Source organism: Papaver somniferum, chromosome 1 (assembly GCF_003573695.1).
Source record: "Papaver somniferum cultivar HN1 chromosome 1, ASM357369v1, whole genome shotgun sequence".
Taxonomy (NCBI): Eukaryota; Viridiplantae; Streptophyta; class Magnoliopsida; order Ranunculales; family Papaveraceae; genus Papaver; species Papaver somniferum.
The window spans coordinates 39,913,331-39,983,029 of NC_039358.1; the positions used below are offsets into that span (position 1 = coordinate 39,913,331).

The 69,699-nt window shown below is 37.9% G+C and overlaps 3 protein-coding genes across 4 annotated transcripts; 1 reads left to right on the forward strand and 2 right to left on the reverse strand.

Annotated features, from left to right (window-relative positions):
• The first annotated feature begins 11,720 nt into the window (after positions 1 to 11,720).
• Positions 11,721 to 13,588, forward strand: LOC113290316. Its single transcript, XM_026539952.1, has 2 exons — positions 11,721 to 12,961; positions 13,192 to 13,588. The coding sequence occupies exons 1-2, from the start codon at positions 11,721 to 11,723 to the stop codon at positions 13,586 to 13,588; spliced, it is 1,638 nt and encodes a 545-aa protein (XP_026395737.1).
• Positions 13,589 to 43,277: 29,689 nt separating this feature from the next.
• On the reverse strand, positions 43,278 to 45,420 carry LOC113283935 (monooxygenase 2-like). Its single transcript, XM_026533318.1, has 5 exons — positions 45,039 to 45,420; positions 44,862 to 44,924; positions 44,524 to 44,719; positions 44,189 to 44,420; positions 43,278 to 44,103 (listed from the first exon to the last, which is right to left on the reverse strand). Exons 1-5 carry the CDS (start codon positions 45,266 to 45,268, stop codon positions 43,523 to 43,525), a joined length of 1,302 nt encoding a protein of 433 aa, XP_026389103.1. The 5' UTR covers positions 45,269 to 45,420; the 3' UTR covers positions 43,278 to 43,522.
• A 375-nt stretch (positions 45,421 to 45,795) lies between these two features.
• Positions 45,796 to 52,450, reverse strand: LOC113283946 (DNA mismatch repair protein MSH3-like). Of its 2 annotated transcripts, XM_026533333.1 has the most exons (13): positions 51,921 to 51,974; positions 51,399 to 51,840; positions 50,772 to 50,933; positions 50,532 to 50,696; positions 48,914 to 49,012; positions 48,580 to 48,822; positions 48,144 to 48,398; positions 47,907 to 48,038; positions 47,475 to 47,735; positions 47,305 to 47,376; positions 46,981 to 47,130; positions 46,303 to 46,797; positions 45,796 to 46,194 (listed from the first exon to the last, which is right to left on the reverse strand). In XM_026533333.1, exons 1-13 carry the CDS (start codon positions 51,938 to 51,940, stop codon positions 45,889 to 45,891), a joined length of 2,802 nt encoding a protein of 933 aa, XP_026389118.1. In that variant the 5' UTR covers positions 51,941 to 51,974; the 3' UTR covers positions 45,796 to 45,888. The 2 variants fall into 2 exon arrangements, with proteins under 2 accessions (XP_026389118.1, XP_026389112.1); XM_026533327.1 differs by having other exon boundaries at positions 51,399 to 52,450.
• Between the last annotated feature and the right edge of the window lie 17,249 nt (positions 52,451 to 69,699).

Below are 69,699 nucleotides of genomic sequence, written 5' to 3' on the forward strand. Positions count from 1 at the left end.
TAGTTCCTTTGAGATAGCTTCGTAGTTGGACGTGTTATCTTCCCAGTATCGTGCTGCCAAGGACTTATTCTTTGAACCTGATTGTCTCCTCTCCAGTCAGAGATTTGGTGAGATCCGTAGGGGTAGCATTCAAGAGATGGAGGATTTCATGGATACCTACGCCAACTTCCTCCCCCGTCTTTCAGCGTTCTCAGTAAGTGCTTCTTACCTTGTTGTTTTTCTTCTTAATTTGATCCTTTTCCCGCCCTTATATTGCTTTGTTTGCAGCTTTGCAAGCAGATCGATGTTGGTTATGCCTTATTCAAGGTTTATAGGGCTAAGTGCACTCATTTGAGCTCCCTTTTGGGGCGTGATCGTCAAGACAATGCCCTTGTTGTTTCTCAGCAGCCTTCGTCGAGTGATGCTACTTCCGCTGCTAAGATATCTTCGTTGGAGGATGATCTGAGGAAAACTCAGAGGTCTCTGGAAGCTTGTTTATTGGCCCTTGAGAGAGCTAATAATGATGTTAAGGTCGCCGAGGAGGGTCGCAAAGTTGCTGATACTGCCTTAGCTGCTGAATCTTTTTAATCCATAGGTTTGTTTCTTCTTCCCTTAGCTTGTTTCTTTACTTTATGGTTGCGTAGTCCTGAGACAACCTTCGTCTGTCAGCCGGTAGTTCTAATGAACTTAGATATCTCCAAGATCAAGTGACCAAAATAACCTCCGACGTTTGGTATTACCAAACGCTGATGAACGTAACTGTTCATAATGAGGCCCAACTTTCCCTTGAGTCCGCCCATAATGCAGACTTAGTGAAGCAGATGGCTTCGCTTCGCAAGGAGTGTGACAAATCCGTTATATGGAAGGAGAGTCTCATTTTAAATCAAAATGAGGATATTTCCTTAGTCGAGAAGCATCTCTCAGCCCAAGAAGTTATTCGTAAGAAATATCATGCCGATTTTGAAGATGCTTGTGCTTCCTTAGCTAAGGTTACTGCGGAGCGTAATGTATTAACTTCTGAGGTCTGTTCCCTTAAGAACAAACTTGTGGATGCCAGCTCTGTGCCTTCTTCCATGTCTCATGCATCCTTGGTAAAAATGTTTGAAGAGTTAGAGAATGTGTACCAAGCTTTATCCTCTGAGAATGCTTCGCTCCAGATAGATGTTGATGATCTTCGGACGGAGAGGGATACCCTTGTGGAAGACCTTGATGCGGCTGAGGTGGACCTTGATGAGGATCAACATGGTTTAGAAGAGTCCCTTAGTCATGCTGAAGGTAGCTTAGGACAATTATTTTTTCCGTAGCATCCTTTATATCTTTAGCTCCTTGTTCTTGTTGTTGATACCTTTTGTGTCTGCAGGCCTCTAAGAGCAGTTGGTGGGTGCTAACGCCAAGATTAACCTACTTGAGGGCCAGATATCTCAGCTGGAAATATCTCGCCAGTTTGATGTTGCTGCTAAGTTTAAAGCTGAGGCGCTTCAGCAAGCTAATGATCAGCTTAGCGCTCAGATTAGGGAGCTTCGTCAGAAATCGGCTTCGGACCTAGCGGCGCAACCTTCCCAAATGGAGGCGCAATTCAAGCGTTCTGCCATTGACTATATTAATAATGCTTTTGCGGAGGCTGAGCTCCAAGCTGAGGGTGTTGTCTTCCCTCGCCTTCTTTATCCATGATTGTGCTATGATGACCTTGTTTTCGACCGAGCTCCTTTGATGTATTATGCCCCCAGCTGAGGGTCCTTTGTTGTCTCCTTTCCTTGAAACAATGCTTCGTTATTTTCTGAACCTTCGTCATCTACAACTTTGAGATGTGTTAGTTTTATTTTAGTAGTACTTATTTTAGTACCTTTGTTATTATATATATAGACGTATCATGTCTAATTATTTGCACATTCGAGTCATCACAAGGTGCTAAGGTGTTTTTAACCTTTGGTGGAATATTCATCATCCTACCCAAGTATCCTTTGGCCAGAAGGTACCGTGGTGGCGAGGGCTCCTACCTTACACGTTCAGCGCGACTTCTGCTTTACTTCGACAAGGTATCTCTCTTTGTGGGATATATTGCTTATTGCCTTTTAGTGGGATTCATTTGCCCTTAGGATCCGATATTGATACATGCGCAGTTATGTCGTGCCTTGCCTCATCGTCAATTCTGACGGAGGGTGTCTTTTCTAACCCAATTTGTATTTAATCAACATGCACTCTTTCTTAGCAAAAAGTTTCTTTCATTGATTAATTTGGTTTGTAATACCCTTGATCAGGGATAGAACATGGCGGGCTATTTCCCCTTCCCTTCTTCTCCTGAGTGATAACCATTCTCTTACGGGTAATACTTCTTTAGGTACATTGCATTCCAAGGGTGTTGCAATACTTCACCTTTGAGATTTCTTAAGTAGTATGAACCCATTTCCCGCAATATCGTGTATAATGTAGGGTCCGTCCCATGTCGGAGCTAGATTCCCCCACTCTTTCTTCCTTTGGTATGGTGGTATTTGACGTAGTACGTATTCTTCAACCACAAAGTTTCTAGGAATTACCCGTTTGTTGTATTCACGAGCCCGCCTTCGTTGGTAGTTTACCATCCTTTGCAAAGCTACTTCCCGCCTTCCTTCAAGGTCATCAAGCTTTTCCAGCATAAGATCTGTTGTCAGATTCTTTTCCCATGCCTCTGACTTCGTTGTTGGTAGTATTATCTCCGTTGGGATGACTGCTTTGGCTCCGTAGGTTAGTAAGAACAGAGTTTCTCCCGTGACTTCCCTTCTAGTAGTGCGGTAGGCCCAAAGGACATTGTGCAGCTGCTCGCAGCATCTTTTCTTGTATGCCCCCAGCTTCTTTTTTAAGTTCATTGTTATCGTCTTATTAGTGGCCTCCGCTTGTCCATTGCTCTTAGGATATATCGGAGTAGACTTGTTTTTATGAATATTGAAGGTGTTGAAGAGCATGTCTATGTTCTTTCCTTCCAAATGTTTGCCATTGCCAGAGACTATGGAGGCTAGTATCCCGAACCTGCAGATGATTTGCTCGAACAAGAATTTAAAGACATTTGTGTCCCTAATCCTTGTCAAATCCCTTTCTTCCACCCATTTGGTGAAATAATCAGTAGCTACGATAAGGTATCTTCTTTTTGATGTCCCCTCTATCAAGGGTCCAACAATGTCAACCCCCCATTTGGCGAATGGCCACGGGATGATGACCGAGTTAAGAACCGTTGTTGGCGCTTTAATCTTCCTAGCATAGCGTTGGAATCTTTGACAACGCCTTGCTACATTATTCGCATCTTCGTCCATGCTTAGCAAATAATATCCTTGCATTTTGGATTTGATTGCCAAAGACCTTCTTCTGCTATGATTTCCAGCTTCTCCGTTGTGTATATCATGGAGTATCCTTTTACCTATGGTTTGTGAGAGACATCGCATCAAAGGTCCAAGAAATAACCTTCTATACAGTATCCCGTCTCGTAGGTTGTACATTGCTACCTTTGATTCGAGTTTTTGAGCTTCTTTGACGTCTGCGGGTAAGGTACCTTTTTATCAAGGTACTGGTGAATTTGGATTCTCCAATCGTCCTCAGCTTCGTCTTCGTTGCTTTCATCTGACGTGGGTTGATCTTTATTAGACTCACCAGCTTCGTTATCTGGCTCTCCCATCGCTTCATCTTCTTTTTCTTTTTCTGCTTCCCTCATGGCCCTTGTTTGGACGGCTAAGGTTTCTTCAGTGTCGGAGATTAGTCCTTCTATCGAAGGTTCATAAATTCTCCCAATTTGGACCGAGGTAGTGTTTCTCTCTCTCAGCATTGATGATATAAATGCCAAGGCATCTGCGTGTCTGTTATCTTTTCGGCAGATATGTCTGAATGTGACCTTGTTGATCTTTGACGCATGATCCTGTGCTAGCTTTAGATACGAAGATAGTATCGTATCCAGAGTTTGGTATTTGAGCTCTATTTGTCTAATGACCAATTGTGAATCACTAGTCAAACGAACATCTGATAAGCCCAGCTCCTGCGCTAAGCGTAGGCCGTGTATGACTTCCTCATAATCCGTGATGCTGTTAGTGTATTGTTCGAATTCTAACCTGAATGCATAGATGAGTCGGTCTCCAGTAGGGGTTGTTATCACGATCCCTATACCTGCGCCTTCTCCGTTGGAGGAGCCATCTACGAATATCTCCCACCTTCGTGAGTTCCGTTGTTCCAAGAGATCTCTGGTTCCCGCTTGTCTTCCTCCATTCCTGGGATGTCATCTATCTCAGCTTCGTCATTCAGAGGTAGGTCTGCCAAGAAGTCTGGTAAGATTTGTGATTTCTCCGCTTTCCTGGTTTCGAAGATTATGTGAAATTGTTTGATCATGGCATTCCGTTTTTCCACTCTTCCAATCTTCTCTGTGATGTCGAGGATTTGACTTATTTGAGCCTTCGTGAAAACTCGGATGGTGTATGCATCGAAATATATCCTTAGCTTTTGTGTTGTCACTACTAAGGCATATATGAGTTGTTCCACCTTGGTGTAGTTACGCTCCGCTGCACTGAGTGTCTTGCTGATGTAGTATACGGAATTTTCTCCTTGCCCTTGGTCTCGTACCAACACTGCGCTCACAGCGTAGCTTGTTGCTGCTAGGTATAGTGTGATTATTTCGTCTGGCTCCGGTTTCTGCAATATGGGTACTGATACTAAGTACTCTTTGATCTTGCGAAAATCTTGTTCGCACTCTTCGGTCCATGTGAACCTGCTTCCTTTCCTTAGTGTGTCAAAAAATTCTTTGCATTTATCTGATGATCTTGATATGAATTTTCCCATCGAAGCTAAAATTCCATTTAGCTTTTGCACTCCTTTTAGGGTTTGTGGAGATGGCATCTCCGTTACTGCTCTGACCCTTTCAGGGTCTACTTCGATTCCTCGCTTGGTGACCAAGTAACCTGAGAATTTTCCTTAGGTAACTTCGAACGTACATTTGTACGGGTTCACCTTCATGTGGTAGCTCCTCATGGCTTCAAATATCTCCCTTAGGTCTGAGATATGGTTTTTTTCTTCTTTGCTCTTGACGAGCATGTCGTCTACGTAGACCTCCAGTATTTTTCCTATCCATGGCTTGAAGATTTTGTCTACTAATCGTTGGTATGTTGCCCTCGCGTTCTTTAGTCCAAAATGCATCCTTGTATAGCAATACAGGCCTCGTGGAGTAAAGAACGCAGTATGCTCCTGATCTTCTTTCGCAAAGGCTATTTGGTTATAGCCTGAGTATCCATCCATGAAGGATATCCTTTGGTGGCCTTCGGTTGCATTGACCAGCTGATCAATATTTGGCAGTGGGTAGTTGTCCTTGGGGCACGCCTTGTTGAGATTGCTAAAGTCGATGCAAATGTGTACACCTTCGTTCTTCTTAAGAACAATGACCATGTTTGATATCCAAGTGGGATATTTGACTTCTCATATGAATCCAGCTGCAAGTAACTTTTGCAACTCTTTTTCTACCCCTTCGTGGTAGATGTCTGCCACTTTACGTATGCGTTGTTTAAACATTGGTATCTCCGGTCTGGGCCAAAGGTGGTGTGAGACCAAATTCGGATCGATTCCCGGCATGTCTTCCGTTGACCATGCGAAGACATCTGCGTATTATTTTAGTAGCCTTTGTAGTTGCATCTCCTCTTCTTTATCAAGCAAAGTTCCGATGTTGAGCATCTTTGGTTCTGCCTTCGTCCCGATGTTGATTTTCTTTGTTGGTTCTACCGGTGAGAAAATTTGAGGAGTGCTTTTCTGTAATTGTCATTTGGCGGAGACATCTGCGCCTGGGGTGGCGGAGGTGATTTTCTCCAGGTCTGAGACGGCTTTGGGTACTGAGGAGGTTTCGTCCTGTACTTCCTTGGTATTTGACTTACGTATCTTTCTTTCATGCTGTTGAGTAGCAGTTCTTTCTTTGTTGAGTATGATTTCCGCTAGATTGCATAGCCTTGCGTCTTGCTGGTCTCCTTTGATTTCCATTTCACCCATAGGTGTAGGAAAGCGTAGGTATTGGTGATACGTCGAAGTTGTTCCTCACAGTCGATGGACCCATAGTCTGCCCATGATTATGTTGTAGGGAGAAGATGCGTCCACCACACAGAAGCGTGTACTGGTTACTAAGGGTCCTGCGTGTACCTGCAAGACGATTTCTCCCTTCGGTCTTGAGACTTCTCCATTGAAGCCATATATTGTGCAAGTGGAAGAATCCATTTGTTCTATTGTCAAACCCATGCGTAGGTAGGGTTCGTAAAATAACACATTTAAAGAACTGCCCCCATCCACAAGGACCTTCGTAACGTTCCATCCAAGTAACGTTCCATCCAAGTATTAGAAGACTGATCACTAGTGGATCGTTGTGTATTTCAACCTCATGGTTTACGTCCTTTGTTGAAAAGGTTAATGGCGTGGACGTCCAGTCCTAACAAGTGCTAGTGGGTGGTCCACTTAGCTTGAACACTTCATGTGATTCGATCTTCTTTCTGTTTCGAGCTAACTCGAGGATATCTTCGAGCATTTCTTCTTGACCTCCGCTGGAGAAGGTGATCATGTTTATGTATTTGCCATCCTGAGGTAGTTCTACCCTTTTCTTTGGGATCTCCTCAGTCTCCGCTGGCTGTAGCTGTACGTGCTATCAGTAGTATGTTCGTAGTACTGGTGGTACGCACAGTATTCTTAGCTTCCTTCGTCTTTTCTGGTTGCTTTCCCCTAGTATTAGGGTAAGGAAATCCTGGCTTTGCTCCCTCCTTGCTTATGATGTGAGAGAAAGTTGTGTTTAACTTCGTGTAGACTTTATCCATAAATTCTTCTCTTCCTTTGACTCGTTTTCCATCTCCGTGCTTGGATCGCTTGTCTCGAGAATTGGTTATGCCCCCGGCTTCGTTTTGTCGCTTAGATACCGCCGGAATTGGTTCCAGAGAGTTAGTTCGTTGCGGAGCCGTTGTTTCCTTTGCTTGTGCCCTGGGGTTGTCCTTATGGATTTCTTCGAGTCTGATGTAACGGTCCTGGACAACCCTGAGCTCGCCTTCGGAATCGAGGGCTCTGTTGTGAAGCTCCACGAAGATGGTTGAGGTTCTATCAAATCCGTACTTATAGCAGTTTATGCTAATTTCTGGATTGACTTTCCAAATTGCTTGGCATGTCTTTTGCCACCTGTCTGTGTATTGCATCAGTGTTTCCCGGGGTCCAATAGCTAAAGCAAATATCCTATCTAACCATGCCTTTGTTGATTTGTTGTACATGTATGTCTCCAAAAACACCGTGGATAATTGCTCGAAGGAGTCAATTGAGTTTGCTGGAAAGTTGTCATACCAGGCTAGTGTTGATCCCGTTAAGATTGCTGGGAAGTATCTGCAAAGTATTACCTCGTTTCTTTCCCAATGGGCAAGGACACGAGTGTAATACCGTAGATGTGTTGCGGGATCTGAGGTACCATTGTATTTTTGGAACATAGGTACCGTACATTTTGGAGGGATGGACTCCCTCAAAATGGGAAAAGATAGTGGGGACGTGGTTGCTTCTTGTAGCACTTCTTCTAGTCTTGCGCCTGCGTGGCCAGTCTTTAGGCCTTGGATCTCCTTCCGCATTTTCTCCATTTGCTCCATGACCATGTTCACATTGTGAGCATCTTTGGATAATGCTTCGTCGTAGTAGCACTGAGATGGTTTGTATGTTGAATCTGTTTCATCTGGGTCATGGTGCGCCCTCCTTGTTCCCTTAGGTTGATTCACCTTTGGTGGGTTGAGATCCACCCTTCGTCTTCCTGAGATAGCTTAGTTTTCACACCTCTGTTGCGGAGGGTAAGTTTGGGAACCTTCGATTTGTATGTCTAGCATACCTTTGAGGTTCTGGTTCTCCTGGGACATTTCGTGCATGGCATCTTCGTTCTCCTTGTTACGGAGTAACAAAGACGCTATTTGTGCCGCCATTTGGTCTTCGTTGTGGGCTCCACCTCCCTGCGGAGTGTTGTCGGCTGGATCTTCAGAGTTTTCCACTCCTTCGTCTATAATTGGAGCGTTTGGATCTATCTGAATTGGGCTTAGGTTTCCCAACCCTCGTCCCATAGGAACTAAGGTTTTGGGTAACCCTGCGTTGGCCGCAGGTGGCTTTGTCGTGGTAGCATGCTCCGGTAACGGCATGCCGTATATTGGTTGAGCTCCAGATGTTTGCCCCATCCCTTCAGCAGGAATATGTGATTTGTTAGCAATCGTTCTTCTTGCTATTTCGCTTTGTCCGTCCTCTGCTCCATTCTTTTGGTTCGCTTGAGACGGCTTTTGGGATCTCCCTCTTGTGATAGATGGTCGTGATCTTGTTGGTACATCAGTTGGTTTCTGCATGCCTTCGGATTTTGTTATCCTGCGGTCACAGAAAAGGCAAAAAAGTCTGCTACTTGGGTATCTTCGTTAAAAGTAGCAGTTAATGCTCTGACACAGAAGAATGCTTAGCAGTTTTTTCAGAAAAAGGACTGAAATAATGTTTTTGACAGACGTGTATTAAATTCTTATGACACCCTTGGAAAAACAACCTTAAAACATCGAAAACCAATGAAAAGGGGTGTCAGATCTTGCGAAAAACAAGGCTATTAAATGCGTTGGAGATCTTTTATCCTTCAAATTTTACTGAGATTCCTCTTTCAGTCAAAGGTTCTCAGATCTAAGATGCGCTTTGTTTAAGAAAGGTTGTTTTAGTATAAAACAAACATTTTTGGGTTTTGTGGGTATGTATTTTGAAAAAAAAAAATTGGATCTGTAACGAGGCATGTTTTTAGAGGCTATGAACTCAAAAAACATACGCAAATAATGGATGAATAAATCACTAGAGAGTGATATTCATCGCTGGAACACAGATCCCTTCGTTTCAGAAGATGTAGAAGTAAAATGTAAAATTGTGCCTAACACTCAGTGTCGTGAGCAAAACACGGTGGGCGCCAAACTGTGACTACTCGTTTTCCCGTAGTCTACGTAATGTATACATCTCTGATGATCTGATACTAAGTAGTATCGATACCTCTGTTGAACTGATAGTGTTAAGTAATAAATGATATCTAAGATCACAATAATAACGAAGAACACAAGTATATGTAAAAGCTTCTAAGTTATTATGAGACATAAGATATTTACGTGGTTCGACATTTGTCTACGTCCACGGGGTAATGAGTGCTTTTTTTTGTATTAAGTTGTGGTGGTTACAAAGATCTTAAATGCTTCCCAAAGTAATAGAGAGAACTCAAGTGGAAGTAAATACTTACGTTCTAAACATTAAATAGGTATAAGCTTAAGACTAGATCTTCTCTCCTAGATATTGAATGCCTTTAGTTTGTTGGTGAGGCTTGGTATTTATAGCCCCTCTTGCTCCAGATATATTTTTGCTGCCTCTGGGTCCATCATCTGCTGATATACCTTTCGTACCAATGGTACCTTCGTCCACCTCGTAATTTCTCTAGTTGTATTTCGACACCTAAGCTGGCCCACGTTCCTTTGGGAACTACCCAACCTTAGTACAGGTTGTACCTTCGTTCACCGCCAGGACAATCGGGTTCTACCACGCTTTCTCTCTCCACGTGCCTAGATTCATGCGTGTAGATAAGAGATTTGAGCATTTAATGCTGATTGGATGCGTCATCTACCTCTGTCCCCTCGCTAGCTGACTTTATATAGACTAGGTTTTTTCCTTCCTTATCTTGACCTTTCACGCCTTTTTTTTTGGGATGAGACAAAGTAGATCTGTGGAGGTATCCCTTGTTACTCAGGCTTCTCTATTTAGCGAAGGCTACATAGTTAGATATGCATGCGGCCACTAAGATCGTGACACGTGCTCCACAGAATATTGGTATTCACAACCTTCGATGCAGAAGACACTGAAGAAGATATGGAAGATCATAACGACCCCTTGGTCCTTACCTTACCAGTGGCAGGGTGCAATATCAAGAAGATCCTCATTTATGGAGGGAGTTCAGTTAGTGTTCTATTATACGACACATTCAAATGAATGGATCTTAACGATGAACAACTGATGTCTTCGTATTATACCATCTACGGATTCAATGGGGCACCTACAAATCCTTTAGGAGACATCGTTTTGCAAGTGGATGCATGACCAATGAAAGTGGATACTCGATTCAGTGTAGTAGACGCTCCTTCCCTCTATAACGCCATCATTAGCCGAAGATGGGTGCACAAGCTCAAAGGAGTAGCAGCGACCTATCATAAATATCTTAGATTTCCAACACCCGAAGGGGTAATGAAAATAAAGGGAGATCAGGTCACCGCTCGGGAATGTCAAGCTATGCAAAACCATCTCAACAACGAACAAGATGAGAAACGGAAATCTCGAAGAGCCCGAAACAAAGAGGCCGCGAAAGAGAAGGAAATTGATCTTTATCTCGAAGAAGTTTCTGGAAGGAGCCTGACGAAGGAGAGCATCGTTCTAAACACTGAGGCAAGTACTTCGACAGCTAAGGAAGCTGGAGAGCCTACCAAATAGAAATTAAAGAATGTCCCTCTCCTAGGGCAACCAAAGCCTACGTTCACATCTGTAGAACCCATGAAGGAGATCAACATAGGGACCGAAGAAAAACCGAAGATGATCAAGATAGGGACTCTAATGGATGAAGAAAGAGAGACTGCTCTAATCAAACTACTCATAGAGTACGCGGATGTCTTCGCGTGGAAGTTAGGGGATATTCCAGGGATTGATCCGAAGATAATATAGCACAAACTTCGTATAAATCCAGGCACGCCCCCTTCAGACAAAAAGTACGATAGGTAGCACCAGAGTACCACCAAGCAATTGAGAAAGAGCTTCGCAAATTATTAGAGGCAGGATTCATCAAGGAGGTCAAATACCCTACATGGATATCGAACATGGTCATAATACCAAAGAATAATGGGGGAGTAAGGATATGTATCGACTTCACCAACAATAGAGCATGTCCGAAGGATAGATACCCGCTCCCAAGCATAGATCAACTGGTGGAAGCCGTCGAAGAATACGAAGAACTATCATTCATGGATGGATATTCTGGATACAACCAAGTAGCCCTTACTTAATAAGATCAACAACACACGGAATTCTACACCCCGCATGGCCTCTATTTTTACACAAGGATGCCCTTCGGACTTAGAAATGCAGGGGTAACATACCAGAGGATGGTTGATGCTATCTTCAAGCCTTGGATCGGGAACACCCTAGAAGTCTATGTTGATGATATGCTTGTCAAAAGTAAGCTACGCAAAGACCACCATAAGGACTTGAGGGACATCTTTGAAGCAATGAGGAAACACATCATGAAAGTAAACCCAGAAAAATGTACATTCGGCGTTACCTTAGGCAAGTTCCTAGGATATCTCGTAACGAAGAGGGGCATCGAAGTAGATCCATCCAAGATACAAGCTATCGTGGAGATGCCATCTCCAAAAAACCTGAAAGAAGTCCAAAATCTTAACGAATCCCTAGAAGCTTTGGGAAGGTTCATCGCCAGGTCATCGGACAAATGCAAACATTTCTTCAACATCCTCAAAAAGGGAAGCAAGTTTGAATGGACCACAGAATGCGAATAAGCTTTCCAGAAGATCAAAGAATATCTTGCAACAATCCCAATCCTGCAAAAACCCGACCCTGGTGAGGTTTTTTCCCTTTACATAGCAGCGACAGAGGATGCGGTCAGCACAGTGTTGGTCAAGACGAACACGAAGATAGAACAACCAATCTACCACGTCAGCAAGACACTCAACGCGACAGAAAGAAATTATATGAATATCGAGCAGCTCATCTTGGTGCTAGTGTGGGCTACCCAAAAGTTGAGGACTTATTTTTTGACTCAGTATATTCGTGGTCCGTGCAAAGCACCGTTGGAGGCTGTTCTCAAGAGCGTTGGGAAAGTAGGAAGGATAGACAAGTGGAACACTCACCTGGACCAGTTCAACATTATCCATGAAATCCAACACTCCCAAAAATCACAAGTCTTGGCAGATTTCCTTGCATATCTACCCCTGGACAACGACGAGGAAGTAATGGGTATAACAGAAGCAAACGAAGGCAAAGACCCAATCGACATCCTCGAGCCCTTAAACCAAAGGCGATGTGAGGTCTTCGTGGATGGATCAAGGAATAAAGGAGGAGTGGGCATCGGCATCGTAATCACTACCCCCACCAGAGAAAGGATTGTGCATGCGCTAAGGTTGGAATTCAAGGGGCATACCAACAACATCGTAAAATACGAAGTTGTAGTACATGCTCTGCGTTTAATAATAGAAATGGAAATAACGGATGTACGACTAACAAGTGATTCACAACTAGTCATACGACGGATAGGGTTGGAGTACAATGTCTACGATGACACCCTCTCCGCATACATGGCTTTGGTTCAAACCTTAGACTCACAGATACCAAGCATCAAAATTCCGATCCTATGCAGAAAAGATCTCAGGCACGCCGACGCCTTGGCATACATATCATCCATGCTGAAAGATGAGAGTGTTAAAGCCATAAAAATAACAAGGTTGTATGAACCTTCGATCACCTCACATCAGTCCTTTGCTACAAATCGTGAAGACGGTGTAAGGGAGGACATTGGTGACGACAATGTGGGAGAATACATTGTTGAGGACTTCATCGAAGACGACATCATGACAAGGGAAAACGAAGACGAGGACTTCAGCAATGAAGAAGACTGGAGAACCGAGATTCACCGTTTTCTTGAAGAAGGCATGTTACCAACAGAATTGAAGCAAGCCAGGAAGATACAATCAAAGGAAGGGAGATACGATCTTCGTGATGAACTATTGTACAAGAATTCCTTTCTCGGACCACTGCTACGATGTCTATCCAGAGAGGAGGGGTATCGAATTTCGAAATACATCCATTACGGGGACGCAGGTAACCACATCGGAATGAGATCACTGGCGGATAAAGCAAAAATACAGGGATACTATTGGCCCCAGATGATCCGAGATGCTGCCAGGATGTCCAGGAGATGCGAAGAATTCCAGCGGTTTCTAAAAAAATTCACGCTCCTGCGAAAAAGCTGAATTCAGTGGACAGTCCCTTGCCATTTTCAAAATGGGGTGTAGACATCGTTGGCCCCTTGATCGAAGGATCAGGGAAAAGGCGATTCATGATCGTAGCCACGGACTACTTCAGCAAGTGGGTGGAGGCCAAATCCCTAGCTAGAATTTGAGACGTGGATGTATTCACATTCATCTTTCAAAATATCATTTGCAGGTTTGGCATTCCCGCAGAAATTGTCTCGGACAATGGCAAGCAATTACATGGGAAAAATATAGATATGCTCTTAGATACTTTCAAAATCAGGAAGAACAAATCAACCCCCATCTACCCCCAGAGTAACGGCCAAGCCGAGGCTACAAATAAGACCCTTGGTCTCATTCTCAAAAATCAGTTGGACGAACATAAAGGACGATGGTGCGAACAATTACACAACGTTCTATGGGCATACCGAACAACACGAAGAGCTGCCACGGGTGAATCACCATTCCTCCTTACGTACGGAGCCGAAGCAGTCATCCCGACAGAAATCCTCATGTCAACTACAAAGACCGAAGCCTGGGAGAAGAACCTCACAACAGATATGATGCTGGAAAGGCTCGATGATCTATAAGAAAGAAGAGAGACATAACTACAAAGGATGGAAAACTACCAACGAAGATTAGCCAGAGAGTATAACAAGAAATTTAGTCTTAGGAACTTTGTAGAAGGACAGTATGTGCTAAGAACCATACCACAATACCAGCGAGAAAAATAGTGGGGCAAGTTAGCACCATCATGGGGAGGACCGTTTATAATACATGACATTGCCGGGAATGGATCTTACTACCTGCGTAATCTAAAAGGAGAAGTCCTCAGACACCCATGGAACGCTGAGTACCTCAAGCCATACTACCCGTAAGGCAGCGCAGTTCTGCACCTGCGTGAAGAGTACCAAAAGAAGAAGAAGACAGTGTACCTGTTCGACGTGTTTCTATCTCTGGACGAGGCGTAGAAGACCTCAACCTATCAATCAAACGAACAAACTTTTGCAAAAACTATTGGGGAAAGTAGTCATATACAATCTCTCCGGACTCCCATATCAGCGTCTATAAGTGTAGGACCATGGGGAAGGCATCCAGTAGAAAGAGATACACAACCAATTACAAGGCAGCGGTTCAGCGGAATGGGTGCATGTAAATATTTTAATAACGCACCACATATCCGAGGACGTTGTCCCGACCCCCAACGTCTGGGAATCCTCTGGCCAAGGATTATCCAGTGAGGTGAAAGGTCCAAAGACGATCACGAAGGTACATACCTTTAGCATCGTTATCAAACACTTCCTGTCATTATACTTAGTTCACTTCTTACTACAATTAACTCATTATCTAAAAATAATAAACTGAACTAACGATGCAGATAAAATTTAAACTGTACATACTCAAACAAACGATCATCTATTCCATAAAAGTTGATTAAAATAACAGGAAATGTACACAAGAAACACAATACATATCAAAAAAATGGCTTGAAGCCAAGTAATCAACAAAGATCAACTTTCTGTAACAAACAAGGGAATCTACTTTTCTTTGGATGTTCAACATGACCAGCGGGATTTTGTTTCTGCGACGAAGGTACGCTTCCACCCGAAGAAGGACCCAAAGAGTGAGTTAATGGCTTGGGCATACGACGATGAGGGTAATTTTTGACGATGCCATGCTCTGTTTGGAGGTCATTCTCAATCCGGGCAAGATTTTTTTTAATCTCTTCGGTCAGCTGACAGCGTGCCTTATAACCAATAACGGTGCTCTTCAGCTCACCCTGCGATAACAGGGATGACAGTCGAGTGACTTCTTTAGCCGCCTCCTTCGCCTCTGCATCCCGAGACCCTGCTAGACCCTTGTAATATGTAGTATGTCTCTCCTGCTGCACTAAGGAAGATTGAGCTTTTTCAAGTTTTTCATTTGCAGCGAGAAGCTGTCCCTCGAGCTATGTAAAGAAAAAAGATAACACCAGAGGTTAGAAGGATGGAACTACAGAACTACACACGACCAAATAAATGTATACCTTCGACATTAGCCGAGGCTACTTCATATTCGTTAACTACAGCGTCCCGGGCTTCATCAAGGAAATCATACTCGTATGATATTTTTTTATAATCCAATCGAAGAGTCGTGAGAGCAAATTAACACTCATCTAACTCTACCTGCTTCATGGAGTCCAAGTGACGAAGGTGATTGACGTCATTGTTTATCTCTTCTATCCCTTTATTAAACATGTACATATTCACTTCAAGACTTCTTTCAGACTCGACTAAACGAACAACATCGGCCCGAGAAGCGGTCAAAGCGTTACTAAGGGCACAAGCCTCAGCTCTGGCATCGTCCCTCTCCCGGACAAGTTCTTAAACATAGTTTTGTACTTCGGGATTAGGGGAGGATCGAGCTTGATGAAACTCTTCCTCCAAGCTTGTTATCTTAGCTTCCAAGCGAGAATTATCCTCTTGGGCCTCACGAAGATTTTCTCGAGTCCAAAACAAAGCACCGTTAAATAGGAGGCTATCAGAGTTAAATTTATTCTGCATATCGACCATCTGTTCCCGCCTTTCTCGATGTCGTGCAACCAGTTCGTTATGTTCATCATCTCGGGCATTCCACTTCTCAGCTTCACCCTTAATCTTCGTTATTAGTTCTGAATTCGATAGGCTTGGAGAGTTCTCTCACTTTGAAGCCATGCTAAATCTTTGACATCACCCGCTGAAGATAGGGAGGGGAGACTCAGATAGCGAGCTAAGAATACTAAAGGGAGATGAAGGAGAAAGTTGAATAAGAATACCAACCTTTAGAAGACGAAGCATCGTTACGGGACTTCTCCATCTCACTACGAACCATGGCGAGTTCAACACGAAGCTTTTCCTTTTCGGCTCCAAGTTGTTCTTTCCCTTTCAACCAGTTCTTTAGTTCAAGTATCACTTTATCTCTAGCAGATATAACAGTCTCGGCGGCAGACAATTCTTCCTCCCTATGACGAATCTTGGCTTCCAACTTGAGGGATTTCGCCTTCAAAAACTGATACAGAGTATGGTTACAATGTTTGATTTTCATCATCTGTGGTTCAAATAAGTAGATGATGATTATAAGTAATCACGGTAAAGCACCAGGCAATTTATAAAGAATTACGATGACTTACCTCAAGCATCCGTTGTTGAGGAAAACCATACTGATACCCATCAGCTATGGCCATCATATCAACAACAGAAGACGGGGGATCAACTAGAATGCTGGTGGAAGTGTCCCTCAAATACTTGTCCTACACTTCCGCAACTCTCCCTTCAGAAGATCGTTGCATCATCTGACGAGTGAAAGCATCGGAATTCTTCTCACCAGGGATTATTGGAGCAGGGTTGGGCACGAACATCAGGTTCTTTTTCTTCAACCAGTCAAGGATGGCATCATCACCATCACGCATTAAGGATTGTGGAAAATCCTCGGAATTCAGCCCAGCGGAAGCCTCAGTAGCAACGACATTCTTCCCAGCATCGGAATCCTTTTTAGCTTCGGGATTTCTCCCGGCCTCTGTTTCCTTATCATCAAGGGTTTCTACATCCTCTCCATCAGAACTATCTTCTGCCTCAACAATTTTCTTACCAACGGTCTCACCAAGAATATCCCAATCATCGTTTGGGGAAAGTAAGGAAAACTCTGAAGCAAGCCCCAAGGCAGCGTTCATATCAATCGACTCATCCGCGGAATAGATCTTGCAAAAGGAGAACTCTTGACATGCGGCGGGAATAGATGACGGAGGACCAACGTCTTTGTTCATTGGTTCCGTAGAAGAAGTGAACCCGACGCCTCCACCAGGGGCAACTTCTGTTTCTACAACTCCACTACCTCCAGGGGCAGGCTTTTTTTCCACATTTTCACCATCACCAGGGACAATATTCTCCTCAGCAACACCATCATCAATATTCCGGCCATGCTCGTGATTAGGAGGTGAAGTATCAGTACGTTCCTCATCATCAGTGAGTTCTTCTTCTTCCACGATGAACTCTTCGTTCACGGGGATGTTAACCTCGTCAGGAACCTCTGTTTCATCATCCGCAGCAGTAGAAGATTGAAGAGGCCAAATTTTCTTCTTCTTGTTCACCTAGAAATATGACATGGAATTATTACGAAGGATATTTCCTCCTTATTTTGATTAAAAATTCAAACCAAGAAGAAAATGGGAAAGTATACGGTATAACAAGAAGCCATACCTTGGAAGCAGCGGTACTCTTCGAAGGAAGAGTGGCATCAGAACTTTCTTCTTCATCCACATCAGCGGCATCGTAGGCATAATCAAAATTCATGCCTTCAAAATTCAACTTCCAAGGGAAGAAATTACCATAACGAGCCGGGGCACTCTCGAGCTTGACTGTCAGCGGTGGGACGCCATCCATGTGGACCGGGCACCCATCCATAAGCCCGAGGACCAACAATCTCAATAACAGTGAAATGCCACTCATAGTCATGATCACGCTTTATCCGCTCACGGGTAGGAAAATCTTCCGCTGGGAAGTCCCTTCGGTACCAGGAACATACTTCAGCTTTGAATCACTTACTTCGCTCAAGAGACGAATCTCACCACGAGGAGCAACAATGGTTTGTAGGCCAACGCTCCATGGCTTACGGTTCCTACCATTAACATAATATCCAAAAGAATTATTGAAATTCTCAGGAGTATACCAGTCTCTCTCAGCAGGATCAGAAGTGTAGTAGGTCATCGTCGTTTCTCCTTTACGCCGAAGGTAGCACTCCTTAAGTGCACGAAGATAGTTTCCAGTCAGCTGCACCACCAAGCGGCAATGGGTGTGACGAGTGGAGCCCTCACGAAGAGCCAAGACATCATAGTAGAAAGAATCTCCCGACTTGTATAATGGCAACATGAGGCCAGCTTCGAAGGCTCCCACCGTAGTTAACAAGTGAAACTCATCGTATTGATAATTCGAAATCAGATCATTAGTAAGATCGTCATCGGGAGCATAAAACCTAACATCAAAATCTTCGAGTTCATGTTTCGCCTTGAATGCTGCAAGATCTACGTGCTTGAAAGTAACCTTGTTTTTACCAAACGTGACGCTTCGTATAAGTGGGGAATTTTCCGAATTATCAGCAGGATCCGACGAAGGCCTCTTCAGGGGACTCATATCTGAAGCTTTCCTTTTTGTAGGAAGATTTTTTGACAGATCAGCCTTCGGTACGACACCTTTAGTAGATTTTCCTCTCACATGAACGGCAGGAGGTGGAGCTATAGGCTTCTGTTGGGGCATCGTAGATGGAGCAACAGAACGAATAGGATGCGCGTTCAGCGGCTCAGCACGATAAGGCGAAGGGGTCTGCGTATTTGTTGGCACAGAACGTTGAGAAGCAGCAGGGCGATTTACAACATACCTAGAACCCTGAGGACCTTTCGTTTGATCCCCTTTATTGAAGGATGAATCTCTTGGAACAGGGGTAGATGAAGTCCTCTGAGCACGAGGATCTAACTGCGAAGGCCTAGACGAGGCACCCTTCAGCGGAGATATATCAGGGATTCGATGCAGGGGAGACCTATAAGGGCTCGGTGGCGGTGTCTGATAGGGAGCCCGCTAACGATCATCCATATCTACGAAGGGGCATAGAAACAAGATAAAGATTCAAACAGAGAAGTAGATAAAGATCATAAAATGAGAATTTGGTAAGACTTGTACGAGTATGTCAGAAATGTCATCCAGAAACCCTAGAATTTGCAAAAATAAAGAACCCTGATTTGTTTAAGGGCGTTCAAGACAAGTTTAAATCACCTAATGGGAATTTGTAGATTTTGTGATAAAGAACAGGGGCAAGTATATATACTTTCGTATATTTGTTCTTCATCACAAAACCAAAAACACAGCAGCAGAGACTTAATAATAAATCAAGATCAAAAATAAAGATAATTTCATACATGTATCAAAAGCCTTATGAGTAGAGCGAAGCCGATCAGTGAGAAGATGATGAACAGCGACGGCAGTCAACCTCTGAAGATCCTAAGAAATTATGTCCTAAGTAAACACTAGCAGAAATTAAGAGCAAGAAAACAAAAAGGAAGAATTTTCAGACTAGCAAGAGAATGAAGAGGGAATGAAATTTATTTCATTAACCTCATCTCTCTTATTTATAACCTAAGCGATATAACTGCCCCGTGTTTCAAGGGAAGTTAATGCGGAGAAGGGGAATTGTGCCCTAAAGATAAGGAGGAGTTAATGAAGAGAGTGGGTTTGACTGTGAAGACAGTTTTCCCCAAACTTTGACTATTAATTCAAACCTTGGAGAAAAGGGGAAAATTGTATTCACATAATTCATCACTCACCACGTGTCCGGGGAGTTACACGTGGAGAACACACGGCTTGGAACATCAAAGACACGATGCCACGAATCAACACCCAAGTAACATCTGTCATCAGCATATGTTCATCATCGAACTGATCCGATGGATAAGAATCATGGAGTACTGAAGAACGAGCCACCGCAAAGCACTGAAAAGCACCCAGGATACACTTTATTCCATCTCTAGAAGGATCTAAGATCAACGGCTAGGGATACTCTGACTGACACGGATGTGATGGAGGCCACAGACAGCTGTTCGGCGCGTGCAGACAACCCAACCACCCGCATTAAACACTCTACACATAGGGTACGTGTCAACCAACCTATGGAGAACAAAGAGGTAACTCATCGTCAACCAGTGTAACCGTTGGGGGCATCGGTTGCAGACGAAGACACCAGTGGGATCAGCACAAAGAACAAGAAGATAAGGCTACTGTTGACTTTAGCAGTGGACCCCATTTGTAATCTCTATAAATACCCCTCTCCACTAAGAGAGAAAAGGTCGACCAATTTTGAGTAACTAGAGAAGTATAGGAAAGAGCAATAGGAAGAGTAAGTATGATCCATATTTTCCCTATAGCGTCTGTATTCACTTAAAGTCATTTGACTATCTTTGTAACTCCTCAATACATAGTGAAACACCAACCCCGTGGATGTAGGCCTTAGTGTCGAACCACGTAAATAACTGTCTTATTTATATTTCAGTACCTTACTTTTTGTTATTGTTGTTAAGCTTTATGGTACATTCATCGCTCCGACAAGTACATTCATCGTAAATGCGAAGAATGATCGAATCAATCCCCTCCGACAAGTACATTTATCGTAAATATAAAGAATGATCGAATCAATCCCCTCCGACTAGACAATGACGAGTCCGAAGACTCTGAGTCGATGAGTCATTGTGTTTTGTACCATCTTACATATGTTTATCTGTTATGACGTTTTTATTTACAAATGCGAATATTGTTTGTGAACACATGGATGCCTTCGTGATTTCTGTGTTCACACCAGTAATCAGACCAGCGGTTCTAAATCTCCTCTCCTTCACATACATTCCAATTTAAATTTCTAAGTCCTCCTGTGATAGCATTCCACCGTTTCTGATATACGAATTTCCTATATGGCGTCCCAACACCACTGCGTCTTCTAATGCTGAAAAACCACCTTGACCAAGGTCTGGTGTCATTGGGTGCATTGCATCACCTTCTACAGTAACTGCGCCCTATGAAACTTTACCGAAAACAAGATCCCATGGGTATCTGAATTGTAGGGGTCCACATTGTATAACATCTTTGACTATTGGGAAAAATACGGTTTAGTCCAAAATCTCATCCAAATATACTAGTTAGTCCTAACCCATTCAACTAGGTACAAATTAGTCCTTTTAGATGGAAAGTACACAAATAACCTTCCTGGTTTAGAATTTAGTCCAAAATTTTCCATTTTAGTCCAAAGTGACTCACGATGATGTCAGCATTTTTAAATAATATAAAATAAAATAAAAATCAATTGATCTTTCGAACCGTTTGTCCAAAATTGGAAAATTTTATATATTCGGAAAGCTCTTTCCGAAATCTAAAAAAAGAGTACCCATATGACTATATAATTCTCAGTTTTTAAAAAACTTGGTATACATTGATGTACAAACATGTACATATCTACAAAAAACTCTTTACCAACACCAGCTCCAATGCTCAACCACTCTTAACCTTGCTGCTGCAAACAACTATAATACCTCAACCATTCAACTCAAATATTTTATCCGTTTCTGTAGCTTTCCAATCTTAGCTGCACTTCTATATATCAACACTATCCATCCAACATCAACATAAATTCTTGTTCCTCTGTACAACCAACATCACACATTTCAGATTTCATCTTTGCAATTCTATCTACATTTCATATTTATTCATCAGATCACCACTTCAGAGTTGTACCATCTCAATAGCACCAGTACCAGTTACTCAGCTGCACCATTCTTTGTACTGCAACATAGAAGCAAACCCATTCTTCCAAATTTCCCATAACATCACCTGCAATTAAATCATAGCCAGATGCAGCTCATCCATACCCTGTAATTGCTCGGCCAGCAACAATAGGTGTACAAATATGTACACATGGTGGTGTACCACCATGTACACATCTACAAAAATCATGAAAATCCAGCACCCATACCCATAAAACAGACCATATATCAATGAGACAGGACAGTAGTGTGCACCATGTATACATGTACAAAATCTAGAAAATCTAACATCCGCATACACAAAACATGTCGTATATTCATGAGACGGAACAAAATGCAGAAGTTTATACACATAAACAACTTGAATCGTCTACACATAAAAAGTCTACAACAAAAAGAAAGAAAACACAAAATTGGGCATATCCTAAACAAGCAACCCGTATACTTTTGTATTGGTTTCCAAATTTCAATTCGGCAAGCAAATTTGATAATGGTGGACTGGAATTTATATCAACAAGTGAAACACTAACGTTGGATCGCAATTCACAAATTGTTATGAGGTCAGTACCATCTTGGCTTTTGTTCTTTTTAATCATTCACTTAGTCTTAGCTCTAGATAACTGAACTCGAGAACTTTTTATACATGCATGGTGCAAAGAAATATTTTTCCAATAAACTCTCTACTTGCAACTCCCGTTGAGAAATTCCATGTGAAATTACTTAGATTAAACATTAACCAAAGCTTATTCCTGAATTGCCAACCGCACCTAGAAATCGCACCCAGTAAACAGGTATATAATTATGTACACATTAATCTTCAGCATGTGCACAACTACGTACACATCGCAACACACATTGAGAGCTTCTAGTTTTGAGTAAAATAGGAACGCGATAATACTAAAGGTGCAGGAATCTGGATTGTTTTTATATACTTATGTAATTATCAACAAACAAATAGAATAACCAGGATGCAAAATAAAAAAAACAAATAGAAAGGTGGAATTCTTAAGTAATACCTTTTAAATATTTCGTTTTGCGTCTCAGCTTCGAATTGTGGAACACAAAAAAGAAATACCACCATCCAGATGAGTAGTCATGACCTTTGTTCTCGGCCATTACTGGAAGGAAAAAAAAGAGAGAAATGAATAAATGAATCTCCCCTTATTTATCCCAATTACTTAATGCAAGCATACAGTAACATGAGGTAATATATCTGCAAGAAGTCATAAAATCGTTACGATACCCATTTCATCACGAGGAATTCCAAGTTTTTCATATGTAAAACTAAAAATAGTCCATGTGGAATATACAAGAAGTCATATAAGTGGTGTACAAGCATATACACCTCTTATAACAAGGAAAAAAAAATGCACTTCTATGTACACCGCGTATAACTGATACATAAATGCGTAGTGAGCAATTATGTATATAATGACAAATAAACATGTGTATAATTTTATACACAATAAATCTACGTGTTTAAAACTATGTTCACATTAAGTACCACAAAATATGCCTTGTTTTCTAAGTTAGAGCGCGCCTAGAGCTAATACATCTCACACTCAATTTATTCTACAGTAAACACATCACTGACTCCTAACAAGATGCATTTCTAAGTCCATTAATTGATATCTCCTAGAAGTCTTTTACCGATCTAAATGGCTATTTTGCAGCAGATCTAGCTAAACAAAACATTTACCAAGCTTATTGTCATGACCACAAAATTCATTATTACAAAAAGAGGGACATGCATAAGAAGAAATATCAACAACAACTAACTTCTAGGAATTCATCCAAGAAGTATCAAAGACAATTCTTCTGAAAATTTTTAAATAGCAAATCAAATAAGCTGAAAAAGAAAGACCACGACGATGCAACCAATTACTAAATAAGAAAAATTATGTGCATCAACAGGGTGTAAAAATATGTGCACATTAACGATCAATGGGTGTACAATTTTGTGCACATTAACCATCAGCATGTATAAAAATATGTACACTTTAAAGATCAGCATGTGTACACATTAAACATCAACATGTATACCTTATGTTACACCCATTTTTAACAGCAAAACAGATATGATGTTAGCACAGCAGTAGAAGGCAAACGAAATCATCAGCCAATGCCATCTCAAATGTGTTATTTTCTTAAAACTAAAATTACAACTAAGCATTTCCAACACTGAAACCATTTACTGGGTAAATAAGAAGCACTTGAAGAGCTGATGTGATCTACTTCAAAGGTATTAATAAATTAACAAAATCTTATATTTGTATACAAACAAATATTTTTCGTGAAATTAACCGTATCAATGAAACTAATACTGGGTCATAGGCAACCAAATTTAGAAGTACTAAAAGAGAGTGCAGTCACCTTACTTCGTGTTTTTGGATCCTGTAGAATGTCTTATGCTTCCCAATTCCCACCTTTACCAAGATTCTAACACAATTACTTCATATTTCATCTCCCTATACATTATAAAGTAAATTAATTATTGGTAAAACATGAACTGTTGTACACTATTAAACCAAAAGCCAATGAATAACTTTCATAAGGTATAATTACACAAATTCTATAACATAATTACATATATAGATTTATACTTTTGAAGAGAGGAGCTATTGCAATAACAAATATGTATTGTTTTAAAAATGTTCTCAAAATAATTTCATATATATACATTTATTAAGTTCAAGCAACACAATCAAAATTTATACCTTTGAACCACTTCGAAGAGCTCCGTACGCCAATTTATCCACTAACTGCAAATTGCTCTAAAGATTCTCACTTAATGATTTCACATATATGCACTCGCAAAGGCTTCGAGACATCTCCTACATGAATTATGGATACAATCTCTACAAGCTTGAATTTATACAAAATGATAGACGTCTTTCCATCGACATATACTGTGCGAAAAATAGGGCACATGCTATAAACAAAACAGATTGCAAAAACATAATTGTATGTAGTGTACAATTAAGTGCACATTTTATAAATAGTGAAGATTATAATTCCGTCTATCAATTCATCTAGTGAACAAATATCAGTGCTTTATTAAAAGTAAAAAAACAAAGAAAAGGAAATCAGTTTGAAATTTACATGATATTAATCTTCGATCTCCACATGAAGAAAAAAACATAGATATAAAAAATCAACCAACACACTACTAAAAAAACAAAAGAAATCTAAATCACATATAAGTTCCCAATCTCTATTTATCGAATTAAGTTGAAAATCAAAATTAAACAAAAACAAAATAAAATTTTTATCAAATCAAAAACCTAGAAATACAAAACAGCTGAATATCAAGATACAAAGACCAATCAACGTTTTGTTGAATTAAATTTAAAATAGCAAGAAAAAGTCGAACATATTTCTGATCGATCAAAAAAGCAGGCATCCGAAATCTATAAAAAATCAAATCGAAAACACAATTGAAGAAGAGATGAATGAATAAAGAGTAATCAAAGTCCAAATAATCACCTGAAACCAAATATATCATACAAACATTGATTCTCACATATAGAAGTTTTGAATCTCCTTCTTCATATCTGACCTGTACATAAACCTCACCACTGATTAGGTGCAATCTTTCTTAGGATTTTAGAAACGAACTAGACCGAGAAGAACAAGAGATGAATCCTCGCGATTTGAGAGTAATTGAGGGGGAAAAAAGATGAAGATCTAAAACCATTTCGTTGTCGATGCAGAGCTCTGCTATAGGACATTGAAGTGAAGAATAAAATGTGAACAAATCGAAATAAGTTTCCTACGAGGGACATTTTTGACAACAAAGAAAAACGATCCGGACTGAATCGTTCATTAAAGGACTAATCCGTTTCAGATTTTGTAAATTTGGACTTCCTAATACTAGGCTTGAGATGGATGGACTAGAGTGTATAAAGCCCAACATAAATAGGATTAAACGTTAATTTCTACTTGACTATTTGTGCAGAATCGGGTACTTTCTCTAACATTTTTCTTTTGTATGATTTTTGGGTCTCCTTTTGCCATCTCTTCCTCTGTGTAGGGAAAAAACAGAATAGTTTGATAAGTGAAGATTAACCCCATTAGAAAACGTTCTAATAAGCTCCAAGATGTTTTAGTCATGATTTTACCTTTACTGGGGGTGGAATTATAAGTCATGAACCAGAAGATATCGGTGTTATTATTTGGCAGGATACCGAATCTTTGGCCTTCTGCTACAAATTGCTTAACTTCATGTTTCAATCCATGGCCTTCAGGATACACTCCTAATCCGCGCACGGCATATCTACCTGAATAAACCGGTTCTTTAAGCCCCAACCACTTTGCCACCACAGAGTGTACACCATCACACCTTACTAAAACCTGTCGAATAAATTGAATTAAAATTTTAGCATCAACTATTCCATGGAAAAAATATATTACACTATCTGTTGTCAAATATAAGAAGTATTGACTGACCTTAGTATGGATAGTAGTCCCATCTTCTAGATGTATGATAACCCCGAAATCTGCATCATTGCGTCTTTCAGTTTTTCAAGCGAGCAAAGCCTCGACGAGTAATGGATTGTATCAGTTGGTAATTCTTCCAGCAGAGCTTCAAGTAAGACTCTTCTATGTACAAACCTAGGTCCTCTTGCCAACCATTCATCCCTGCATTTACAAAATGCAATTATAATTGCAAGATACAAATAACTTGGACACAATCCTGTTGTGACACACCCTTTAATTACTAGATGTAAACAAATGAACGTATAGTTAAGAAATGGTTGAACATACCCTTCGTCAGTTGTAAACAGGATCTCTTGGGTAACTCCAGTTGCAATATTAGTAACTTCTCCTCTTGTAAAAACAAAACAAAAACCAAATTTATCAATACTTGATCACAAAAAAAAACTAAAACACAGAAGATGGAGAGGGTTTGAATGAATAATTACCTTTTAAAAGGTTTGTAAAGAGAAGTAAGTTTATGAGCAACACCAAGTGCTTCAAGAGCAATCCAAGCATTTGGGAAAAGAGTTAGAGAACCACCGGTAACTCTCAGCTCATTTGCTCTTGTTGGAACAATTGCCGAAATCCGTCTGCAAAACAATCACAAAGAAAAACCAAACAAATAGTGTTATGGCTGAATCACGATCAGGTCGCTCTCTTTAAGACGTTTCGCGGCTCTGCCCAAAATTGTGCAAACAGTTCTTCCATGTCGCGTCGTCCCCAGGATAAAACAGCTGAGTAAATCTCTTGCACAATCACTCTTGCATTTTGAGAGTATGTGATACTTTTACACTTCTATTCTTGCTCAAATCAGAATTGTAGAAAACAAGTGATAATCATACACTAGTTTTCTTTCTCTAAAAAATTCTTTTTCTCTAAAATCAAAAACATATAGAAAAACTCTCTCTTTGTTTTCCTACCAAAAATTGATTTTTGTACTCAAGAATTTCAACAATTAATGACAGTTAATTATTATAAAATTAACACCATCAACTTCCCTAAATAAAAACGGTCAAGGGATTAATGAAAAAATAAATTCCTTTATTAAAGACAATTATGACTACTAAAAATAATTTTAATAAGAATGGTAAATGGAAATAAATTTTGTTTTAAAGAATATATTTCCAACAATCCCCCACTTATATTTTTTAAAACATTGAGCAAGATCATCTATATAGTGATGTGCATAAGTAAAGGTATCTTTCGATTTTGAACCTTTACATAGTGCTAGACTCTCTAAAAATATGACCATAGAGTGAACGTAAGTCTTTGAACTTCAAATCAACACCAAAATATAAAATTGAGAAATTACTTATGCAAATTGCATTTCTAGCCACGTTCATTCAAAAATTTCTATAGACTTCGTTAAACGTCATATTTCGGTGTTTAATAGCAATTCAAAAACTAGAAAGTTTCATCATTCATACAAAAATTAGAAATAATTTTTTTAAGTTCAAATAATTTCTCTAATTTGTATTTGGCGCGTTATGTGTTCTTGCTCATTACTAATAAAGTAATTATCCACTTTCAAAATCCTTTTGGCACAATATAGAGGACGACCAATCAAACATTTTTCATGAAGACATCATTTCATTATTCACTACTAAAAATATCAATTTTAGTCACCAAGTTAGACTTCGTGAAACACCAATAATATCTTATAAAATTATCAAACATTTTATTTTATCCGATGCTTTTGTAAACTAGTAAGATTGGGAGTTTACATGCTTTGAAGACTTGGGTAAAATTTGATACATGTCACTTAAAAAATTCTTATAAATTTTAGAGGAAAACACAGCATGCTCACTAACTCAAAAAATCTCATAGAAGCAAGATAAAATCACATATTTCAAGCATTCCAAAGCTTCAATCATATCAGATAAATAATACAATATTTGTTTCAAATATTCCATTGATAACATATTTATTGCAGTAGTGCAATGATCAAGTTCAACAAAAATTTTAATCTCAATCTTCTTAAAAACAAGATAAGCGGAAACTAGGTTCTTTATCATTTTGATGGTATGAACATCTTTAACAAGATAGTTCTACCGGAAGCAAACTTTTCAGGCCATACTAATACCAAGAATCCTAGAGATGTGAGTATAACTCAACACCACTTTCTTTCAAACGATTTCGTTCAACTTTTGAACTATAACCTATCAAAACAAACATGGTGTAAAACACCAATATATACCAACCTCTCACCGTATCCACAATTCACATTAACATAGCTTGAAAAACATTGTTAATAATATTTGATATTCTTGCACTGCCGTGTCGTAAGACTTGGTTTAATGCAAGCGTAGCAAATAACTGCATAATTAAAATTATGTTCATTTCTTGGTGAGATTTGGTATTCATATTTGTTTTGACTAGGTTTCTTATTCTTTCGGTTTTGATTTGGTATCAAGTTCTATCTCATAAGTTCCAAACTTGTATGAGTCATTCATTTATTGTCGTAAACAATAATTCTCAATATCTACTTTCCGTACAACTCATTCTAACATTGAAGAATCAATTCATTTTCAATGTAGAATGCAACTATTTGATCACTACAACAACTACAAATATTTCATCAAACATACCTCATTTGCTTTGGAAGCTCAATTGGTCATAAACCATTGTCCACTCTTTCGGCACCGACAAAGAAATCATCAAAACCATTGCTCGACAAATTGATTAATCCTCGCTCGCAATTTTTATTTCATTGGAAAATAAAAACTTGCTCAAGTAAGTGAATTCTCACCTGTCATAATCATTTACATGTGAGCACTTGATTGCAAAAAAATAAGTAAGGTATGCACTTACATAATTACTAAAATATCAAATAAAAAATCAATACTCCAAGTTTCTCGTAAGTGTCAAACAAAGATTCAAACTTCTATAGTTATAACTTTCTATCAAGCATATTATCAAACGCATGAGGAGCATTAGTTTGATTTCTATTGATGATCTTTTTTTTCATTTCCAAAACAAGTGTATGAAGTAAAAAATGAAAATCTGAATTTAATGTAATTTATTACATCTAATTCTCTAATCTCTAATGTCAAGTATCATCTCCTATTTGGACAAACATACACAACTATTTTGAAATCACCACATCTCTCAATCTAAAAATTCAAACGGAAAATTTCAAAATGGGTGTCCAAGATACGCTCATGATTTAAAAGTTTCATGTTACACGCTAACCCAAAATATCAGCACAAAGATCAGAAAAACTAAATTAATCAATACTAAATTTCTAATCGTCAGAAATTTCTCAGCAACATTATTCAGTTTTGTAAAATACTCAAAAAATACTTTTCGGACTCCAAAACTTATGAAATTTGGAAGACGTAATCCTCATGATGTCTTATATATGTGGTTAAAATTTCTAGACCCAATTAATTTCCGTGCAGGAGATAAAAATAAAACTCTACAGCTTGTTAAAAACCAATTGTTTAACATCAACCATATTTTTCTATGTTACATATTCATGATTTTTTTTTGATGTCCTAGACTAGTGGTCCCTAGACTACATCCAGACTCCTTAAATTGGAGTGGATTTCAGCAATTACAGGGTTCGAACCCCTACCCCCACAGTGGGGGGAGCATGCCAACCACCAGACCACTTGGTGATTGGCACACATTCATGATGAAAAATATTATCCTTGTTACAATCCTAATCCATCAAAATCAGACATAAAATATACTTTAGGTATCAAGTAACCTAATTCCAAGCATCATGGTTTATCGCAAAAGTAAAATTATACTATTATATAATTTTATAAAACGAATCAAACAATGATACTTATCGTGTTTCAGCAATCGTTTCTTTTGATATTCATGGCAGAATAAAACGTCTTAAAATTGTTGGAACAATTGCCGAAATCCGTCTGCAAAACAATCACAAAGAAAAACCAAACAAATAGTGTTATGGTTGAGTCACGACCAGGTCGCTCTCTTTAAGATGTTTCGCGGCTCTGCCCAAAATTGTGCAAACAGTTGTTCCATGTCGCGTCGTCTCCAGTATAAAACAGCCGAGTAAATCTCTTTCACAATCACTCTTGCACTTTGAGAGTATGTGATACTTGTACACTTATAGTCTTGCTCAAATCAGAATTGTAGAAAACAAGTGATAATCATACACTAGTTTTCTTTCTCTAAAAAATTCTTTTTCTCTTTGTTTTCCTACCAAAAATTGATTTTTTTACTCAAGAATTTCAACAATTAATGACACTTAATTATTATAAAATTAACACCATCAACTTCCCTAAATAAAAACGGTCAAGGGATTAATGAAAAAATAAATTCCTTTATTAAAGACAATTATGACTATTAAAAATAATTTTAATAAGAATGGTAAATGGAAATAAATTTTGTTTTAAAGAATATATTTCCAACAGCTCTCTCTAAAACTAAACTCTTGATTCCAACTTGTGAGTGGGGAAAAACGATTAGCTGGTTTTTACGGAATTGAAGAGTCGACTGTGTGGAGACTCCTTGAACCGAGCGAAATATTGAATCTCACACAGATACACTGCAAGAAGGGAGTGCTTTAAGTTCGAGAGATCAATCTGTAAGACCCCGGCCTAAACCAAGAACAATGGTTGTTCCAGAGTCAATTCGGTCACATGAGAGGATAGGTTGATCTGTAGGAGGGAAGCTGAGAAATGCGTGAGATCAATGGTGATCTGAGATTGTAGGTGTATTGTGAATTCAGCGTGAAAATGCTCTGAATGATTGAATTTTACTCAATTGAGAGTAATTTCTGTGAGTTCGTGTAGACGAAAGATTGTCTGTATGAACTTTGATGAGAAATTGCTCGTCTTGGCGAATGTCGTTCGAATGTTCGAAATCTTCTATCTTTTCAATCTGGATTCAGGGACATTTTATAATGCCGGAGTTGAAAACACCATGATCTCAGAAGTGTGACAGTTGCTGGAATCAGAGAGTGAGAAATGGGGAAATCGTGTTAAAACCAATTACTCATCGTGCGGAGACTTGGTTAACTTTCCACCCACTACTTTGCTGACTCTTCCAACTGATTGCACGACTTGCTCACATTCTCATCGTGGGTGAACACACGTGTTGTAGACCGCCAGACCAAAACCCTAGTTAGTATCCCCCCATGTGACACGCTTGAAATCTCGTGATTGTGGAGTCAGTTGCTGACTTTATGGGACGATGAGTCCATGTATTGCTTAGTTGAACATGATTAGCAAATGTTTCGAAACTCATGAATTTAATGTGTCTACTGAGACGAGGTATCATTATAACCTAAGACGAGCAAAATTGTGTTGCTAAATTGTTGAATATTGGTAGTTGAACCAATATTCTTTGATTTGATCAAATATTGCTAGTCTGAGCGAATATTGCTAATTGAATAAATATTGTCGGTTCGAGCGAATATTGCTAGTTCGAGCAAATATTGTTCTTTTGATGAATTGTTGGTAGATGGACTAAATAAAATATTAATTTAAGTTACTGACTGCTGGGTCGAGCAAAATAAATATGAATATCAATCATGGAATCAACATAAAATTATCAGAGTGTTCGAATCTGCACAAAATCACGTTTCTGCAAAGCTCTGGATTCAAAATCCTAATTTTACCGAAATGATGATTTATTGCAAATCAACACGGGACCGGCTACATGGGATGACGGGTTCACCATATAACGCCCAGATGCTCGAATGAGCAAAAAATACCAAAGTCTCTTGAGGACCAGTTGGTGAAAGAATGATTAAATGCTGGTTTAATCATTTACTGAAATAATGCTCGTGTGAGCAACAAATCATAAAACCTGATGTAGAAAATATGAGGGGCCGACCAAGAGGTCATGAGACCGGCTCTTGATGGTCGTGGGACCAGTAGATGGTCGTTTGAGCGAACTTCCAATTGTCTGGAAAGAGTTCGAACCTAATATGAGCAACTGAGCAAATTAGGTTAAAAACATTAAAACATGCGGGACCAGCTGTTTGCAAGCCTCAGGGTCACCCTTGGTCGGTCAAGGGAATGTTCCCGTGTCACCATAGTATCCGTGCTTCAGTCCTGAGAATTTTGATATTTTCTGATCACGTTTGAGCAACATTTGGAGAAAATATGCAAAATCCATGGTTTTGCTGAAACCGGCAAAAACACATGAGATGATGAAAATAATAAATAAACAAGGAATCACAAGGTGTGGGACCGGCCACGGCTAGGGCATGGTCGGCCGGCCGGCTGACACGCGGTCCCACATGCTTTTCCCAGTTTTATGTGATTTTATGTATTTTTCTCTGATTTAAGGGAAATTCCATGAAACTGGAGAGTTTGGCGAAATTAGAGAACTTCCATGAGATGAGAGACATAAATAAAAATATAAAATAGGGAATGGGAGTGTGGGACCGGCAATGGCCATGGCATGGCCGGCCGGCCAATGGGCACGAGTCCCAAGGCACTCTTCCCAATTTTATGTAATTTTGATGATTTTAGATAATTTTCATAAAATCAAAGGGATTTGTTGAAAACCAAGATATTTTGTTGAAATCAAGGAGTTTACATGAAATCGGGAAACAAAACACCAAATAATAATAAATTAATGGGCGTGTGGGACCGGCTAGGGCATGGTCGGTCGGCTAGAGCCCGGTCCCACAAGTTTTCCTAATTTTTTTAATATTTTCCATGATTTTAGAGAAATTAGAGAAAATACATGAAATTAGGTAATTTTAGGGAAAATTCATAAAATCAAGGAATTTTCATAATTTGAGAAGGAATAATAAAATAATGGGACGTGAGGTCTGGGACCGGCCACGGCCAAGGCATGACCGGCCGACCGGCGGTCCCGCGACATCTTTCCCTAATTTTATTATTTTTGATAAAATCATGTGATTTAGATAAAAATACATGAAATTAGGTAATTTTCATGATTTTAGGGAAAATTCATAAAATCAAGGAATTTTCATAATTTGAGAAGGAATAATAAAATAATGGGACGTGAGGTGTGGGACCGGCCACGGCCAAGACATGGCCGGCTGGTGCTCGGTCCCGCGACACCATTCCCTAATTTTATTATTTTTTGATAAAATCATGTGATTTAGATAATTTCTTTGAAATAAAGGAAATTTGCTCGAACGAGAGGATTTTCATGAGATCGTGAAAATAGTAAAAATATGGTAAAATATAAAATTGGGCGCGGGACTAGTCACGGCATGCCTGGCCGGCTGGTGAGCCTAATCCCCTGGCGCTTTTGTTTAATATTTTATTATTATTATTTTTCCTTCCTATTTTGCATAGGTTCCTCGTTCGTTCGTATTTTTAAAATGCTCGTTTGTGCATTCAGAATGCTGGTCTGTGTATTATCTGCTAATTACATTTGCACCATTTTGTCAAGGCTTATTCGATGCCCAGATGCCTGTTTCATTGAATATTTATTACTAACCTGTGGAATTCTGCTGGGAAGAACCACAGATTGAAGTAACGAAATATAACGAGGAATCGTAGAATATTGCTGAATATTCAGGCGATTAATTGACGACTCGTAGAATATTGCTGGATATTCAGACGATGGCTCGTAAAATATTGCTGGATATTCAGACGATTTAAGATAATTAATTGCTGGCTTTATACTAGAAGGGTTTCCTGTCTATGAGCATTAATTATCTGAGGGTTGAGCAATATGAACTTGATGGAGCGTCATATTCCTCTTGCATAGTCGGGGAAAACCTGGTTACATCCCGATTCGCTCTATACTAGCAGGCATGCTGTCTAGGAGCCGCCCAATCTTTCGATTCTATACAGTATGAGATGTGTCGTGGCCTCAGCTGAGAGACTACACATCTACATCTTCTCTGAGAAACTTTCTCCATCAGAGGTGGCATGATCTTTCATGCATAGATACATGAGTCTCGATACTCATCTGATTGTCGGATCCGTAGTAATTACTGAAATTGCTCAGTATTCATGAGATGTGTCGTGGCCTCAGCGGAGAGGCTACACATCTACATGTACTCTGAGAGAAATCCTTCTCAGTCAGAGATTTATGGCATGAGCTTTCATGCTTAGATACATGAGTCTCAATACTCATCCGATTGCCGGATCCGTAATAATTACTGAAATTGCTCAGTATTCATGAGATGTGTCGTGGCCTCAGTCGGGAGACTACACATCTACACCTTCCCTGAAAGACTTTCTCGATCAGAGGTTTTATGGCATGAGCTTTCATGCTTTATTGAGATACATGAGCCTCAATACTCATCCGATTGCCGGATCCGGAGTAATTACTGAAATTGCTTAGTATTCATGAGATGTGTCGTGGTCTCAGCTGAGAGACTACACATCCACATCTTCTCTGAGAGAACTTTCTCAATCAGAGGTTTTATGAGCTTTCACGCTTTAATGAGAGACGTGGGTCTCAATACTCATCTGATTGTCGGATTCGGAGTATACTTTTACAATTTTACCCTTTGTCGAAAATCCACCATCTACACAACTCTCTTGAGTGCTAAGGTTGTTGCTAATCCTGCAACTCCTCCTCCTACTATCACTATTTCTTCTCTCATCTCAATATTGTCCATATCTGAACACTTTCTTTCTTGCAGTTGGTATTAGTTTTATGAGTTGAGGATTATATATACTATATTATTTACAACAATATTTGAGTGCGATTTATTTTTATTCTTATTAATACTCCCTACGTACCTATTATATAGGAGGGATTTTCATTTTTCCTTGTACCACTATATAGGGGAGTCCAAATTTCAAAACGCTTTTTTACTTATATTACCCCTATTTATTTACTTGGGAATCATCACAATTGAGTATATCTCCAACATTGGAAATATAATTACGGATAAAACAGGAAAAAACAAAAAAAATTATGAAATTAAAAAAAAAAATAATCTAAGAGAATTGATCCCTCCGCATATATATGTGGTACAGAGGGAGTAGTTTACGTGTACTTCCGGAAACTTCCATGTGCAAGCAGCGGAGTTATCAACGATTCTTGGTCACCGGGGGAAACAAAAAAGAAAAAAAAGATTAAATTATTATATGACCAAAATCCAAGGACTTGACCATTAAGATTCTCTCTCATGTGAAAATGGAGTTCCATGTGTCTATACTATTATATGACCAAAATCCAAGGACTTGACCATTAAGATTCTCTCTCAGGTGAAAATGGATTTCCATGTGTCTACTTTTTCGTGTAATTGCCAAGCGTTGACCGAGTCACTTGTTCTGCAAATGCGACTCAATTAGACTAAGTTTGCTAAGTTGCGTAAGTAGTGACGTCTTATACGAGATGCCGAGTTTGAACTTTAAATTTTCTAAAGGAGTCAGCTTCAGTGAGCTGTCTTATTCATTTTCATTTTCCCAATATACCCATTCTTATAAAAGTCGTAAGAGCAAGGGCTATGGAATAGAGTGTTTTGACACTCTATCCCTTTTAAACGAATGAGGAACTAAGTGATTGAGTGTAAATCTTACTATGCGATAGGGGAAATATATAACACGGTAGTCTATACGGCATATAATGAGCCGTATGTAAAAGAAATTCATGAGATCTACTACTGCATTTAACCAATAATATTAGTTGTTTTATATTATGAAATGAATGGTTATGATGAATTCATATAAAGAGTTAACTTTGGAAATGGGACCTAATGTTCGTTAGATGGTTCCACGTGTATCTTTAAATGGCCACAGTGCTATAGTTGCAAACGAAATTTTGGTTAAACGAAATTTTCAGTCAAACGGCAAAAGGTTGGCCGTATTAACTTCTACTTATATCAAACGGCAAATATATATTACTTCCTATTTTTTTACACGGCTGATCATGTGCCGTATAGTGGAGGCTTTCATCCACTCTATCGATTGAAAGAGTGTTCGGTTGAGTTTACGGTGAATGGGGGTTTCTTTCTATCCATAATATGACCTAATTTGATCAAATTTGATCAACTCTTTCATTTTGAAATAGCCCTTGCTCTAAGGACCATAACTCAGGGGTGAGCATGCGCCGGTTTTTAACCGCATCCAATCCAATTCATTAGATTAATTTCTATGGAATAAACGTTCTCACTATGGATTAAACAAACATGAAAAATAAGTGAACAAATTTATTTAGTGTCGACGATGAAGAGACGCGTGGTCAAACAAAATCCGCGGGAGGATCTTTTCCAACCGCACGCCACTCTTCTTCACCCGTCCAATACAATTTCTGCTTCCCAAATATTATTTTACTGTTCTTTATCTCACATTATCTTATTTTTATCTCAGTTTATCTTATTTATCTCACCTAAATCCTATATTTTAAACTTTAACTCTATCCTACAAAAGATTTTATATTAAAAAGAAATAGTAGCGGGTCCCTAGAAAATCATATTTCTTCATTTTGTTCCGATTCTCCTTAGTGGAAAATCATGTTTGTTCATTTACGTGGCTTACTAAAATTTTCTGTTTGGTGATTACCATAGAAATTGTCCTTACGGATTTCAAATTTGACATCCGCATCCAATCCAACATCCAACGGACTTGCGTTCAATACGAATGAATGGATTGGGTATGGGTAATCTAATGGATTTTGTTTTAAGTAAAATTTATAATCAATAAATAAAACAAGATTTTCCCTATTTCCCACCCCCATTTATCCTATTTCCCATCTTCCTAACAATTTTTAAAATTAATCTACTTTTCAATTTTGTTTTTCCTATTTACCACCTACACTAGTCAAATTAAGTATGACCGTAACTATTAACACTTTTGTTTGTCTTCTTCTTCCTTATGATCACAAAAAAAAATCATAAAAAATCAATGTTAGAAACCCTAGGTTAGGATTTTTTTTCAATTATTATGGCACATCTATATGTGTTAATCGATTATTCGGTAAATCGTTATTATTGAAGTTTCCATTATAAAAAATCTAGGGGAAAATATCAAAACCCTATTAATCGGTACATCCAAAAAAAGTTGCAGCAATGGGAATGGGACAACCAATTGTTCCCCCTCCAGTTACACTGTAATGGTAATATGATACAGTGGGGCTGACGTTGAATAATTCATGAACCATTCATACTTCTAAAGTTCTAAACGAATGTACATGAGTAGGATAAAATTGTTAAGGATGATCAAGAACAAACCGATTCATGAATGATAATTATTATTTTCTTTGATTCGATTATACATGCACCTTTTTGATCATTTATATGACGTAAGAAGACCTTTAAATAAATATACCAGCCATTAATATCCATAGCACAAGACACCCATGATTAACCCTGTAATGATTGTGTATCCTCTCTACAGATCTATGAAAGCAAGTGTCTTAAAAAAACTCTTGTGTATACCAGCACCGTGCTTAATTTGGTTACCATCAAATATTATGGCATGCTACCATTGTTGGATCACTGTCGATACAACAGGCTGTGGAGGTGGGGAAGAAGATTTAGTGGCGGATGGTGGATATGGTAAGTTGTCCGTCAATCGGTTTTTATTTTTAGTTGTTGGGTGATTTCATTGTTGGGTGTAAATAAAAAGTCAAGAGATGGTATTTAGGATACATTAAAATTTATATGGGTGGTATATAGGATTATTGGGGATAAGATTTTATGTGGATGGGAAATAGAATAATTGGGGATGGGAAATAGGGAAAACCTAAAACAAACATAGATGACTTCTTATAAAGCAAAGACATTCTATATATGCATACAAATGTAAAAGTGTCATGGACAACAATACTCCAAGACAACAAACACCTTAAGAATTCCTAAGCTATCTATGTATTTCTAAACACTATATAAATGTCCTTAATCTAACGGGTATGGATGTGCAGTGGATTTTCAAGACTGCATCCGGGTCCAATCCGTAATCCATTGGATTTCAAAAATCCATTCGCATCCAACCCATTAACCAACCGTTCGGACATCCATCCAAAAAAATACGGTTATTCTTTAAATCCGCGGACTGCGGGCCAAATGCTCACTCCTAAACCCCATACTTAAGGAAACATTGTCTACTTCTATTTATTTTTTATTTTTTTTTACTTGCATAAAGTAGTCTTCCTGGTTCGAGGGCTATGGGTTTTATTCGAGGCTTGTTATTAAAAGACCAAAAAGGGTCATTAATTAGGAAGTAATTTCCCTCCCTCAACCAACTATTCTCTTGCTACCTGTTTTATCCCTGATTAATCAGTGTTAATTAATCGTTTTGAGTGTTAATTTATCGTGTTAGATGTGAGATCAACTAATGTATATAAATCGATCTTCAAAACATCAAATAATTGACTTTTTTTGACTTTTTTTCGAAATCACTACCCAAAATCGGTTTACCTTCATGCACTCGTAAACTGATTCTAGCTAGTGTTCTTTGGTATTCAAGAAGGGCATCAAGAATCGGTTAAAGTATGCCTGGATTATCCGATTCCCATAATCGATCTTTTTTGACGTCATATATAACCCGATTGTTTCATTTTCGGAAGAAAAATTCATTTATTCATTCCAAATCTACTCCTTTGGTAAGAATGACGGGTGCAGTTAGCACGTGCATCAAGCCTTTAAACTCCTATGCGATCTTAGTGCTACAAAAACACGACATCTACTTACTTTGTTAATTAGTTACAAATTGATAAAAGTAGATTGTGTAGAATAAACAATAAAGATACTTACAAATTGTTGAAGGGACAAGCTAAAGCGGATAGCGTTCAAAATCCATTGTTGGATAGCTATAAAAGCAATCGTAGATGACTTGGTGCCTATCATGGATTTGTTGAAGACTTCTTCTTTTCGGGTTTCCATAATCTTGCATAAATTTGTCATATATCTTCGCCCAAGAAGTCTCGGCCTCTACCCTTACGGAGGAGTGATCTACAACTCGACTTTCGAAGTATCATGCTTTGATGATTGCCAAATTTTTGGCAGATTCAAACGATCCCATTCTTGTATATGGAGGTATGAAATGAGTATTTGTGGAGTATATAGAGTAGAATGAGCAAGTTTATGGAAAATTGGGTCCATAGATGAGGTCTCTTTATATAGAGAAAGACCTCAACATATAGTTTTTCGCAAAAAGTTAAATAATTTTGCACAATCGGTATTATCGAATGTCCAAAAAGAAAAAGAAAAAATGTTTTTTATGCCCAATAATTTCATATATCTATCAATTGCCTGTTGTCGGTATCTCTTTCATTCGGATACCATTCTATAAACAAAACCGACAACAACAGTAGGTATTGAGTTTATCCTAAAGACTATACCGAAGGGGACACTATTAATGAATTGATGAACAAGAAGAGAAGAAGAGGAGAAGTAGGCCATATAATGAAGGGGATACGTCTTATGTTTTTCTAGGTTTTCTTTTTATTTTTAGGGAAAATACCCCTTAACCAAAATCTACCTCCATGTAGTTTTGAGTATCCCCAATTTATGGAGGTATCCCTAATTGAGAGTTCTTTAATTGTATATATAATTTGAGACCGAACTCCAGAATGAAAGTTAGGCCAAAAGTTTGAATTCTAGAGCTCCTGGCCCCTACCAATAGAAATCGATGGTTACCAATCTACGGAAGCACAAAACATAACCTATCACTCCACCCTTCCCTCCGGATAAAGTTTCCCCTACTAAAACTCTAAACCTGTAATCCAAATCTCAAACCTGCTCCAACACCGTCACTCACAACAGATGAAATCACTATTTGCGTACAAAAAGAAGAGATAAACGCCAACTCCCAGTGCATCTATCATCTATCAGCCAAGGTTGCTTATGGATCCAAACTTAAAAACCTTATTTATTATTTTCTTTCATATGATCTGTGGTTACTAGATCATGTTTTGGTTCCCCTGAGGTTGCTTATAGATCCAAAATTAAAAACCTATTTATTATTTTTTTTCATATGATATGTGGTTACTAGATCACATTTTATGAATTGGTAAATGATTAAATGATTGTTGAGTTCGGTTTGGATCAGTATGGTTGTTAGGATTTTATACTTTTCGCTGTATCTTTTGTTAAGATTATATCTGTTATTTTGAATGCCTGATCTAAATGGACTGAGGTTTATGGATGCAGTAAAGATGACGAGTTAAGTCTCAATGATTTTTTTTTGAATCCTTTGCTATTCATATAATTTGAGGTCGAAATACTGGGTTTTTTATAACAATCATGAAAATATTAGTTGCAGGTAACCATTTAGTGACTTTAGTTTATGAAGTTACCACGACTGGGTTTTTTCTCCCGATTCTTATATTCTGTTTTTTTTTTATGAAGTTGCCACGGCTGACAAACGATATTTTGAAGTAGCTTTTCGTGATATTGTCTGTATACCCAATTGATTGGAGGCATTAAAATCCTTGGTCACCTGAAGAAGATGAAGATTACTTTCATAACTACATCAACGTCAATGGACACTAATTTTACACTACCAAAGGTAAATAAACTCAATGCATCCAATTTCCTGTCTCAATTCAGTTCTTTAGTTTATCTGTAGGTCATCAAGTATGGTTTCATCTTGGACTGATTTCTGGATAGATTTTAGGTCATATTTTGAGTTCAAAGGACACGATGAAAATGTATTTGTTTATTGTTCACCAATGATTTAAGGGATGCTTGAAGACTCTTTAAATTTTTTATAAAATAAGCCTCTGAGACTGAATTTTTTTCTGGTTGTGTACTGTATGGACACGTAGTACTGCGTATTTTTCTGCAATACACACAGAGTGTCTGCAGTTTATGCTTATATTTTCGTCATATGCATCCTTGATCTGTTTCTGTATATATATAATTAAGTTACCTCTTAATTGTGCTGAATCTTCTGTTTGTAGATACAGCACTGCTGATACTCAAAATCTCCTGGAGTTGATTGATTGTAAATTGGATACAGAGTCCATCATCCGGAGTCTAATTTCAGTTCCAAGTGGAGCCAAGCTGAAATGGCTACAACCCCAAATATATTCATGTTAGTTAGTCATTTATTCTTCTTCTTATATATGATTCCATCAACTATTATTCAGAATACTAATGCTCAGAATTTATCTAAATGCAACTGATATCATGTGTATTAATGCAGCAGTTCATGTGGAGCACGTAGATTCTTTGTATAACCATGGTGACTGAAAAAAAAAGGCTACGAAGAGATGAAGAAAACCTTTTGAAGAGTTTGGAAGACAACATCCAAGTAGTTGTAGATGATTGTTCTGCTCGCTAGGAGTCCAAAATATGGAGGGATATTGAGCCTGGCCATCTCAGCTTATTGCATGCCTTATGTATCCGTAACAAGAGGTACTATTATTTAACAATCCCAAGTGTTATTCAAAGCCACGATCAGGAAAATGATTCACCTCTTGGTTCTTTACACAAGTTGATTTAGCCCATCAAGACTTTAAAATCTTGGGTCGGAATGGGGTTAATTGCCAAATGAATTATCTTAGTAAAAGCTTAATATTTGGTGCACACCGATCTTGATGTGTTCTCATGCTTAATAACCTTAATTTTATTAGTACATTATGCTAATAAAATGCATTTCTAATAAAAGCCTATTGCTTAATTATGTTTCATTTTCATTTAACAGGCCCATGTTGATGCATGAACAATGAAGTCATATAGATAGGGTAATAAACCGACACTTTCTTCATAAAATAAATTGGGATGCTTCAAAAAAAAAAAGTTGCACAAGAAAACGCTGAAAAGCCAAATCTTAATCATATCAGGTAGCTACATTTTAATTTTCATGCTTTCACAATTGTTTGTTTTGAGCAGGTCAATCCGAAAAAGCCAAGGGACGATATGGAAAAGATTTAATTGTACCTTCATATACATAACTTCTAAAATGTGCTCACTCTTTTTCAAGTAAAAAGGAGTTTAGGAGTTTATGGAGAATAAGCATCTCCATAGTCTGAAGATATTGCAGGTTTATGCGTTAGTTTATTCATTGTAATCATTTTCATGCAATTGCAGGTTAACAGCACATTGAATTTCCGAGTTGTTTATGCAGATTTGGTGAGGTTACTACATCTGAGCATGTTGAAGATATTTACTGAACTTCAAATGGTAAGAACTCTTTTAGCCCGTGTGATCCATTGGTACCATGAATAGTAGAAATCATACATAACTTTCTACTTGGGTGCACTTTAGACAATAAACCAAGACAAGAATAAGAAATCAGATTGCACAACTAACATCTCTTCAGCATCAATCAATGTATGAGTATGCTTCCAGAGTGCCTGGATGGTAATAACTTGGTCAAATTCTAGGCTCTGAACTGGTGATTGGACCCTTGCGTTTTTGCTTTATGTTTGTAGTAGTTGGATGAGAAAATCCAATTGGATATCTATGGGAAGTAAAGAATGTGGTTTAATTATTATTTTATATGCATTTCGAGTAAGCATTGGCCGGTGAAACTCTTAGAAAGATGAGATATAAACTGATAAATAAATACATTAGTTTTTAGTTCCCTTCGAGAATTGACCTTCTTGAATATTCCTTACAATGGTTTGTCTGGATTTGTGTCTTGGAGAAGAGAATCTGGATTTTTGTCTTGGAGAAGACAAAATTGGAGGTTTCTAGAAGCATTACCAGGAACCCAGATTTATGCGTGGAAATGGCTCCTGGAGGAGGTTGTCAATTGAAGTTTCGGTTGGCTACAGTGGAAGATTTATTTGAAGGGATAGAGAATGATTGGATTTTTTGGGCCTCGGGATATGTGTCGTAGTATGTTGGTTTTGTTGCACTCTTTTGTTTCTCTCCTTCCAAGCATCACATTTACGGCTGATGAAGTCGATGTATTGACTGAAACAACTAATCTTGGGTTTAGGCTGAGCATTTTGATGTTGTAACTTTTGAACTTAATTGTAATCCATAGATGAGTTTTTTACTGTAAAAATAACTACTAGAGATAGTTTGATAATCAATTACAGTACTAGAGTTCAATCATTCGGAAATTCAAGTTCATTATGATGTTGGAATCTCCCATTGCAGATGATTCTCCTGAAATGATTTACCCTACATTAGTTGCAGCACGTTTAACATAAGCAACCGTAGAATTACCATCACATTTTCAAGCATGATTTCTTCCCACCGAGATATGAGTCAGTTATCTGCACTGACAACCTTATAAAAGTATATTGGCGGCGGTTTTATCAAATCAAAGCCATTTAACCACTCGGGACAAAAAGAAAAAAAGTAGCACCCATTGAAAAGGAATGAAGTAAGTTATCAATGGTACATCAATTGTTTTTTCTTAAAAAAAAACAGGTATTTTAGTAGTCATTAATTGTTATGAATTAATACGTAACTTACAACTGTTTGATGCACTACACACTTGATGGAAGCAAGTCATGTGTGTCAAGTCTGGATAACGATTGTTGAGATTAATGTGATTGATACATAAAACTTAAACTTGATATTCTCTCAACAAAAGTCAGCAGTTTAATTGATGATGTTTTTGGAATTTGTTTTGGTGTTTTCTGAAATATCTATGTGTAACATATTACAATGTCCGTGCAAAGCACGGGCTAAGCACCTAGTAACTATAAAAGTAATATAAATTTAAAATGGAAAAACCTCTTTTATAACTGCTATGTTCTTTAAATACAAATCACATTTATGAAAATGGTACTCCCTCCGTCTTTAAAGTAAATTTACACACAAATCTACTTATCTTTTAGAGACGGAGGGAATACGTTACAAACATACAGAATGAAACACAACGATAGGAAATATAGTAATGCTTACAATGAGCTTATTCAACGTGGTAAATATCTACTTATGAGTTAGGACCACACAACATCAATTTCCATTGGAAGCAGATCCCGTAGGTAACTTTCCACAATCATACTGTATCAAACTGACTAACCGGCGGAACGCCATCTTATAAAATACCGAATCTCGAACAAACTTCGCCAACCATCCTACAACTCTTAATGACGAGATTACACCAACTCCTCCACCTTGTTGAACCCAACCAGAAATGTATGAACCAGTTATCAAACCAGCTGTTCTAAATCTCCTCTCTTTCACATACATTCCTATCTCAACCTCTAAGTCCTCTTGTGATAGCATTCCACCATTTCTGATAAACGAATTTCCTATGTGGCGTCCCAACACCACTGCGTCTTCTAATGCCGAACAACCACCTTGACCAAGGTCTGGTGTCATTGGGTGCATTGCATCACCTGCTACGGTAATTGTGCCATTTGAAACTTTACCGAAAAGAAGATCCCATGGGTATCTGAATTGTAGAGGTCCCCATGATAAACTTGGCATATAAGCATGTTGTATGACATCTTTGACTATTTGTGCAGAATCAGGCACTCTCTCTAACATTGTTTGTTGTATGATCTTTGGATCTCCTTTTGCCATCTCTTCTTCTGTGCAGGGGGAAAACAAAAAAGTTCGATGAGTAAAATTTAACCTCAACATAAAAAGTCCATATTGTTCTAGTCATGATTTTACCTGCACTGGGGGTGGATGGATAAGTCATGAACCAGAAAACGTCAGTGTTGGTATTTGGCACGATACCAAATCTACGACCTTCTCCAACAAATTGTTGAACTTCATGTTTCAATCCATGACCTTCAGGAAACACTCCTAATCCGCGCACGGCATATCGACCTGAATAAACCGGTGCTTTAAGCCCCAACCATTTTGCCACCACAGAATGCACACCATCACACCCTATTAAAACCTGTCAAATAGCTTAAAAGTTTAGCATCAACAAATCCATGGAAAAGAAAAATATAATGCCGTCTTTGGTGTCAAATGTAAGAAGTACTGACTGATTGACTGACCTTGGTATGGATAGTAGTCCCATCTTCTAAATGAACGATTACCCCGAATGAATCTGCATCATTACGTGTTTCGGTTTTTTCAATTGAGCGAAGCCTCGACGAGTAACGGATTGTATCAGCTGGTAGTTCTTCTGCCAGAGCTTCAAGTAAGGCTCTCCTATGCAGAGACCTAGGCCCTCTTGCCAACCACTCATCCCTACATTTATCAATTGCAACTTCAATTGTTAGTGTTGGATACAAATACATGTAGTCTGCATCAACATAATCTTATTCTGGCACAACATTTACTAGTTGTAAACAAAAGAATGTATAAATAAGAATTGGATCAACATACATACCCTTCATCTGTTGTAAACAGAATCTCTTGGGTAACTCCATTTGCTATATTAGTAACCTCTCCCCTTGTAAAAACAAAACAAAAACCAAATTTAGCATCACATAATCAAAGTTTTGATCACTAAGAAAGAAAAATCACAGAAGTTTAGCAACACATATTCAAAAGCAAGATTAATTACCTTTTGAAAGGTTTGTAGACGGCAGTAAGTTTGTGAGCAACACCAAGTGCTTCAAGAGCAATCCAAGCATTTGAGGAAAGAGTTAAAGAACCACCAGTGATTCTCAACTCATTTGCTCTTTCTAACACTAAACTCTTGATTCCAACTCTCTTTAATGCTAACGCTGTTGCTAATCCTGCAACTCCTCCTCCTACTATCACAACTTCCTCTCTCATCATAACGTTTTCCATCTCTCACTTCCTTTCTTGTTTATGGTGCCTCTCACTTTTTCTCTTGCTTAATGATAATATTCTTGGTATCTCTCAGCTTCTCTGCTTCTAATGATATTTTTGAATTTCTAATCTGCTTCTCAATCTCTTGTTTGAACTATGAAATTTTAAAATGAGTTGTACTAATTTATACTATAACACTAGTAGTCTGTTTGAGGTGATTCATTATTTAATCACATGTTTATGTGTACTTTTTGAAGCTTCCACGTGCAAGCAGAGTGATTCACCGAGGATACTTGGTCGTTACGGGACTTGACTGTCAAGATATTTCATTCTAATTTTGAATGATCAAAACATTGAAAAGTCATCACTCAGGTGTCAAATGGAATCCCAGCATACCCTTTTTGATATAAAATTTTCTAGCGTTTGCGCTTTCGATCTATTCAATTATTAATGAACCACTGAAGCACCCACCACGTTTCCTGTTGTGCATGTAGTCAAAGTAGTGATGAGTTGCGTGAGTGGTGACGTCTTTCTAAAACTAAAAGTTTCTATGTAAAAGTCCAAAATGTTATACTTCTTTGCTTTAACTCCAAAAAGTTACCCACCAGTATTTACATGATTCAAACAGTAAAAAAAAATTACACTTTCATTAACATTGCAGCAACATTCCTGGATCGCTTCAAATACTCCGAGCACTTTGAAGAGTCAGTTTCAGTAAGTGCGATTTTCAAGTGCTGAAACAGTTCATGGTATGCTTCAGTCAAATCTTCACGGGAGTAATACTCTGTTTGCGTTGCGGAGTTTTTCTGGATTTCGCCCTTGTTTTGCGTAGAATCAGTCTTTGTAAACGAGTGTTGTATCAACGAACTTCCTACTCTTGTGTTTACCATTGCTTCCAGTTTTGCTGCCATTACAGCTGCTCGAGCAATACATGATGAAGGCAGCTGCAAGTAAACAAAGAACAACTTGAGATATGATTTTCATGTAATACAAACACAAACAGACACAAAGAATTTGAGATAGATAGATGTTTCTAAAACTCGGACGCTAACCTGTGCAAGTCGAGCAACATTGAGGCCAAAACTCTTGTCTGACATTCCAGGCACAAGTTTGTACAGGAAAGTGATTTCATTTTGATCATTGTAGTTAACACTCTTATCTGACTCCGACTCTGCAATTTCACATGTGTTTTTTATTGCCAGATAAGATACATGGTAAGCCCCTACAGCATCTGGGAATTCATTCTTCACTTCCACAATCTTCGGGTAATGGGTCACAAAGAGAACCATACATCTCGTCTGCTTCAGAAGGTGCTGCAATGTTGCATATGCAATTGCAACACCATCGTGTGTGCTTGTGCCTCGTCCAAGCTCATCGAGTATTACCAACGACCGTGACGTGCAGTTACGGATTATATCAGAAGCCTCACTAAGTTCTTCTAAAAAGGTGCTCCTTCCTAGTTGGATACTATCAGATGAACCCATCCGAGTATGAACTCTATCAATGACATGCAACTTTGCTGCTGACGCAGGTACAAAAGACCCGACCTACGGATCAGACGGACAGTTTGATGAAGCAGTTTCAAAGCAAAAACAACTCCTAAACAGTAAATTTAAGCGGTAACATACGGCTCATTAGAGATAGTTGGGGTTTTCAGGTATCGTATAATTTAGAGGAGTTCCAGAGACAAATAGACCAAAAGAGATGATTGCTTATGAAAAAATTCTAACCTGGGCCATGATAGCAATTAAAGCAACCTGGCGAATATAGCAACTCTTTCCTCCCATATTCGGCCCTGTAATAATTTGACAGTATTCTTCTTCTGCATGCAAATTGGTATCATTCGGAACAAAACTGTCTTGTAATATCGAGTCTAGAACCTGAGAGTGTCAATTGTTCACAATCAGTGTATAGAAAAAACGTACAGCAGCAATTGAGCACTAAAACTTAAAAGTGTAGATATTTTAGTAGAATTGTGTTGGAAAGCATGTGTACATTAGATTTTTTCGGGAATCTGAAATTCAATAACAAATATTTGGCAATGAACAACTTACGGGATGACGCCCAGAAGAAATCCTGATCTGAACAGGTTCACCATCATTCACAAAAACTGGGCGAACATAGTTCTGCAAGAGTGTGCTTACCACCAATTAAGCATCTGAACCCATTCCACACAACTCCACCGCAAAACAAAAATCAAAAGGAAAATTACTTGAATGTTCACCTTATTTCTAGAAAGGGTTGCCAGCGAATGAAGACAATCCAAAGCAGCCAGTGCTTGAACAGCAGCTTGAAATTCAGCATAATATTTACCAAACCCGTCTAAGAAACTATCCCAGGCTGCTCGGCAAGCAGCAGTCAACTCCTCTTTGGCAAGCATCAACTGATCTAAAGCCTTTAAGACTTCAGGGGGATGGTAACGAATTGTTTTCTTCGTACTATTGATCTTAACCCAATTTGAGGGTACCCTCATATCTGAAGGCAACTGCAAAAACGCTACATTAACTTCAGATCTCATACTTCAACAGCTGTAAGTTATGTGTGAAAGCTAGACACTTAGGTAACAAGGAGAACTCTAGCTAAAGGGAATCCAGCATTAAAAGCTCTAAACCCATGTCGACAATTTCAAGGATGGAATCAAGACAAGGTCAATCACCTCTATCAAGTGTGTGGATCCAGAGACACTCAAGAACTCCAAATTGTGCATCCGGAGTTGCTTCCTGTACTGACTGATCAATAAATCCAACTTGTCCTTTTCCATCTGAACTTTTGTGCTCGCTGCAGCAACCTGCATATAAACGAGTTATATAAAACAACTCCAGAGAGAAGACGGAAGTGCAAGGTATGAATTATGTTAGAAGTGAATTTCCAAGACGAAACCATTTGCGTATACCTCAGGGAAATGACCACTTGAAACGTTAAATAAGTTCTGAAGATCCCCTTGACTAGCAGCATCCTTATTTAGGACAGAGAGAAGAGTTGCAGCATTACCAACTAATGTAGATGAGGATGCTGTTAATATCAACCTTTTCAATAACGGCGAACTAATAATCATCTCCTTCGAATTACCAGTGCAGTCATCATCTTCAACTCGGAGTTGCTTAAGTTGTTTCCCAGCATATAAAACAGCATGAATGACAGTGATGAACTGTGAATCATGCAAACCAACAAAGTACATAGAAACTATAAGTCTGAAATCAATGTCATAAGATAAACTTATATGTCTAGAAAAAACTTGTCAAAACTTCCAAACCAATTCATTTACCATCAAATTCAAGGGCTTTCACCACACATGTTAGTGAGACACGATCACAAATGTTAATTAATACCTCAGCTGCAGCGGCAGTTCGGTGGAATATTCTGGTTATTCCACGCTGAATATCAGGAGACCTTCCCAGTGTCCTTAAGACAGAAGAAAGAATATAATTAACCTCAGGCTGTGCAATTTCAACACAGTCGTCTTCATTATTGAACCCATCGATATCCTTTTTAGTACCCATCAACTCTGCAATCTCAGAAACAGCATCAAGACGCGCTAATATTGAACTCCTATCACATAGAGGATGTGTTACCTGCATTATGCAGCGGATGCAGCCAGTCAAATGGAGAAGTAGTAGAGTTTAGATGAAGGGAAAAAAAACAGCATCTAGGCCCACCTCATACCCAGTGTCTAAGAAGCCTCGAACCAAAAGTGGTAAGTGTATGATTCATCAAATGCAGTAAAGAACCAGTTTCAGCACCATTAGAGCTATTCTTCAGAACCTTTAGAGATTGAAACAGACAAGATTGTAAGTAGAGTGGAGAAAAAATTGTGCTAAAATTTATAATTGTATATAAATCTTCATTTTTGGTAGTTCACCATGCAAAGTGAAGATGATTAACATAAGGCTACTGACAGAATGTACAATGTATTACAAAAACAGCCTATATTCTTGAAACATGAAAGCTATCAGAGCAGGATTTTGTAAATAAATATAATCCTGGGCATGGAGATTGAAAACAAGGTAAGCTTTACAGTTTCAAGAAGAAACAAAAAAAAAAAAAAATCACAGATGAATAATACCAATACCCGATGGACACCCTGAAAGCAATTAAAGCACTACACTGGATAAGGTATACAAAAAACAATGTGCTTAAACAGTGTAATGGAGCAGAGTTTTACTACTAGCAAAGGACAGCAGAACAACGCTACCTAAAATTCTAAGTCAAAAGCTGATTCCAATTCATCGCTACTACAAAACTAAATTAAAAGCTGATTCCATTAACTGCAGGACTATTCATGGTTTTGCTACAATATGATACCACCGTAGAACATTTCACTGTCGAGTATCTTTTGGGATGTCACTCTAGTTTCTCTAGACATGGGAGGTTAATTATGATAAGTTCTTCTTTAACTGTAAATTCATTAACCAGGCTTTTGTGATAATAAATTCTGCACAACCAGAAGTGTTGATATCTTAAGATAAAATCGATCTCCATCAATCAAACTTCTGGTGATCTAACATAGTACAATAAGCCTCAAATATTGTTATCAGAAAACAAGAAAATTCAAATGATAACGTTTGATGCTTCTTCAACCCTAACTCCGAAACACTTGCACACCAACTTTTTTCCCAATCTAAGAGACGCAAAACAAAATTTAAAGCCAAGTTTCATTTGTCTTATTCTTAACGTTCAAGTCACACGATAACAAACCATCTCCAATCCGATAATAATCTGTACATAAGATCCCAAATGGATGAACACAAATTAGGGCCCACACTCCACATTTTTCATTCAATATTGAATTTCTAAAGTTCAGCTGCATAATCATTATGCTCCCTATTTTAGAAATTTTCTTTCTGCGTGAAATCATGAATCGAATCTATTGAACTTAAAAACCACATTAAAAGCCAAAGGATCCACAATTTATAGATAAGAAAAACTAATCAAAACAAGTATCCAACCCTGAAGCTTGCAAAATCTTGAATTAAACTGACCCCGGCCCCATATAGAAACTACAAGATTGAAGCTAACCCATATTATACTCCTGAATTAAACCATAAGATAATCCTTCTAAGTTCTGCTGAGATACTTGTGCTAAATGAGGCCATATTACCTTCCCACAAAATGAAAGCACATTTAACGTCACCAACCATAACATATTCGATATTTCGATAATAACGAATTAAAGTACCATAATTAATTCCCCAAGAAAACGATGAAGTTTAAAAGCAGAAAATCCATTATAAGTGATCCAAAGATAATACAGCTTTATAAAGGATTCTTTATCTAGAATTACCTCTAATTGTTGAAGGGCATTGGCCGATAAGGTCATTTCAATGTTACTTGAGAAAAGCCGAAATGAAGCACCATGACAAAAAATCCTTTGCAAGCCAAACTTCTTGAGATGACGAATGGTTAAAGCCAAGGCTTGGACAGCTAACCCTGGCATAGCAATAACTCCCTGTAAACCACAAACAAAATTCAGACACAGTGTAATAAAATCTGTTTAGTGGCTAAGCTAATAGAATCCATATACCTTAATCCCTACACATTGCTCCTCAGGACCTGCAGAACCACTCTCATCTACGTTCTCAAATGAAGACATCACTTCAGCAAGTGCACCACCATCTTTGAAGCAATCACCTGAGGCACGTTCAACTCGGACATTGGATGTCGGCCCAGCGTATGCCAATAGTAACTAAAATCAGCAAGGACAGCAAGGACAACTCAGAAAACTCTAGAGAGAAAAAAAAAAAGATATAACACAACAACAAGAAAAAGAACATCTTGATATGAGACAGCTCTTCAATAGTTATCCTGAAAAATGGTGATTCCTTCTTCTATACCATCATACTGCTAATACTTCAAATTACAGTGGGGCAATTTTTGCCAAATCTCTGCCTCAATACATTTATTTACACAAAAGAAAATTGTATTATACATGTAACTAGTTTCCATTACTTAAGGGTAAATTTACAATTAAAATCAGGAAGTATAAACCCACTAACATTCAACAGTTTTACTGGTCAGCAACTACTTCCGACATTCAATTAGCAACAAACAATTAGGCAACTCAATTTTACACTATGTTTTCCTGGTTTGCTGACAAGCCCCTATTTAAGCACTAAAGACATTCATAGAAAGAAATATAAAAACTCAATACCTTCTCCGTTTGTTTCGAAAGCGGCTCCCCAATAAGTATTTCAGCAGGACATAAACTCAATATCACTGCTTCAAGTGCATTTCTCATAACATTATCATTAAACTCCCCATAAATCACATCTCCAGATGAAATCTCCACAGCAACAAACCCAATTGTCACATCAAACCCACCACTTTCCTTGCTAATCTCACTCTTCTTATCACTACCACCAACCAAAAGATCCTTTTCGACAACACAAATCAAATAATTACTACAAGAACCAAACTCCTCCTCTCCTCCTCCACCTCCACCCATATCTTCAGCTGCTTCAAGTGTTGCTTTCGTATACAATGCCGATAACCCCCTAGTAAACGGTCCACATTTATTCTCCCCATGAGCTTTAATAGCTGCAGTTTCAGTTTGTTTCACAACACCAACTTTATGTCCAACATTTACAAGTCTCCTAACATGCACATGTAACCGAAATGTGGGTATACTAGCAGTCAAGAAATTATGATCCAAATGTGCATAAATTCCCAATACCTTAGCTGCAATCTCAGCATCTTCCCCGAAAAATCTATACCTATATCCAACTTCAATCATCAAAACAACATCTGGGTACTGTGATTTCAGCTCCACTACTTGTTGTTCTAATGGAGTGTAACGCTCACCTGCTCTCCCCTGTGGTGTGCACGTGGGTGTCACGTGAGTTGTTGGTCCCAGAAGCTTTTCAAGAAATTTCTGGTGAAGTGATGGACTAGGGTTTTGAAATTGAGAAAGTTTGGGTTTTTTTGAGAGATGATGAGGAGATGGAGTATGGGTTTTGTTTAATGGTGATGAAGATAGTTCAGAAGATAGGGTTTTTCGTTTTGAAGGTGAGAAAGAAACTGTTGCGGTTATCTTCGGGGAATAATTTATTGGAGAATCTGAATTCGGGTTTTGTGGAGGAGGAGGAGATGATGAAGATGGAGAAAGGGGTTTGGGTTTAGGAGCAAAGAAACGAGAAATCACTTGTTGCTTTTTCTGTTTCACCATTATTGTCGAAGTGAGAGGGTTTCTGAAGTGAGAGACTGAGAGAGAGAGAGAAAACGGTGCACGTCTTTTCAGTTCTGTATAATATATTAATATGGTTTCATTTCGCGCCAGTTTTTTATTCGATATAATGGGCCGACGCCGGATACACAGGTTCCGCCAACTTTTACTTGGTCCATAGAGTGACTGCTTTTCCTCCCACTTTAGACTAAGGTTGAATGTAGTGGAGGAGGCAAGGGGTGCTTATATAGCACCGCCCCGTCATGTAGAAGTAAGGTCTTAGTCTAATAGTGAGTGAGGTAATTAGGATATGGGCGAGGAAGCAATCCTCGTCCAAGAGTGTTTTATTTATATAAAACACTAAAGGTGGGCCCAAAATCTGGTATTAATATATTTTATTAGTCTTTTATTATAATAAAAGAGTAAGCGAGGATTGAATCCTCGTTTTTCTTTTTTTTGAATCCTCGCCTATTTTGATATTCCCTCTCATCTTACCTGCTTTCAAGCAGAGAGAAAGGGGATTTTAATTTCTTTGGGTTTACACCACGGTTTTCCATCACTATCATTACCTCCAATTCCTCCACAACACTCAGCCTAATAGGTTGTTTGGATAGAACATCAGAAGTAATTTTTCGACTTCAGAAGTTAAAAGTTGAAAAGTCAGAAATTAGAAGTCGAAAAGTCAAGTTTCAAAAAGAATTCTAGAAGTCGAAAAGTTATTTTTTTTGGGAAGCAAAATATTTTTGCTTCTGACTTCTGCTTTTGACTTCGACTTCTTAGAAGCAGATTTGTATTCAAACGCGCTATAAGTAATACTATATTGCTTGATCTTATGACTCATCAAATGAAATAAAGTGAAATAGTAGATTATACGAAGAAATCCAAAAGTAAATGTGATGCCATGGGTATAAATACAACAAAATGAGAATTGAATTTATCGGAAAAATTCACTCAATTCTTACGAAATTTTGAAATGCTTCCAAAAGTGAGTTTTTTAATGTGGTGTGATGGGTGCATTATATGCACTAATTTGGTACTCATATGTTTTGTTTTTCTGTTAGTTTTCACATCATTATGTTTTGATTTTGTTAGTTTTTGAGTTTATCGGATGTTTTGAGGTTATCTCAACCAACAAAGAAGAAAAAAGTTCATTACGTCATGAAACGAACAAGAAAATCAAGTATTACAAGTTAAGACGAAGCAAGGACTAAATGAAACTCGTTCAAATACATGATTTCTTCTCACCGTCTTGTAGGGAATTCAATACGAAGTCAACAAAGGTTATTATGAGGTCGGATGAAGAGATTATGGGAAAAACATCTGTAATAAAAGTTTACACACGAAACAAAATAGTCGGATACATCCCCAACCAAAATGAATGGTTTACTTACTCATGGATTTCTCAAAATCCATGGTAAATAAAGAAGTAAGCAAGTAACAAAACCTGGAGATTGTGATGATCGGTAGTAACATCAAGCCTTAGATCCTTGTTTTCCTTCTTATGTCAAGTCTTTATTTATCTTTTAGAAGTGTAGATGGTCTTCTTATATAGTTACCACGAAATCTAGGTATTATCTAACATCTTCATGGGACCATGTATCATTAATTTAGAAGTAAAAATACATTCCACAAGTGTCCCACGCCATGTCACAATTGGTAATATCGTTTTCCCTTTTTCAATCGATTGTTTGGCCCATAAAACAAAAGTTTTATTATACCAAAAGTGTTCATAATTGGTAGTCTATGTTAGAGCACTACTCGGTCGAACTCGCAAGCGTTGCTATCTCAAGCTTGTTGTCAAGTTTAGTTGCCAAAACTATAAGTCTTGAATTCTAGTCTACTTATAGCTATGTCTCGGATTAGGATAGAAAGTGTAGTTGAGCATTAGGCTTCACGACATTCATCGATTAAGGACGAGGAACTACTAAGGAGATCTTGTGGAACTTCATCAACAAAAGGTACGCATTTGATATTTCGAGTTGAGTTTAACTCGCTTACATATTTCTCGAAATGTGTGTTGGTAAGCTTTCGCTTTAACCAAGTTCATCTTATATTCTTGTCGAAAGTCAAAAGATGATCATGTGAAAATCACCTGGTAACATCTTACATGATTTGTGTGAGACGATCATTTGATGTAGACTCGGAATATTTCGTATTGATCATTCGATCACTTGAAAATTGCTTTGAAGCTATTAGTTTGTGTGAGACAGATATTATCGTCTTCTAAGAATGTTTCAATGATTGAAATGGGAGTTTAGAACACTTAACGATAATTGGATTTAAGCACAGTATGCGTACTTGCATATGTGTTGATCCAAGACCGGAATGCAGTATGCATACCCGTATGCGTACTGGCGAGGTCAGGTAAAGTCCGGGATCTAGAGTATGCATACATGTACGCTTACTGGCGAAGTTGATAAGTGCATAATTCATATGATTTTAGTGTTCATTCCATACTTGTTTTAGCTATTATTCTTGCATGTTTTCGTATTATTACTGTTGTTTTCTATTATTTGTCTCAATTAGGTGAATCATCCAAAAAGAAGCTACAAAGTGTTGAAAAGATCTATGAAGAGAAGTATTCCAAGTTCCCAAGTCCAAGAGAAGTGGAACAAGTGCGACGGAAATGAGCAAATTTTATTATACGCTCAAAATCAAGAGAAGGGCCAAAGACCGATCTTAACTCATTCAAATTAAGGATTTCTCATCACCATTTTGAAGATAATTGAAATATAAAAAGAATTCAAAAAGAATGAGGTCATTCCGAGTTCGTACGAAGAAGTTGTGTCCAAAACGAGTTTTATTGAAAACCGAAGACACTAGGGTACGCGTACGGGTACGCATACCCTAGTTCCAAAAATTTCTGCTGGAATTTGAGGTACGGGTACGCATACCTAACAAGTAGGAAAACGTGTATAAACTCCTCGGAAGGCCTAAGGGCACGTTTGGGAACGTTATTTCGTTATTTTGGGTCGGGTTCTTGAACCGAACTAAATAGACCAAGCAATGTGAACCTATAAAAATGTGTTAGGTTATGTAAAAGATATCATATCATTAGGTCACGAAATTGTAAGTCTTGGAGAGGAGAAATATCAAAGCTAGGGTTTCGGAGCAGATTTTCAATCGTAACGTTATCTCTTTACTTTTCTCATATGTATATCATGGATGTTTCTACATCCATGAGTAACTAAATACCTATTGATTGAGGATGAATTCTAAGTTGTAAACAAGATTTGAGTTATTATATTAATCTACTTTGGAGTTCTTCATATGATTATCGTTTGTTTATACTAATTAATATTTATGATTGATTGATAGATTGTTTGGGTGGCCAACTAAATTGATTTGTTGATTCAATCTATTTCTAGTATTGAGTTAGGAGATAAGTAATCGTCGAATAACTTGTACACAAGTAGAGAACACAAAACCTTACATAGGGATTATGTGGAGCGATTGTGTGTATAAACAATACTAAAAAGTGGACCTTGATCTAAGAGTCTAACTAGTAGGATCAATCTATAAATTCACAAAAGATAAAGCATTCGACTAAATTACACCTTGAGTGATCTACTACTAGGTGGTTTGGGTGAATAGAATCTGGTAGGCGAGAACTTCCGTATCTAGTGATATATGGAATTTAGGGGATAACACTGATTTAGCTGTTATTCTACGTTTGGTGATAATCTATGATTAACGACGAGTAGGCAATTATAATAACTCATTGACGGTTTATATACGAAAAAGGATTCCTCGATCATATTTCTCTCTATTGATTACAATATAACTTTATTTTCTTTGATTATTTATTTTGTTCACAATCTAAAAACAAAACCCCCCTTTGTGACACTTCGACAACTAAAACTCACTGCTCTTCGTGGGAACGATCCTTACTTCCATTATATTACCAGTTAATTGTGTGGAAATAAGATTATTAATTTGTTGAGCCTACGACACCCATCAGAAGTCAGTTGAAGTCCCGGAACTATAGTATGTGTACCTGTACGCGTACTGGATTCAACTAAAGTTTGGAAGTGTACGAAAGTATGCGTACCCGTTTGCATACTGGCGAACACAGTCCAAGTTTGGATACTTAGGTATGCGTACCCATTTGCATACTTGAGTGGGTTATGTTCTAAAATCGGTTTGTTCATGAACTAATACATTTATAAAATAAGGAATGCAATCTTTTGCAAACCGTGGCTATAATGTTCATGAACTGATTCGAGTGAATCAAAATCGATTTTGCTTCAATTGTGTCTTATATACTTCTATGAGAATATAAACAATTGAACAACTCTAGAATTAGTTTCATTTGAGTCATTTGAACTGGTTATGGTTAAAATGAATAAGGTTGATATGAAAGTGTTCATATGGCTAACTTCGGTTAACTATTGTTGAGCCAACAAAGATGTACACGTTTAGGTACGGTTACTCATATCTAAATGAAGTCACTTTTCATTTCTGTGTAACAAGTTAAGTTCGATCTAACGGTTGAAAGATATTAGCGTGAGTCTAACCAGGTTCTCATCTAACGGTGAATATTAAATGATTTGTTACCACGGTAACATTGATTGCAAACCCTGATTTGAAGACTATATAAGGGAGAACTCTAGAAATTGGGAAACCTAATCCCCACACCTCTTGTAGTCGATTCTCCTTTAACCTTAGGTTTTTCTAAAACCCTGTAGGTTAACGACTTGAAGACTTCATTGGGATTGTGAAGCCAGACCCAACTATTTTCTCTGCTAGTTGCGTGTTCTGATCTTTCTTTTTTCTATCGTGATTGAGTACTATCTTCTCTAAGTTTTGCTCGAGATTTAATCTCCGATAGGAAAGATAAAAAGTAGTCACAAATATTTTCGTCTCATCGTTTGTGATTCCGCAATATCTTGTTTCGCTACCATACGATTAAGATTATTGTGAGGTGATTGATTTTCTAGGATGTTCTTCGGGAATATAAGTCTGATATATCAATTGGTTCATGTTCACCTTGATTTATCAAAAGACGGAACAAAACTCATAGGTATATCTGTGGGAGACATATTTATCTATTCAATAGATTTTTATGTGTGAGACAAATTGGTTTATCAAGTATTCGACTTTGGGTCGTAGAAACTCTTAGTTGTGGGTGAGATCAGCTAAGGAAATCAAGTGCGCAGAATCCGGCGTGGTTCTAGAGGCATAAGGAACGCGACTGTACCTTGATCAGTGTGAGATTGGTAAAGGCTCAAATATAATCCAGTCTGAAGTTAACTTGGAGTAGGCTAGTGTCTGTAACATCTTAATATAGTTGTCGTGTTCAAATCTGGACTAGGTCCCGAGTTTTTTCCTGCATTTGCGGTTTCCTCGTTAACAAAACTTCTGGTGTCTGTGTTATTTCTTTTCTGCATTATATTTGTTTATATAATTGAAATATCACAGGTTGTGCATAAGTTCAATCAATTGTGAATCCAACCTTTGGTTGTTGATTAAATTGATTGACACTTGGATATTAGTTTTTGATACCGTCCAAGTTATTTCTTATATTCAATCGGGCTCACAAATTCCTATTTGTTTGATTGCGTATTGAATTGATAAATAGAGATATAACTCTTTGATATACTTTTCTTAAGATTGAGTCTGACTGTCTAGTTGATTCTCTTGAAAGTATATTGGAGTTAGTCCATACATATTTCTAAGCGAAATATTGGGTGTGGTTGTTAGACCCCCGCTTTTTCAATTGGTATCAGAGCAGGCAAACACGTTTAAGACCTCATAAGTCTGTCTTTGTAGCGATCTGAATCTATGGATAGTAAAATCTCAATAAACGCTTCGCCAAGATTTAACTCTGATCTTATAGAAAGTTCTGAAGAGCTGGTTATTCTCTAGAAGAAGTTGGATGAACAAATCTGGATTAATTCTGATCTTATTGCAGAAATTGCAAAGTATTAGTATTTGAAGTCTGTCAAAGTTCCCTCAATGGATTTGAATAACTCCTTCAATTCTTCTCTGAAGAATTGTTGCAAATCAGGGGATAAGCGAGGTTTAGGCTTTGTGAAACAAGATGGGACTCATAACCACTCATATGAGATTAAAGATGTTGGTCCATGTATGTTTTGTGATTCTCACAATCATTTTCAACATACATGTACATCCTTAAGGAAAATTTTAAAGGTTGCGAGTAATCTTCATAAGAAAGTTGAACAACTGTTTACTTCTCTAAAAAGATGTACAAATCTAATAACAAATCCCAAACGGGATAGTAGTGTTAGCTAGTATTGGAACTTTTGCTCTAAAATCAACATCACCCTTTCAATGGTTTCTTGATAGTGGATGTAGCCGACATATGACTGGAGATCTTTCGTAGTTTGTGAATTCAAGCGACTTTAAAGGAGGTCCTGTAACATTCGGAGATGGGATTTGTTGCTACATAAGCAAGAAGGGGACGATCAAACTTCCTGGCATTCCTGAAATCCATGATGTAGTATACGTTAAAGGTATGACTACAAATCTTTTTTCTGTTAGTCAAATTTGTGACAAAGGCCATAAAGTTGTCCTCAATGCGAATGGATGTGACATTGTAGACAAAACTGGAAAAGTAATTTTTCAGGGAACTCATGGTGAAAGTAATTGTTATCTTCTTGATACTCAGTTTAGCAATTGTTGCAATTTGACTAGTGTGGAACCTACACATCTTTTGCATGGGCGTTTTGGTCGCATCAATTATCGCCTTCTAACTAAGATCATTGACAAAAAACTTGTTAGAGGCGTTCCCAAAATCAATGCAAATATTGATGGTGTCTGTGGTGCCTGTCAAAAGCGTAAACAAACGAAAGTTCCGCATAAATCATCTCAAGAATTCTCACTAAAACCCCACTTGATTTAATTCATATGGATCTCTTCGGTATTATTCAACAACCTACGGTTGTTGGGAATAAGTATGCTTTAGTTATGGTAGATGATTACACCAGATTCACTTGGATGGCATTTTTAGCTCATAAGAATGAAACCCTTGGTGAATTCAAGATTATTGTTAATAGAATCCAAAATGAACAAGGTCTCAAACTAAAGAAAATTAGAAGACACCGTGGAAATGAATTCAAGGACACTAAGGTGTTTGAATTTTATGACAAACTGGGGATTATTCAACAATACTCACCACCCGTTACTCCTCAAGCTAATGGAGTTGCAGAAAGGAGGAATATGAATATTCAGGAAATGGCCAGGGTAATGCTCTATAACAAAAACTTACCGTTAAGGTTTGAGGAGAATCTGTTATCACATCATGTTATTTGATCAACCGTGTATACCTACGGTCGAAAAACCTAAACACTCCTTATGAGTGGCGCGGTAGCTAGAAGCCCAACTTACATTATCTCAGAGTGTTTGGAAGTAAGTGTTATATTCTGAAAGATCGAGAAAAGAAAGAGAAATTTTATTCTAAAAGCGATGAAGGTATCTTTCTTGGCTATGCTTCTGATAGTCCTGGTTTTCGAGTATTTAATCTCAGAACCCAAGTTATGATGGAATCTGCAATTGTCATCACTGATGATCTAAGCAATTTTTGTCATTATAATCCTCCTTCTGAATTGCCTCCAACTGAGACGATTGAGAAAGTTAAGGAAATACCAGAATCGGTTGATGTTGTTCCAACAGTCATTGATCCTGATATTTCCAGTGACGGGGAGAAGAGCACTGATCAGGCTATTCCTGTTGAACAAGAACGTGTTCCTCCACGACACTTCTGGGTTCAAAGGAATCATGATACTAACAGTATTATTGGAGGAAAATATTCAACAGCTAAGACAAGAGGACAACTTCAAAATATTTGCAATTTTGGTTGTTATCTCTCGCAAGTAGAACCCAGAAATATTTATGAAGCTCTTAGCGATCCCTTTTGGGCGAAGCAATGTATGAAGAGTTAAATCAATTTCAAAGACAAGATGTATGGGAGATAGTACTTTGTCCCTCCAATATCAATATTGTTGGTACCAAATGGATATTCAAGAACAAGTCTGATGAATTTGGCACCATTGTCAGAAACAATGGAAGACTTGTCGCTCAAGGATACTCACAAATTGAAGGTATTGACTTTGACGAAACCTTTGCTCCTGTGTCACGCCTTGAGTCCGTTCGGTTGTTATTATCTCATGCTTGTTTTCTTAAGGTAAAGTTGTTTCAAATGGACATAAAATCCGCGTTCCTAAACGGAAATTTGAAAATCTTGACTTCCCAGATCATGTCCTTAATCTCAAAAAGGCATTATATGGGTTGAAACAAGTACCTCGTGCCTGGTTCGAAAAACTAACTACTTCTCTTCTCAAGAAAGGTTTTTCGAGAAGTGGAGAACTTTTTTTACCAAGTGGAGTGTGAAAGATGTTGTCATTGCTCAAGTCTATGTAGATGATATCATTTATGGATCGACTTCTGAGAAACTTGCAAAAGATTTTCAAGTCTCTCTTGGTAAGGAGTTTGAAATGAGCAATGTTGGTGAATTAAAATTCTTTTAAGATTACAGATTCAATAACATAAGGATGGAATTTACTTATCTCAAGAAAAATATGATAAGTCAACTCAAAAACTAACACTGATGCCCACTACTGGTAAACTACATCGAGATGATAAAGGAGTAAATGTGGATCAAAAGCTTTATTGATATATCATTGGAAGTCTTTTATATCTAACATCTACTAGACCTGATATTGTTTTTAGTGTTGGTTGTTGTGCTAGATTTCAGGCTAATCCGAAGGAATCTCATCTTGCAGCTGCGAAAAGGATCATGTGATATATCCAACACACTATCGGTTATGGTTTATCCTATACTTTTGATACTAACACTGATCTTACTGCCTATTCGGATTCGGATGCATATTGGGCAGGATGTGTGGAAGGCAGAAAGAGTACTTCGGGGAGATTTTACTATGTTGGGTTGAATCTTGTGGCATGGCATAATAAGAAACAAAACTCACAATCCTTGTCTACATGCGAAGCAGAATACATTGTTGCAGGTTCATGTTGTACTCAACTTTTATGGATGAAACAAATACTTGTTGATTATGGAATTGACACTGGTGTAATGAAGATCTTTTGTGATAACTCAAATGCGATTCACATCACTGAGGATCCTGTTGAGAACTCAAGAACTAAGAACATTTACATAAGGTATCATTTTATAGAGATCTCTATGAAAATGGTATCATCAATATGGAATTTGTGCCTTCTGAAAAACAATTGGCTCATATTCTCACCAAACCTTTAGATATTGCTACATTTCAACACTTACGGCAGTTTATTGGTGTTGTTTTGATTCATTAGTTTTCTAGCATTTTTCCCCTGGACTCATTCGTATCTTTGGGAAATCAAGGGTTGGAATATCAGTGTAGTGTTGTTTCAATTTCGCATTTGTTTTCTCCGTAGTTAACAGTTCTGTTAGGTATCAAAGTATACATTTAAATCCTTATTTTCTTGTAAAAGTAAGGTTTCTCTTGTTGTTCTCTCGGGAATGACATTTTATGGGGGAGAGTTCTTAATTGAACTTGTGCTTAATTGCCAAATATTTGTGGGGGAGTGCGACTATGGAATATTGTAGGAGTTTTCTTGTATCTTTATAAACTCCTTGATGAATACACTAAGTTTCGCTTATGTGAAATCATCGAAACAAAGTTGATATGTTCTCTTTTAGTCATGAAGTATCTCTATGAGAATTTTTCATTATGATCCCACTAGTTTTCGTACCTTTGCCAATTTGTATTGACATAACGAGGGAGAATTAATGTGTAGTTCACACTACAAATACATATGGTTTACGGATCATTATGTAAGGGGGAGTGGTTTTCATGTGAGATGAAGTATTGACTAAGGGAGAGTGATACATATCACCATAGTATTGTTGTCAAACTTGTGATACAATTGGACTTTGATGTTGTGTAATTATACTATCACACTGTATAACAATGATCAAGAGCTACTGTTTTCTCATTTTTATAGCTTCGGATCTTCAACAACTATGATGCTGAGTTGAACACATTCAGAATCACTGGAGTACCTGGAAGTGACGAAGATTACGTGTAATGTTGAAGAACCAAGGAAATCAAGCATTTGGATTGAGAGCTACAAAGTTTATTTATTTTGTATTCCATATGTATTGATAGTTTTGTCACTAAAATTGACAAAGTGGGAGATTGTTAGAGCACTGCTCGGTCGAACTCGCAAGCGTTTCTATCTCAAGCTTGTTGTCAAGTTTAGTTACCAAAACTATAAGTCTTGATTTCTAGTCTACTTATAGCTAAGTCTTGGATTAGCATAAAAACTGTAGTTGAGCATTAGACTTCACGACATTCATCAATTAAAGATGAAAAACTACTAAGGGGAGCTTGTGGAACTTCATTAACAAAAGGTATGTGTATACTTGAACTCATATATCACTCAAAAGTCTATCTACTCTATCTCTTATTTTAGACAAAAGTCGTATAGCTATATAGACGTTGATTATACACATTTGATATTTCGAGCTAAGTTTAACTCGCTTAAATATTTCTCGAAATATGTGTTGGTAAGCTTTCGCTTTAACCAAGTTCATCTTATATTCTTGACGAAAGTCAAAATATGATCATGTGAAAATCACCTGGTAACATCTTACATGATTTGCATGAGACAGTCATTTGATGTAGACTCGGAATGTTTCGTATTGATCATTTGATCACTTGAAAATTGCGTCGAATCTAATAGTTTGTGTGAGATAGCTATTGTCGCCTTCTAATAATGTTTCAATGATTGAAATGGGAGTTTAGAACACTTAGCCATAATTGGATTTAAGAACAGTATGCATACTTGCATATGTGTTGATCCAAGACCGGAATGCAGTATGCATACCCGTATGCGTACTGGCGAGGTCAGGTAAAGTCCGGGAGATAGAGTATGCGTAACTGTACGCGTACTGGAGAAATCAGTTGAAGTCCGGTACGCATAATGGATTCAACTGAAGTTTGGAAGTGTACGGCAGTATGCGTACCCGTTTGCATATTGGTGAACACAGTCCAAGTACGGCTACTTAGGTATGCGTACCTGAAAAAGCGGGGGTCTAACAGCACCACCCAATATTTCACTTAGCAATCTGTATGGACTAACTCCGAAATACTTTTCTAGAGAATCAACTAGACAGTCAGACTCAATCTAGATAAAAGTATCTCAAGGAGTTAATATCTCTCTCTTGATTTGATTTTTACTCAAGCTAAAAATAATAGCGAGTCTTTATCAAATACAAGGAATAACTTTGACGGTACCAAAGACTAATGTCCAAGGATCAATCAATATCAATCAACAACCAAAGGTCAAATTTCCAATTGATGATCACAAACGCACAACCTGTATTATTTCAATTATATAACAAATATAATGCGGAGATATAAATAATACAGACACCATAATTTTATTAACGAGGAAACCGCAAATGCAGAAAAACCCCGGGACCTAGTCAGAATTGAATACACACTGTATTAAGCCGCTATAGACACTAGCCTACTCCAAGCTAACTTCGGACTGGACTATAGTTGAACCCCAATCAGTCTCCCACCGATCCAAGGTACAATTGTACTCCTACGCCTCTGATCCCAGCAGGATACTACGCACTTGATTCCCTTAACTGATCTCACCCATAACCAAGAGTTGCTGCAACCCAAAATCATAGACTTGATAATAAACAAATCTGTCTCACACTGAAAAGTCTATCAAAGGATAAATCTGTCTCCCACAGATAAACCCTAGGTTTTGTTCCGTCTTAAGATATGAAATCAAGGTGAACATGAACCAATTGATAATCCGGTCTTATATTCCCGAAGAACAACCTAGATTAATCAATCACCTCTCTACAATCCTTCCTGACTACCCAGGTGGTTTGTCGAGGAATCACAAACAGTGAGACGAAGATGTTTGTGACTTCTTTATCTTGCTTATCGGAGAACTCTCACAATCTCAAGCCAATCAAAGATTGTACTCGTACGATAGAAGATGCAAGATCATATCACACAACTACGATAAAAGTAGTATCGGTCTGGCTTCACAATCCCAATGAAGTCTTTAAGTCGTTAACCTGGTTTTAGAGAAGAAAATCAAAGGTTAAAGGAGAATCGACTCTAGCGAGATCACTAGTATCACACAGACGTGTGGGGATTAGTTTTACACAATGCTAGATGTCTCTTTTATATATCATTCAAATCAGGGTTTTTCCTTAGTTACAAAGCAATCCATATTCACCGTTAGATGAAAACCTGATTTAGATTCAAGCTAATATTTCTCTACCGTTAGATCGAAAACTTAGCTTGTCACACACATTTGGGTAGACGTTTATTGCGTTTGCGAAAACCATGCCCAAACGTGTACGTGTATGTTGGTTCAACATAGTAACCCAAAAGGTTAACCATATGAGCATTTCATATTAACCTTGTTCTTCTTCACCATAACTAGTTCAATTGACTCAAAAGAACTAGTTAGAGAGTTGTCCAATTGCTATGAGATCTTATGTAACTACACAAGACACAATTGAAACAAAGATGATTCGATTCGATTGAATCGTCTCATGAACTTTATAGCCACGGTTTGCATAAAGCATTCCTTAGTAATTTAAGTTTCATGTTCAGAGCACATCTTTAGATCATAACCACTTAATCTCACAAACAAGTTCGCGGACTTAAGATAACCGGTGGAGTTTTCCAAACTCAGTAGAAAATCTCGGCAAGGAGACTTTCGCCAGTTCACGGACTTACACGCAAACGAGTTGTTGGAAAATCCCAACAGAAATTTTCGGTCGAGAACTTCCGTCAGTTCGCGGACTGGGTTCGCAGACTGGGTTCGCGGACTTGGCAAAGCCAATTCCTACGGTTTCTCTTAATCAACAAAGTTCGAAAACTTCGGATTAAGGAATACATGGTGATGTAATCTAAACTCTCATTCCAATCATTGAGACATTCTCAGAGGACGTTGTATAGCCGTTATTCACAGACCGTTTCACGTCAGAGCAATTCTCAAGGTAATTGAAACTTTTCATGACTTTCGTCACTAGGTGAAGATAAACTTGATCAAAGCGAAACGCTTTACCAACACATGATTTCGAGATATAGGTAGGCGAGATATACTCGGCTCGAAATATCAAATGTGTATGATCCAGTCTATATAGCATATGACTTTTGTCTCATAAGAAGTAGGAGATAGAAGAGATAGACTTTTGAGTGATAGATAAGTTCAAGTCTCCACATACCTTTTTGTTGATGAAGTTCCACGGTTCCTTGAGTATATCTTCGTCGTTGTATGATGAATCTCCATGAAGTCCTTGAGCTCAACTACACTTTTGTATCCTAGTCCAAGACTTAGCTATGTAGGCTAGAAATCAAGACTCATAGTTTTGATCACTAACATTGACAAACATGCTTGAGATAACAACGCATGCGAGGTCGACCGAGCTATGCTCTAACAATCTCCCCCTTTGTCAATTTTAGTGACAAAACTATTAATACATATGGAACACAAAAAAGATAAATTTTTGTGGCTCCTCTTTCATAGTCTAATCTTCAACGTTCCCTGAAATCTTCGTCCTTCCAAGTACTCCAATGATCCCAAAGGTTGTGAGTTTAGCATTATCGTTGTTGAAGATCTGTATCTATAACAATGAGAGAAATCGAGATTCTCGATCATTATTATATAGTGTCATAGTATTATTATGTAACATCAAAGTCCAATTGTATCACGACTTTAACAATAATACTACGGTGATATGTATCACTCCCCCTTAGTCAATACTCCATCTCGATCATGGAAACCACTCCCCCTTACACAAGATCCGAAAACCATATGTATTTGTAGTGTGAACTACAATATTTCTCCCCCTTTTTGTCAATAAAATTGGCAAAGGTACAAGAACGGGATCATAATGAAATTTCCACAAGAGACATTTCATAGACTAAAAGAAAAATACATACCAACTTAATTTAGATGCAATCATAAAGCCGAAGCTAAATGCATTCATCAAGGAGGTTTAAGATACAAGATAACCCCTATAAAGTTCCATAGCCACACACCCCGCAAGATATTACCATTAAGCACAAGTTCAAAACAACTCTCCCCCATTTGATGTCATTCCCGAAAGAACAACAAGATCGACCTTAATTTCGAAAGAAAAAAAGGATTTTTTAATTGGACACCAAAAAACCATGGAGATGATTTTCTATATCCAAAACTCAACTAAATTAATCACAAGTAAACCCATGATTAATTTAATAGGAATACGCAACTAAATCAAACCACAAAAGTGATCAATTTAATTGAAAGTGCTCAACATAAGTAAACTTACGGATCTACGACTAAAGTAATCATACGGAGATGACTAACTTAATCATTCACATACACAACATAAGGAAAACCTTACGGAATATATGATAGACGCATTTATGTGTCTATTTTGATCTCTTTTATGTATTTTATTAGTACCCATTTGTTCTCATTATGGTGTTTTTATGTTTGTTTAGGTGTTTTTGGAGAAAATACCCTTGTATGGAAAGAGTTGCTCAAAAAGTGATGATTTACACCCCGGAGAAAAGTACTAAAGGCACCCCAGAAATGTCCCGGAAACGTCCCAGAAATGTCCCGGAGGAAACCAGAAAAATTACTATTTCAACCCAAGATTTACTATTTCAGCCCAAATTACTAAGGGGACACCAAGACAGGATAGGGGGACACCCCTCTTCTTCATTTGAATATCGATTTTAGCGGGGAAAATGTTCACAGCACAGGAGAATTTTCGATCGAAGAAATGAAGTAGTGTTAGGTCGATTCAATGGCTGAATTTTGGTATAGAGATGTGATATAGGTTGAGGAACACAGTACGGGTGACGGAATCGGTCAATTTTGGCTAAAATTCCTGGTTTAATTCACCAAACCAAAACAGAGCAACACGCACTGTAAGCGAGCTCAAGTGTGTTTCTGCTGTGCATGGAGTGATGTGGAGGTGCGGGAAAGCCTCTGAGGCATGAAGAAACTAATTTGGAGCGTTTTGGGAGCGAGTTAACGTGTGGAAATTCTATAAATGGTAAGTATTCTCATTTTTGGGCAGCAAAAAATAATCGAATTAAATAGAAAATATACGCAATCAATGGTCGGATTTCTTGCTCCAAAAAACTATAAATACAAGTATCGGTCATTGGGAAGAGGCTGTCGAGAGTTGGGAGAGAGTTAGAGACGTAAAAATCAAAGAACCAGACGCTGTGAAGAAGTTCATGCTGCTGCTGGAACTGAAGAACACGAAGAACATTGGACGAGGCAGGAAAGTCGTTAAAAACTGTCGCTTTATTGCGACACTTTTCCACTCCTTTCCGCGACTGAGTCGTTGTACCAACAACACTATATCTGTGTCGTTGATTCTGGACGCCTTCTGTGGGTCGCAGAATCCTGTTTTATACTATTTACTTATCTTTCTCTTCATTGTAAAACACTTTTGAGCATCAATGAAATTCTTTGAGAGGTTTTCCAATATGATGAGCGACTAATTCCCTCGTAACCAAGGCAATGGAGGAATCTATTCACGCAACATAAATGGGTAACTATTTCATTTAATTATAAAATTCACCTAATCGCTGCTTTTGCAGAGTTTTAAATTATTTGAATGATTGTCTTAATTATTTGTTATTCAGTTTGATAGGTTATACTTGGTTAAATCTCTTGATAATCTATGCTTAAAGTTTACAAATAAAATTTGAGAATTTGTATGATTGATAGTGAATTAAAGATAAAAGAGGACTTAAGAATAGAATAGAGTTTTGAAATATTTATCAATCAATTTTGCGTAATAGTGGAATCTAGTGTCTTGGTTACCTCTCGCACCCATTGTTAATATTTTTGTATATATATTTTTAAATCTAAAAATCCATTATCTTTACAAGTCCGAGCAACGAACTTTTACTACCACTTTCAAAACTACAACAATATACGACTACATTAACCAATAAAACATGATTTGTATAGCCGTTCATATACTCAATACAAGAACTTGTGGAATATATGAAAACTCAACTAGACTAATTACAAGAGAACTTATAATTAATATAATCGGAATACAAACAACCAAACTAATCACAAAAGTAATCAATTTAATTGTCAAAGGATTTGCTCGACAAAAGAAGACTTTCGGAGCAAACAACTAAATAACCAATCAAGATGATTAATTTAGTTCAATAATGATCAACATATAGCATCTTATGGAACAACCAACAAGGCCAATATTAATCGACATAGTTGTAAGGTGCTCAATATAAGACACACAATGGAGCCTTCACGGTAAAACATAACAAAATTGATCAATGAAGATCAATACTGTGGATAACATACAAGGATCTATTCTATTTTCCATCATAACGACATAATAGACTTTATCCTTTTCAAACAAAAGATTTTATCCTATTTTCCATCAAATACATGACTGCGTAGGCATAACTTTTGTAATTATCAAAAGTCCATTCGTCCTTTCATCAATACGAATACCAATTCATGAACGACTTTACTTTTGACAGCATATGGGACCTTCAAGTTCACGGACGCAAACAATACATATCCCATAATCAAATTGCAATATCACAAATGAAAAAGATTAAATACTGCAAACAATCATCCTCCAAAAAAGTTTTAGAATTTAAATAAATAAATCTAAAAACATGAAGATGAAATCGTTGGACATAGCTATGTGTAATCACAATAATGTCTATTCTAAACTCTAGTAATCCTTCTCAAAAGCAAGAATAAATTCTCATAAGAAGTTTCCTAGCATCATGACAAACTCGTAATGCACATATAAGATGATTTGTCCTTAGAGGGTAGAATCAATATTTTTCACCCGGATTTATACCAAGAATAACTACCAAAGGCGTATAAAAAGATTTTATTAACAAAGAAGATCATACAAAGTCATTAACGACCATGCACCGTAGTTCACATAAAATGATTGTGAACATTCAAGAATTCCATAGTAATGCGTACTACTGCCTATTCTTGAACTTCCTTCTTTGTGATTCACCAAAAATATTCTTGTTAAATCTACAAATGAGCTTAGAAGAGTAGTACTCCATGAATCCAAGTGCCCAAGTCCAAGAGAATTGGAACAAGTGCGATGAAATGGAGCAAAACACTCAAAACAAAAGATGGGACAAATACCAATCTTAACTCATCCAAATTCAAGGTTTCTCAACTTCATTTTTAAGAGAATTCAAAAAGAAATAGAATGCAAAAAGAATGAGGTCATTCCGAGTTCGGACGAAGAAAATACTTCCAAAAC

Excerpts from the sequence above, each read along its gene's own strand:
- LOC113283935 (XM_026533318.1), bottom strand. The coding sequence starts at position 45,268 with ATGGAAAACGTTATGATGAGAGAGGAAGTTGTGATAGTAGGAGGAGGA. Across the intron at positions 44,421-44,523 it reads GGACTACTATCCATACCAAG|GTTTTAATAGGGTGTGATGG; the intron begins GTCAGTCAATCA and ends GCTATTTGACAG. Across the intron at positions 44,104-44,188 it reads TCCATCCACCCCCAGTGCAG|AAGAAGAGATGGCAAAAGGA; the intron begins GTAAAATCATGA and ends CCCCCTGCACAG.
- LOC113283946 (XM_026533327.1), bottom strand. The coding sequence starts at position 52,412 with ATGGTGAAACAGAAAAAGCAACAAGTGATTTCTCGTTTCTTTGCTCCT. Across the intron at positions 48,823-48,913 it reads CGAGGCTTCTTAGACACTGG|GTAACACATCCTCTATGTGA; the intron begins GTATGAGGTGGG and ends TGCATAATGCAG. Across the intron at positions 48,399-48,579 it reads GAACTGCCGCTGCAGCTGAG|TTCATCACTGTCATTCATGC; the intron begins GTATTAATTAAC and ends CATGATTCACAG.
- LOC113290316 (XM_026539952.1), top strand. The coding sequence starts at position 11,721 with ATGAATATCGAGCAGCTCATCTTGGTGCTAGTGTGGGCTACCCAAAAG. Across the intron at positions 12,962-13,191 it reads AGATGCGAAGAATTCCAGCG|GTTTGGCATTCCCGCAGAAA; the intron begins GTTTCTAAAAAA and ends TATCATTTGCAG.